This window comes from Mixophyes fleayi, chromosome 5 (genome assembly GCF_038048845.1).
Source record: "Mixophyes fleayi isolate aMixFle1 chromosome 5, aMixFle1.hap1, whole genome shotgun sequence".
Classification (NCBI taxonomy): domain Eukaryota; kingdom Metazoa; phylum Chordata; class Amphibia; order Anura; family Limnodynastidae; genus Mixophyes; species Mixophyes fleayi.
In genome coordinates this window covers 99,588,994-99,661,082 of record NC_134406.1, presented here as the reverse complement: position 1 = coordinate 99,661,082, position 72,089 = coordinate 99,588,994, and the positions used below count along the sequence as shown (strand labels likewise).

At 41.4% G+C, this 72,089-nt stretch overlaps 2 protein-coding genes across 2 annotated transcripts; both read right to left on the bottom strand.

Annotated features, from left to right (window-relative positions):
* Positions 1 to 2,107: 2,107 nt before the first annotated feature.
* Positions 2,108 to 14,010, bottom strand: LOC142158552 (histone H3-like centromeric protein A). Its single transcript, XM_075212596.1, has 6 exons — positions 13,889 to 14,010; positions 10,880 to 10,927; positions 8,856 to 8,975; positions 8,328 to 8,464; positions 8,150 to 8,227; positions 2,108 to 4,550 (listed from the first exon to the last, which is right to left on the bottom strand). Exons 3-6 carry the CDS (start codon positions 8,944 to 8,946, stop codon positions 4,416 to 4,418), a joined length of 441 nt encoding a protein of 146 aa, XP_075068697.1. The 5' UTR covers positions 8,947 to 8,975; positions 10,880 to 10,927; positions 13,889 to 14,010; the 3' UTR covers positions 2,108 to 4,415.
* Positions 14,011 to 36,630: 22,620 nt separating this feature from the next.
* LOC142159461 (uncharacterized) lies at positions 36,631 to 63,979 on the bottom strand. Its single transcript, XM_075214362.1, has 6 exons — positions 63,842 to 63,979; positions 63,468 to 63,710; positions 61,126 to 61,261; positions 37,463 to 37,850; positions 37,256 to 37,373; positions 36,631 to 37,045 (listed from the first exon to the last, which is right to left on the bottom strand). The coding sequence occupies exons 1-6, from the start codon at positions 63,977 to 63,979 to the stop codon at positions 36,797 to 36,799; spliced, it is 1,272 nt and encodes a 423-aa protein (XP_075070463.1). The 3' UTR covers positions 36,631 to 36,796.
* Between the last annotated feature and the right edge of the window lie 8,110 nt (positions 63,980 to 72,089).

The following is a 72,089-nucleotide window of genomic DNA, read 5'->3' as shown; positions in this document are numbered from 1 at the left end:
TTATTGAGATTAGGAACATATATCTTAGGTGCAACAAAATGCCAAATTGCGCTACTTTCGAAAAAAAAACATAACCACCAACTCTCCTTTTACTAATAAGATATATATTAAATACGTAAACTTGCTATATCTAGAGATATTCATGAAACTCCAAATTAGTTCTTGGGATGCGTAGACCACATGGAGCCTCTGCCCCATGATAGGATTAAATTGATCTCTAATACCATACATATATCTCTTATTGGGCGACTCCTTTTCTTTCCTCTCCCTCCCCCGTCCTCTTTTTACCGTTATTAATTGACAGTAGCTGTGATAAGAGAATACAGTGTAAATCAAACAATATTGCCAACGGAGATTCCACCATCTTTCTGGGAACAGAATTATCTTAAAGGGATTGTCCAGCTATGTCCCATCCAGACAGTATCAGACAGCCGTGATCATGTGTAGTATAGGGGGGTAAACCGCAATCCAGACCGCAATCATTATATATACATACGGACAGGGAGTTTAAATCTCCGGACAGTTTCCACTGCCAGTGACCTTTTCTCTTGGCTTCCAGTCCTAGCAAAGCACAGCTGCAATTAAGTAATGGTGAACCCCCCCCACCTCCCCAAAAACAAAGAGGTACATCGGGGAGGTGGTTGATAACATGTAGTGTAGTCTTGATAAATATAAGAGCAACAACATGGCTTGCAGGAAAACTTTTGGCCACCTCCTTTTTAATCCACACCCTCACCCGCACCATCCCAAAAAAGTCAAATGAATAAATGTTTAAAAAACAAAACAAACAAAATACAAATGTGAAAAGAATGTAATACAAGCAATAATATATTTAAAGCTCTGTTGATTTATGTTGTGCCAAACACATACTCAGCCATGTGTAACTTATTATTACTCAGAGAGGTGCAAAAAGACTTCTGGTAACCAACACACACGGCATTTTCCAGCCAGTTAAACGCAGCGTTCAGAAGTTCATGTCCTGTATAGAATATTCGATGGAGAATGCTGCACAGCTGACACAGAACGCATACGCTGTAGAAAGGCTGACTGCAGTAACAGCACAAGTAATCAGCGTTTCCCATTGCGTATAATTTGCAGAACACAGGCTTCTGAACGGCTGGAGAAAGCTGTGCAACAATTGTATATATCTATATAATAGGAGAACACATTATGGAGATGGGAGTCTTGAGCTCAGGGTAGATAGTATTGAAGTCATCTTACCTTGCTATTGTAAAGAAGCAAAGTCTGGGTTTACTTTCTTTAAATGCTGTATTTGCTATTTGGTATATTTACTAAACTGCGGGTTTGAAAAAGTGGAGATGTTGTCTATAGCAACCATATTCTAGCTGTCATTTTGTTGCTATAGGCAACATCTCCACTTTACAAACCTATAGATTCACCAGTTTCTCTTGTTTATTTAAAGACCATGGGATAGATTTACTAAGCTTGTAAAGAAGGACAAGTGGAGGTGTTGCCCATAGCAACCAAGATTCTAGCTATCATTTTCTACAATCTACTAGATAAAGGATAACTAGAATCTGATTGGTTGCTATGGCAACACTTCCACTCTGTTTTAAGAAACTTTAGCAAATCTACCCCTATATGTGTGTTGTCTACTGTAGTTTAGGGAAGTGCCTAATATGTGTGCTTTTAATTTTTTTTTTTTTTTAATTAGTGCGCACTAAACTGGTCAGACTAATAATGGAATTATATGTTGTTTTACAGGCAATGCTTGTTTGTTGGAGCTGGAGCTGAAGCTGAAGAAGTGAAATAACCTAACACTTCCACTTGTGAGCGCTTGCAGTGGCATACTTTATATTCTTTGGGGTAAAAGTAGAGGTGTTGCCCATAGCAACCAGATACTAGGGAGAATCCTATAGAATCTCAGTGATTCATACACTGCGTTTCATATCTGCTTTATTCCTCATTCTATTTTATTTCCTGCAGCCAGAGGTTATATGGCCTATAATATAACAAGGGGAGAGACCTCCACTGCACCTTCATCAAACATCCAGTCAGAGACACCCAATCAATTTACACAGGAACGAGGGAGCAATGTGGAGAGCTTTCTTTTCCCTCATAAATAAAAACCCCAAAGTAAACAAAGAAATGCAAAACATAGTTTAATAACAGTAATTTAAACATATAAAACAAGTTTTTATTCCTTTGGCAACTGGTAAATTTGTATCTCAATGCCCTAAGAAACATTACAAGTCACCTCAGTGCAAGGTGATGATAAAAGTCCAATATCCTTATATTTTGCCCTGCTGTGCAAGGGTACATTAAAAGGAGGAGACTTTCCAAAACTGTACACAAATACGCAATAAAATCATAGCAAGCCAATCAGCTGTTAGCTTCTATCTGGCTAGTAGAGGTTAGACAATGGTAACAAGCAACTGATTGGTTGCTATAGTTAGTAAACTTCTAAAGGAGTAAAACAAATACACTTATAGTTAAGCCCCATTTGCGAGAACCCCTTCTGACCCCATAACAACTTCAACAGACTTTAACATGGAAGTAGAGTTGGCTTAACATTACTTTCATCAGTGTTTATCCAAGTTATGTAGAAGCGCTACAAAGCCGACTCGCACGCGGTAGAATTAAATGCGGTATATTTACTAAACTGCGGGTTAGAAAAAGTAGAGTTGTTTCTTAGTGCAACCAATCAGATTCTAGCGGTCATTTATTTAGTACACTCTACGAAATGACAGCTAGAATCTGATTGGTTGCTATAGGCAACATCTCCACTTTTTCAAACCCGCAGTTTAGTAAATATACTCCAGTGTCTATATGTAGCTCTGTTCATCTATGTGTAACGGGGTTACTATGAGAAATGAGGAACCTCCTGCCCCAATGTAAAATACGGGTATTAGAAGTCACCAAGGAGCTCCCAAACCTGTATAAAAGCCACTCAGAGACGGAGGCCTTCCCACCAACTTCTAATATCCTTATATTATACTGTAGGGGATAAAGTGTGTAGAGTTATCTGGAGTATGAAACAGGGGAACTTTCAGCGATCAAATCATGGACTGAGATTGCATGCATACAAATAAATATATATATATATATATATACACACACACACGGAATGAGAGGTTTAAGTTAAATCAAGGCGTGCAACATGAAATGATTAGCTTAGTAATTGACATTTGTTGCGATTGCTCTTTGACTGTATATAGTTGTGTACTCCTAAATCAGGGAGATGTGTATGGACAGACCAGCAGAAAATCGAGATACTGAAGTACTCAGGCGAAATTAGTAAGATCGTGAGCTTATGTATTTACATTTAGATTTGATTGGAGCCTTGTATTGTTGTAATCCTTCTAGTCGATCTGTGACTGCCCAGATTATATGTGTCGTGCTGCCTGTTCAGATTTCACAGCAGAAGTGCCCCTCCAAATTGTACGGATAAGTGTGGTTGTGGGTTAATAAAAGGAGACAGATGGGCACATAGTGAAGTACTGTTTAAGATTTAAATATTGGAGGGAAAAAATTGTGCTACATAGGTTCATTGTAGTTTGATCTGTGGCAAGTACCGTATTGCTGTAGACTTTGCAGTTCAACAGTCAGTAGGTATCCTGCTAGACTGGACTATGTCTCTGATGCTAATTATTAGACATCACGTGTAAACTAGTACTCAACGCGTTTCACCTAAATAACCACATGTATAGGCATTACTCTGATCCTTGGAACACCAGCAACACACGTGTATGACAATTAGCACTTAATTAGGAGGAAATTAAACCATTAAGGATGAGAGCTACTATAAAAGAATGCCATGATTCAGTACACAATACTTCCTACGAGAAAGTCAGCACTAGGGACAAAACGCGTTGGGTCAAATTTGTTTATACGTTATACCCGATAACTAGCATCGGAGACATATTGAATACATTACTCAAATACTCAATTTAACTTAATTTGTTACAATTCATCTTGCTATCATTTTTCCTTTTTGGTAATATTGTTTACTTAATGTATCAGCATTGAGAGTATAATTTATTTAGCTTAAGAAAATTTGCTATTCAACATCTCAATTTTCTACTTGTTCTACATATCTCCCTGATTTAGGATTGCACCATTTGGCAGTACACAAGTATATACAACAAATGCGAATGACTAAGCTACTCCTCTCACGTTGCACACCTTGATTTAACTATAAACCTCTCATTCTGTATATACACAACACCAGTCCGTGCCTTGATAGCTGAATGTTCCTCTATAATTACCGCAAGCCTGTGATTCAGTTAGTCAGCGTAACACATCACTGGGAAATTTACTGAATAAGCCTGCAGCAACCTCTCTTATTTCAAGTGAGACATTCTCTTGGCAAATTCAGTTTTGGCAGACTAGTGCTTTCCTTCAAAGCAATAAACACGCAAAATGTCAAGGGCATCGAGTTTATAGGCGGAGTTCTATCCCAGTCCATGCTGCATACCCCGAATTCGCCGTGCCAGTTGGATATCCTTATCCTTGACAGTCACCCTCTTGGCGTGGAGGCTGCACAGGCAAGAGTCTTCAAAGAGCAAGACAAGGAAGGCCTCAGCTGCCTGTGGAGGACACACACACAAGACAGTTCAAGCCCTGGAAAAGGTCATGAAAGCATTATACTAATACATGACAAATACACACAATAAAAGGTTCTGTGTGCCTGGCAACGAAGCCTGGACAAAAAAAACGCCTCTAAACCTGCCTTGCTTACAGCCTTCTCTTAAACCTGGATCTCGAGAGCCTCCTTCCTTGAAAGAGAAGACCTCACTCTAAAGCGAGAGATCATTAGGCCAATCAATCCAATAAGAACTAGACACCAAAGAGACACCTAGGGCCTGATTCATTAAGGAAAGGAAAGCAAAAAAAATGAGTAACTTTTCACCTTGGCAAAACCATGTTGCGTTGCATGGGGGAGGTAAATTTAAAACGTGATGGCAGATTTATAGTTGAGGTAGGGCATGTCCTAGATCAACTTCAAATTTCAGTGTACAAATAAAGCTATCAAGTATTTGTGTCCTACATGAAAAAACAGGCAGTATTTATCTTATGTGCAAAATAATAAACTAATTTACAACCCCTTTGTAGAGGAGTAAACTTACTCATTTTTTAGTCTTACTTTCCTTAATGAATCAGGAACACTGTGTATATTGTATGTCACCTCTCTTTTCCAGATTATCTCTCATGAAAATTGGTTCAGCCAACAAAATGCTGCTTTCACTGTGTGTAGGCGATCGGTACACTTTATAAACAACAATACCAGCCTCAACCTTATCCTCTTGATAGTCCTATTACTTATTTTTAGACATAACTCTAACACTGATGTTAGCCAAAGCCCAAAATATAACCCAAGTTCTTTATCCCTACCCCTGGATGCTAGGCCATACAGCTCAAATCCAAGATCAAAGTCAATATCGTAGACTGTGCTGTGAATCTATCCTCAGCCTTGAAAGAGTCGACCTTGCCCCTTCTGAATTCTGAAAATGCATAAATCATCACACCCATAAAAATGATTGTACTACTGTAAACAAAACAAAAATCCAAAAACTCAAATACATTTGGTTGTTCTACTACAATACTGATGCCTTGATATCACTAACATGTCCTATAGCGCTGTGTAGTAAATCTAAGGGTAATTATATATTTACTAAACTGCGGGTTTGAAAAAGTGGAGATGTTGCCTATAGCAACCAATCAGATTCTAGCTGTAATTTTGTAGACTGTACTAAACAAGTGATAGCTAGAATCTGATTGGTTGCTATAGGCAAAATATCCACTTTTTCAAACCCACAGTTTAGTAAATATAACCCTAAGTGTACTGCATCCACTCCACTATATAAGATCTAGTTTGCAATCTAAAAAAAAAAAAAAGATAAATTAGCCCTATAACAATAACATCCTTTAATATCTTTGATAACTCAAACACAAGCCCAGTTCGAACCTACCAGATGTCCATTCTGATAAATGACCTCCTAAGTCAAATAAATAATGATGCGAAAATAAATGATTTGCACAAATAATGACGTTAACCGCCACTCTGTCCCCACAGCTAGAATTTAAAGAGACTCAAGAGTAAATAATGATCTCTTGCTATTAAACATAACTCCTATGTCCACCCCACTCTTCTCTAGACACAACCCCCCCCCAACTGAGACAATGAGTCTCCTCTTTTTATCTCTCCTCTCCCCATTCCCTCATCTTTTCCCCCTGCAAACACATTTCCTTTACTGTTCTTGTAGAGCATTTGGAGTTTGCTGATAGTATATGTGGTACATGACTTCTAAAGAAATATAAAATGAGTAACATATAGCGCTTTGTTGTGACATTCTTGTTAAGAGAACCGCACTAGTTACAGGTATCAGCGTTTAGCAATTATAGCAGTTCGATTTTACAGTTTTTCAGCAACTTTTTAAATGTCCTTTTCGATATTAATTCAATGGGAACTTTCATATTAAATGGTTCACTACCGCTAATATTGGTATTGGACATTAATTTACACGTTTAGTACTTTTCCTTATGGATTGAGAAGCTTTGTTGTGTTTATTTACTGGATGATTTCGATTAACACGAATAATAAATTATGGTGCATTGTGCAATACATTCATTCTGTAATCGCCATCAATACTCATTAGCAACGGCTGGGCACAAACTAATTATGTTTGGGTTAGGAGTAATAACTCATATCTACGCCCAACAAACTTCTGATACAAGAATTATTTTTCAAAATGAAATTCATATTTGTGAAACATTTAATTTTAGCATGAACATCTATGAGAAATTCTCGTGGACCACATCACTTTTCCTGTCTGAGTAAGTAACTACATCAACCTGGTTGCAACACAACCCCCTCATCTCTGTCTTGAACAGCATATAATGAGTTAAAGGGGTAGATTAATGAAAAATTCTACAAAGAAGAAGTGGAGGTGTTGCCTATAGCAACCAACCAGATTCCATCTATCATGTATCAAGTACATTCTATAAAACAATCCCTAGAATCTGATTGGTTGCTATGGACAACACCCCAGTGTCTTTTTTTGGGGCATTTGTGCTTTTGTTAGAAGTTTCTAAAGATAAACAGTTAAATACAAGGTCCGCAACAAAGCTTTGTACAAACATCTAGAATCTAGGGCGAAACAATTTTAAAGTGCACCCAACCAGACAATGTTGGGATGAACCAATTTTAATGAGAATCATTACAGGCCCATTGTGACTAAGGTGAAAATGCTGCGATGAAACGTTGTGATAAATAGTACAGCATGGAGATAACGCACACTCTGATATTCTGGTGACTGTATTTGTTGAGCTTTGTGTGACCACTACAAATCTTAGAATACAAGCCATATTTCAAAAATAAGAACAATGACGGAAAACACTCTTTTCTGACCCAACACGCAACCAAAACTCTTATCCATGCTCTCTTCATCTCCCGTCTTGACTACTGCAACCTTCTGCTATCTGGCATTCCTGACACCTATGTAACCACACTTCCATCCATCATAAATGCTGCTGCAAGACTAATCTTCCTCTCTCACCGCTTCAAATCTGCTGCACCACTCTGCAAATCCCTACACTGGCTCCCTGTGTCCTCCAGAATCCAATTCAAATTACTCACCCTTACCTACAAAGTCCTCAACACCACACCTTCAAACATCTCATTTTAAAATATTCTTCCTCCCTCTTATATCTAACCCTGACCTGCGCCTTGTCTTGTCTCTGGTACGGACCCCTCACTCCCTCCTACAACACTTCTCTTGTGCTGCTCCCCTCCCCACTTATGGGATTCTCTATCATGCCCTCCCACAGCCTTCAAATCTTTAGACGCACTCTGAAACACATCTTTTTTTTTTTAGAGTTTACCTTATCCCTGATACTATTCACACTAATGCACCCTCACAACTATCCCAAACTCTACTCTGAGCCACACTCCCTCCTCTTGTCTCAGCTGTGCCCTCTTCCACTTAGAATGTAAGCTGTCTAACGAGCAGGGTCCTCCATACCCTTTGTTTTCATATCTGTGTTTATTTTGTCTACCTTGTATGTCCTAGTTTTACGTATGTTCTGTTTTCCCTACTGTACGACGCTGTGGAACCTTACAAATCTATAATAATCACTGTTCACAATGGATTGATGCCAGTATTGTTCTCTCAATAAAGATCCTGACCTCCTGTAACGCCAGGATCGCTTTGCTTTGCCACGAGTACGGCACACCACGGGAATACTGCATGCAGATTTCTCTCACCTGAACCAAAAGAAGAAACCAGAAATTATACAGAAAATCTGAATAAAAGAAATGAAACTCAAGAGTGAGAGAACTGGATGCAGAGAAGATGAGCTCTCACCAGCCTGGCGAATGGGGCCTTTTTGATGAGCAGGTCAGTCGACTTTTGGTACTTTCTTATTTCCATCAGTGCCCGAGTTCCCGGACGGTAACGCCTTTTACGGCTCGAACTCGCTCTCTGGCTGGCATCTGAATTCCCTAGGTGTTAAAGAAAGCTTATCATCCACTTCTTTTTGGTTTCTGTAGCCCATTATGCCAATAATATTAAATACAATTCTATCGTGTAAGGCAATAAGCTCATCTTCCAGCTGACGTCTTGCGGCAGAACAGGTCCCACCGACACAATCTTCAAGTTTTGTTTTTGCTTCACCATTCTACACTGTTTGTGTCAATTCTCATCTCTAAGAATAGAGATGGGACAATGACCATTCACCTCTGTGCAGTGGGGTCGGGGCAGGACCAGAAACGTCAAAGTCCTCGGGCAAACCCTGCTCCGTGGAATGTTTTTTAAATTTTGCTTTAGAGTCTCCCTCTTTTATAATGAAAGCTCGATCCCACATTTTTTAAACAAAAAACAATTGATTCTTACTTTCAGGGGATGTGTTTGAGGCCGCGGGGGGTACCTTCCGCGGACGAGTTGACTTCCTGCGGGATTTGATTGCTCCAGGGGGTTGAGTCATAATTTTAAGATATAAATAAAAGCAAAAACCTGCAGAAACAAATCCTTGTTTGACAGAACATACAATATAAAGCAGTTTCCAAAGTGTTCTAATTTGGCAGACACTTCAATTAAACACCTATAACGCCACTTAAAATTCTTCCAACCACATACAACTAAGGTAGATGGTTATCTAAATGATTATTTTCTTCAAGAACATGCTGTGTGACAAATTAATTTTTACCCACAGACTTTCAACCCTCCCCAAAACAGAATTGCAAGGGCCTATACCAGCCCCCCTCACAGTAGGAAATCTCAGACCCCTCTCTTCACAATCTGAAAAACCATTCCGCTGTGTGTTGAGGAGCCCACTGGACACAAGCAACGGGCTATCAGCCCCCATTAGAAACTGACATAGTACTAATTGCCCCCCCTCTGCCTCGTGGTTGATGTTTGGAGACAATCTGGTGCAGTTCCAGTGAGCCGGGAGGGGGAAGTACTATAGACCAATGGGGTCTCTGGCAAGATGGTTGGGGTGGAGGGGGGGGGGTGGTGACTGGTGAGCAACTATTTATGTGTGACTGCAAATATCCTTCTTTTAGCAAGGCTGAGATCAAGAAAATATTCTTCAATTAGGTAGTATGAGCACTGCCCCATTGCAGTCAATGAGGACTGCTCAAAAGGTGCACAACAACCAATCAGCAATGAGATTTTATCCACGTAGAAGTTAGACAATAAATCTGATTGGCTGTTACAGATTTAGTGCAGATTTGTACCTTTGGGCAATGTTAATAAGAAAGGAGGTTTGTTCGTGCAGTGAGGCCCATATATTTTACTGAAAGCTTATAGTAAATTAAGTAGGGTTTTTTGTTTTGTTTTTCCATCGGGAAGAGACCCAAGACATTTATTTTACCATTTGGCAAGTAATGAAATAAAAAATTTTGGTCACCACCATCTTCAGGTGCACCCTAACTTCTGGCATTTACCCCTCTGTTATTAAGTATTACACCTATTCTCTTGCACAAGGGCTGTCCTTGCGCATGTGGTATGTTACAATCTGCAGTCTGGTGCTGCAGACAGTGCTCACAGAAGCCAATAAGTGGCCAACAAGGCATGTCATTCATAGTGAACTATAGATGCAATATGCAAGTTCTATTGTCTTGTGCCCATCGCCCCTCAGTCTCCACTGTAAATGCGTGTCAGTCCTTTTTCTATAAGGTTCAATATATATGGTATATTTACAGCGACGCTTGAGTTGCGTTCAGCAAGCGGTTCCTCATGCCTTAAATCTCTCTGAGTGCTGATTACCTCTGGCACTCCAACCGCCTTCCATGGCAGAAGAAGAAACGCGTCACAAGCAATTACCGCTGTAGCACCAAACTGTAAAATACTCAACTGTAAGACTAGAGTGGACATATGGATTTTTTTTTAAAAGGTAGAATGTATTATTTCGACATTGCAGACTAAACATGACTTCATCAGGACCCCCGGAGACAATGGGGCTGAAGCAGAGGTAACTGGACCCCTCTAAAATGAGCTGCAGAAAGTTTACATTTTTCTCTCGCTCACATCAGTATCCATGGTCTAATAGAAGATATCTATATATTGATTTGAGGGCTCTGTTAAACACAGTTTTATACGCAAGGGATAGAAAAAGAACTCCAAGTAATTATTCACAGCTAGCCTGAGCGTTTTGAAAATCTGCAAACACGCTATTAATAAATGCAACTGATGCAAAACATAAAAGATATAAACAAAATGAAAAACATCCAATAGGAAAAGGCAGACATAAATACGCCAGCTGCCGCAGATTATCAGCGTGCTGAATACATTAATAGAATAGATTGGATTTGTTGCAGCTACAATTAATCATAAATTTAATAACTTTGCGATGAGAGGGTTTCATCGTTCACTTCCAGAAATGAGCACATGACTGACAAATGTATAATCCGTACCATAAAACACGTTGCTTCCTTAGTCACAGTTCTGCTGGTTACAGCGACCTACAAAACAAACCAAAACAAGGGGCATGGGTTAGCACAGCAAGTCCAAATTTATTTGGTGGAGCCCAATAATTCATCAGACATCTTCCAAACTAACACATACAAAGCGTATTCTGTCATCATCTTGTACATGCTGAAAACCAGGGAACTTTTTCACCTTTTACCCACAAATATATTTAGATACGCCGACGTTACCCCTGTGATTTGAAAGGAAGGAAATCATATATTATTAATTATTGGAATTCAAATTCTTATTGAATCTATTCAAAATTTCTTTGAAAGTTTCAACTTCAAAACTTCAGGTTTTGGAGAAATGATGTTGCTTCATTTTTTTATATGAGAGCATCAATATTGGGGCATTTTGATGTCAGAGCAATTTGGATACAGTCTTCAGCGCCCAATCAATTTCTCTGCTTTGTTTTCAAATGCAATACGTGCTTCATTATTGCATCGAAGCTCAAAAAGTGCCTCTGCCAACCCTTGAGGCTCGTCTGGTACAACAGCAATTTCATATTTAAAGGGATCTACAATCCAACTGACAGCATGTGAATCGGCAGCATCACCCCCGGAATTTCATTTTTACCCCATTTGGGGTCATTTACCTTTGTTCCCTGACCACTGCTTTAAACACTTGCACTAGAGACACATACAGCAGGTTCAGCAATTTTGAAATTACAAAATATAAAATTTTACGTGCTCCTGCACCAGCAGCAAACAGAGTTCACAATTTATTTATTTTTAACAGATAACACCGGGTAATTGTAATTAATATACGATAGTGGCAGCAGGCAGGAGCAATAATATTGGTGGAAAGAAACAAGATCATCACTCAAACAGCTCTGCCCCTGTGGGTGGGAATGAAGATATCTAATGGTCAGCCTAGTGCTAGGCAGTCATCTGGGGGTGTCCCTATCACGCAATGGCCACGCCCCTGCCCCACAATGGCCAGCCCCTGTCCCGCTGCCTAGGACAGATATGTTGGGACGTATGTACCATTTTACAGCGTGGGGAAGCGAATGAGGGGGCACTCGCCACAGAGGATGTGAGTTTGATATTGGGACTTATGATGACAGTTTTCAGAAACACAGATTTTTTTTTTCCCTCCCAACTAATTAATGCCACTGTGGGTTATACTGTATTAATGATTCAGTTGCTGCACATTATGTCATTGTATACCATTTGTTTGTGTCACTACCCAGAGCAGTAACTAAGGCTGTGTGACAGGGGCGACCGCCCAGGGTGCAACACTGAAGAGGGGCGCAATTTAGGAATATTTTAGGTTCATTTGGGTAAAATTGAGGGCTAGGAGGGCAGCATTTGTCTTTCTCGCCCCAGGCGCTAGAATTCTAAGTTACGGCTCTGTCACTACCCCTTAATTCAATGTCCAATAATATATCAGCGCCTTTAAAATAAAAGATCATAGTAATAGGACATCAAAATGAATAGAGCTCACCGACATTTGTTTTTCCCCACATCAATGGAGATTCAATTCATTGCAAAAGCCCTAGCAGAGAATGTGCTGATCTTTCATGAAATGGAACTAAACAAACGTAACTTAAAAAATAACTTTATTCCAGACAACATAACGTACACTTCATAAATACCCGGCTATAGACATTGAAAACAATGAATCCTACCTATCTGTGTATGTTCTCCCCATGTGGCTTTAGGCAAAACTGACTTTAGTGTGTTGTAAATTCCACTGGGGCATGGAGTGATGTGAATGATTGAACATTTAATTGAAGTGCTATGTAATATGTCTATATAAATAATAGATGCATGTGATATAAAGTATAGCACTTGGCCCAATAGCTTCTGTACACAGCAAATGTCACAGTGACACCTGCAGGTCAGAAGTTGCACTGCATTCAAATTATATATATTTTATATACCGTATTTTTCGCTCCATAAGACGCACTTTTTCCCCCCAAAAAAGTGGGGGGAAAAGTGTGTGCGTCTTATGGAGCGAATACTGCTGGCAAGACGCTACCCTTGAAAAAGTCCCGAAAGGGACGAAAATCGTTGGGATACGCCCACTACACGTCATCTGTGACCCGACACGAACGCCGAGAATCCCCACTCTAACACTCAGCCTGCCGGTCAGCTGACCTGTACACGGACTGACACATGCACACCCCCGGAACTGCCGCGCGGCTGGAAGAGACTGAGAGCAAACAGCAAGTATCACTATATCCACCTCGTTCCATATCTGATAATAGCGCTGATAACAGAACTACCACCTTGATTACTTATTATCCTCTAGTGTGATCTGGATGGATTTTTTCTACAGCAACACATTATAGCGGTTGGATTATTTGGTATAACAGGACACGGGTTCTGTGTGGACCATCACTTAAATATCATTAGACCACACTGGCAACGGACATCATTCTGGTCATTTTGCATTTTCAGCATCAGTTTGTACTATGTGGCTGGAGGTCACTGACAATTAGGAGTCTTAGCTGTTTTTCCACCAGGCTTACACTGTCCCATTTAGGCTATTTAACTAAGACTTTTTGTTTATACCACGATTTAACTAGGTGCGTCTTATGGTCAGGTGCGTCTTATGGAGCGAAAAATACGGTATGTGTGAAATGCAAAATTTAATGATATTTAAACTGATAGAATATTTTAAATAAAATCACATTTGTAGATGGCCGTCAAAACAGCAGTCGGGAGCCTGTATTTACTCCTATACACTATTATTCATTACCCAGCTCCCAAACAATTAATTTATAACTGAAAAGACTTGAAACCTCATAGCTTATTGTACCTGACCCTTTTAAATTCATTACATTCACTGATCTCTTTCATTAATGATGAAATCATTACTGGAATTTGATGGTTTTATTTACAATCAAGGCAGTAGGAGAAAGGGCAGTATGGAATACCATATACCAGCCTACTTCCACCTCGGTGTATGTATGTACCATCACATGGAGCCCTCCACAACTTACTCACTTTGCACGGAGACAGGCCAGTCTACCACCCATGCATCCTGCACAGGGGGGCAGGTCAGCCTCCACCACCCATCATGCACCCTGTCCATCAGGGGCAGGTCAGCCTCCACCACCCATGCACCCTGCACATCAGGGGCAGGTCATTCTCCACCACCCATCATGCACCCTGTCCATCAGGGGCAGGCCAGCCTCCACCACCCATCATGCACCATGTCCAACAGGGGCAGGTCAGCCTCCACCATCCATGCACCCAGCACAAACCTATTTCCCTCCCTACAAACAGCCCCAGCAATAAATTAATAGTATTTACATTTCAGAAATATACTTAATCACTGACATTAAATAATTCAGTCACATTTAATAGAGTGAACTCATTCTCCCCCACATTCAGTAGCCCCCAAACCACCCCATCTTAAATAATAGTCTGCACTATAAAATTGCCCAACCATTACTCCACAAACAAACTTGCACCCATTAATTAGCCACCACCTACCTCACACTATATTTCCACAAGCCCCCTGTACCATCACACACACATTACTGTGCCCCTTCATCACCATGTTTTGTCCCCTTATTATCACACTGCGCCCTCCATGCTGCTTTTCCTTCTTCACCTGGCTCCCCATTATCACACTGTGCCTTCCTGCCCCCCTCTCCATCACTGTGCCTTCCTGCCCCCTCTCCATCACTCAGTGACTTTCTGCCCCGCCCCCTTTTTCCTCATGGTGTCTTTGCCTCTCACCCCCTTTTTCCTCATGGTGTCTGTGCCTCTCACCCCCTTTTTCCTCATGGTGTCTGTGCCTCTCACCCCCCTTTTTCCTCATGGTGTCTGTGCCTCTCACCCCCCTTTTTCCTCATGGTGTCTGTGCCTCTCTTCCCTACTTTTTCCTCATGGTGTCTGTGCCTCTCACCCCCCTTTTTCCTCATGGTGTCTGTGCCTCTTTCCCCTACTTTTTCCTCATGGTGTCTGTGCCTCTCACCCCCTTTTTCCTCATGGTGTCTGTGCCTCTCACCCCCCTTTTTCCTCATGGTGTCTGTGCCTCTCTTCCCTTCTTTTTCCTCATGGTGTCTGTGCCTCTCTTCCCTACTTTTTCCTCATGGTGTCTGTGCCTCTCTTCCCTACTTTTTCTTCATGGTGTCTGTGCCTCTCTCCCCTACTTTTTCCTCATGGTGTCTGTGCCTCTCTTCCCTACTTTTTCCTCATGGTGTCTGTGCCTCTCTTCCCTACTTTTTCCTCATGGTGTCTGTGCCTCTCTTCCCTACATTTTCCTCATGGTGTCTGTGCCTCTCTTCCCTACTTTTTCCTCATGGTGTCTGTGCCTCTCTTCCCTACATTTTCCTCATGGTGTCTGTGCCTCTCTTCCCTACTTTTTCCTCATGGTGTCTGTGCCTCTCTTCCCTACTTTTTCCTCATGGTGTCTGTGCCTCTCTTCCCTACATTTTCCTCATGGTGTCTGTGCCCCTTTCCCCTACTTTTTCCTCATGGTGTCTGTGCCTCTCTTCCCTACTTTTTCCTCATGGTGTCTGTGCCTCTCTTCCCTACTTTTTCCTCATGGTGTCTGTGCCTCTCTTCCCTACATTTTCCTCATGGTGTCTGTGCCTCTCTTCCCTACTTTTTCCTCATGGTGTCTGTGCCTCTCTTCCCTACATTTTCCTCATGGTGTCTGTGCCTCTCTTCCCTACTTTTTCCTCATGGTGTCTGTGCCTCTCTTCCCTACTTTTTCCTCATGGTGTCTGTGCCTCTCTTCCCTACATTTTCCTCATGGTGTCTGTGCCCCTTTCCCCTACTTTTTCCTCATGGTGTCTGTGCCTCTCTTCCCTACTTTTTCCTCATGGTGTCTGTGCCTCTCTTCCCTACTTTTTCCTCATGGTGTCTGTGCCTCTCTTCCCTACTTTTTCCTCATGGTGTCTGTGCCTCTCTTCCCTACTTTTTCCTAATCTTTCTAAACTTTCCTGTGACTTTCTCCTTTTATTTACTTACCTTTGTATTAGCTTTTTTCCCTCTCTTCTCTTTTCTTCTGTCTTGTTCCTCTCTGCACAGTTCCTCACTGAGTGTCAGGCGTGACTTGATGATGTCACGCCTGACACTCACTGTAAATAGTGCAGAGAGGAAGAAGGAGGGACGCCAGCGCTGCCATCACAGGTGAGTATCTCTGGTTTTTTGGGGGTTTTTTTCCACTACCCAGCTCCCCCCTGAACACCAGCACCAATGGCGCCCCCCCTCCCCCGGTGGGTGGGCGCGCGCGCGTAGAAAAAAAAAAGTTTAAAAAAAAGAAATGTGGGCAGTGAGGACCCGGGTCAGTCAGGGGCCCCTGCCGCCGGGCCCCCTGGTGAGCCCGGGCCCGGTACAGGAGTACCCCCTGTACCCCCCTGAAGTTCAGCTTATGCTAAATTAGATCAGTCTCCTAACAACTCTGCTGCCTTAGAAATATTTTTATTAGTAGTCCATAAATATATTTTCAGGATACCAAACCGACCTCCTATTGCTATTAAGTGAAATTTACAAGCTAGCAAAGAAAAAATATACCATATAAGTGGAAAATAATTCCGTAGTAAATGATGGCAATTTCTCAATTCAGCTATGTCTCCCAAATAAGTAGCTTATCTCTCAAAACTTAGACAAAGGGTTCTCATAAATCACCACTACATTTAGACTATAAACTGCAGTCCTTTCCCTTACAAGGGATGCAATGCCAAGACAGACTTAGCTAGGAATGGAACCCACTGCCGCAAAGTAATAAAGAATTCAGTGCAGAAGTTGTAACTCCCAGACACACCTCTCTGGCTGGCTCATATCCTCAAATAACCCATTGCATGATTTTAGCATGCATCAGCTGCTAATGCAATCACAGCTAATCAAACAATTTTAATCGGGAGCTCTCTAGTCATGCTCTTGGGTGTCTCATTTTCTTCCACTGTTCTTGGCTCCAGGCTGAACATTTGCAAAATATATAGATTACATTTTCCTTTGGACCTTGTCCAAACATACATTTTGTCATTGTGGATGGTTTCCTTTAGTTAAAACGGATGGGTGGTTACATTAACTACTACAGTTCTGAAGACAATTGAGTACCTTTCCTACTTTGGACAAGTTAATAAATAATGGATTGTATTAGTCACAGAAGTATATATATATGTATATATGTATACATGTCTGTGTATATATGTATATATGTGTATGTGTGTGTGTGTATATATATATATATATATATATATATATATATATATATATATATATATAGATATATAGATTTATACATATATATATATATATATATATATATATATATATATATATATATATACATATATATATATATATATAGAAAGTCAAACAAGGATACGGCGCACAATGGTGTGTTACTAGGAATTTATCCCAGGTTCAGTGGGGAAATAATAGTATAGTCAATGGATCAAAGTTCCTCGTTTGCTGGACGGTCTTATAGGACCAAGGGTATGAGTCCAGTTTGCACATATAAAAGACAGAATAATATAGGCATAGGATTAGTAGAAGCAGTGTGTTAGTGATAGCCCATCACCATAGTATTACACACCCAAAGGAAATTATATCGCTTATCTGTATGATTAATCCAAAGACTGGAACACAGCTTAACAACCACTTCACTTTCAATATTATGTGGTCAGCATACTCAGCAACTGCAAGTCTGGTCTCCAGTCAAAAACATCAGCATACTGTAAACATCATATCTCTCTTCCACTGGTGGCCATGTAGTGAGGTCATAATCTTCCTCTATATCGCGTAGAGGACTTTCTGATGGCGTATAGTCATAATTTTCCTCTACTTCTTGGGGAGGACTTTCAGATAAAACCGATGATCTGGGCATATCGATACAATGTATCCATCTGGATTTACTTGACAGTGCGTGAAGAACTTCAAAGTGAATGGCAGGCAATGACAGCAAAGTAGAGGTTCGTCAATTAACCAACGCGTTTCGACCTGCTAGAAGTCTTTATCAAGGCATCAGAAAATATGATCTAAATCTCAGCCAGGTTCTAGGATTTTCCAAAATTGTGCAGCTGTATAATGTAGTATTTAGTAGTAGTTGATAAACTACTACTCGGGGCGATCGCCCCCCCTAGCAGACACTTGCTGCCGACGGCTGCACACTATGTGCAGGTCCGTCCAGCCGTGACAGGCAGGGACAGTGTGCTGCCCGGCTGCTCTGACTGTGTTTAAAACACAATCAGAGCAACCGGGCAGCACACTGTCCCTGCCTGTCACGGCTGGACGGACCTGCACATAGTGTGCAGCCGTCAGCAGCCTAAGATGTTAGAAAGGGGCGGGGCCTAAATCCCCCCCCTATCTCGCCCCGGGTACAGCATTTTTCTAGATCCGCCCCTGCCCATTATCCATATATATATATCTGTATGTTAAGTTTGCTGTTTATTCAGATATTTCATTCTAACTGTTTTTAGCAATATAAAATAATTTATTCAATATTAAATATTATTAATTTGTTGATTCAGCGCTCTTCTATTTTTTTTTTTATTATTGGCAGATACAGATATCTGCATTTAGGGAGCTGCGGACCACTTACTATTGTGTATATGATTTTTTAGCGCCTGATTCTTTATTTGCCAATATCTGTAGATGTCTACAATTGTTAACCTACGTGTTATGCCCGAAAACAGGCTTCCTCAGGGATAGGTATAAAGTTGTATATGATTAAGGCTATCTTTAAATAAAGCACAAAAGAAAAATAAACTTTAGTCATTGGATAGAGAGGTTTCAACCAATCAGAAAGCGCCTAGATTCCATATAGTCACAGCCATTGGTTCATTTCTTAATCATGAAAGTGATGGGTGCAAGACTACTATTCTCATTCTGTTCCTAAAACAAGGGAGCCATATTGTTGAACAGTATTTCTAAATAATAAATTACACATAGATACTTAAAAAGTAGTGACTTGCATAAAACTATATTTAGCAGTACATAGTTTTTAAAGAAATGTATGAAGATCAAAATCCACATTTAAACCATCAAGTGACAGGGATTTCAGATTAAAAATCCACTTAGTTTCCTCTTGGGAAATTAACCGTAGATGATCCCCTCCCCGCCAAGGTTTGTTTAACTTTTTTATACCGATAAATTTAAGCTTGGACGGGTCATGTTCATGAAATTTAAGAAAATGTTCAGGAACACTGTGTGTTATCATTTTATTCCTTATATTTCTATGGTGTTCCTGGATCCTCGTGCTCAATTTTCTAATTGTTCTGCCAATAATACATTCCAATAAATAGATAATGCCTGTTGTGTCACAGGACAATCTCTCCTTAATAGTGTATGTTGCATTTGTGACATTGGATCTAAACATTTTTACCGGTTTGGTGTCCTTATAGCCATGTGTTTTGCATGCTTTACAGCGGTTACAGTGAAAAAGGCCAGGCGTGTTCTCACTTAGCCAGGTGTTCCTAGTATTCCCCATCTTTGGGGGTATTTGTGTTTTTAACCAGTTGGTTTCTTAAATTGTTGGTTATTTTGTAAATAAATTTTGGTTTGAGAGGGAGGATACTTCTCAACATCTCATCCCCTAAAAGGATTCCCCAATGTTTCCTAATGATTTTCTCAATTTTGTATGAATCTCCACTATGTCTAGTGATAAAGGGAATGTCAGCTCTATTTTCCCCATTCTTTTCTTTTTCTTTTATTTCTAGAAGCTTATCCCTCTCCATGTTCCTTACTGCAGTACAGGCCCTATCAACCAATTCCTTGTTATAATTCCTCTACAGGATTCTTTGTTTTAATGGTTGCCTGTTCTTCCTACTTTCCCACACTCGAGCAATTACGTCTCAGTCTGGTATATTGGCATTTAGGGATGTTCCTCAACCAGTTAGCATGATGACTGCTTGATGTGGTTATGTAGGAGCTACAATCAACGGGTTTGAAGAAGGTTTTAGTCTCCAGCCTGTTATTTTGAACATAGATCTCTAGACCTAAGAATTCAACCTTTGTGGTGCTACTATTAGAAACAAATTGAATATTCAAATTATTATTGTTGATATATTCTATGAAGGCGGTTAGTTCCGATGGTTCCCCTGTCCAAATACACAAAATGTCGTCTATGTATCGACGCCAAATGTGTATCTTATTTACAAAAGGATTCTCATTCCAGATGAATTCTTCTTCCCAGTGGACCATGAACAGGTTCACGTAACTGAGCGCCCAAAGCAGTTACGTGAACCTGTCTGTAATATGACCCACTGGGTCAATCCATAAATATAACATCAGGCTGTTTAAAGTGAGTGACATTTATACAAAACTTGCTCTAAGGTTTACCTCTATTACGTATCTTCACTAGCCTTGCTGGAGAATATAGGAATTGGAACTTTTCTTTTTCGGCTGCTTAATATTGATATATATATATATATATATATATATATATATATATATATATATATAATCCTATTTTGTTCATTAGGTTTTTCACGATGTTCTCATAGAGATGTACTTGTGAACATTACCAGGTGAATTCTACTATGTTTGAAAGTTGCATGCATCTATATACATTTGTATATCCTTGGTCCGGACCATTTATACTTGTAATCAGATTTTCTTCTCCATTGTAGAATATAAACTTACTTTTAACATTTAACTACACACTAATGCGCCAGGGAATATTATTTTTCTTTATCTTGACTCCAAAGGGGAAGGGACCGACCCCCAACCCTTACATTAATTATTCCCAAAAGAGGCACCACTGTACATGACATACTGGCAGGAAGCGCAGTTTGTCCCCAATTATTGACTTTATCATATCTTTGTAGTCTTTGCTTAGTGCACTGGGACACAGTCATGTTGAAATAGAAAAGGGCCTTCCCCAAACTGTTGCCACAAAGTTGGATGCATAGCATTGACCAAAATGACTTGGTATGCTCAAGCATTAAGATTTCCCTTTACTGGAGATAAGGGGCCTAGCCCAAACCCTGCAAAACTGCCCCATACCATTCTCCCTCCTTCACCAAACTTCACAGTTGGCATAATGCAATCAGGTAGGAAACGTCCTCCCGCCAAACTCAGACTCGCCTATCTGACTGCCAAACAGAGAAACATGATTTGTCAATCCACAGAACATATATCTAGTGCTTCACAGTTCAGTGTCTGTGTGCTTTACACTACTCCATCCGATGCTTGGAATTGGTCTTTGTGATGTGAGGCTTGCATGCAGCTGCTCGGCTATTGAAACCAGGGCCGGATTAAGACACTGTAGGCCCCTGGGCTAGGGGTACTGTGAGGCCCCCATTTGTCAAGTGACTTATGCCTAATCCGATATTATTGGGGTCTCCCCAGTAATCCATTTACACATATTAAACTATATATTTTTTTCTTTTATCTTTTAGCCTTTTTGTTATTCATGATCTACCCCACCCCAGTCATGATAAGCTCCCAACAGTTCCAGCCACGCCTACAATGATCTCCCCCAGTGCCACTGTGCCAGTCCAGCCCTCCTGCAATTATCTCCTCCAACAGTGCGCACTGTGCCAGCCAGCCCCCAACCCCCCACAAATATCTCCTACAAAAGTGCACACTGTGCCAACCAGCCCCCAACCCCCCCTGCAAATATCTCCCCCAAAAGTGCACACTGTGCCAGCCCCCAACCCCCCCTGCAAATATCTCCCCCAAAAGTGTACATTGTGCCAACCAGCCCCCAACGCCCCCTGCAAATATCTCCCCCAAAAGTGCACACTGTGCCAGCCCCCACCCCCCCAGCAAATATCTCCCCCAAAAGTGCACACTGTGCCAGCCAGCCCCCAACCCCCCTGCAAATATCTCCCCCAAAAGTGCACACTGTGCCAGCCAACCCCCAACCCCCCCCCATGCAAATATCTCCCCCAACAATGCACACTGTGCCAGCCAGCCCCCAAACAGCCCCACTGCAATTATGTCCCCCAAAAGTGCACGCTGTGCCAGCCAGCCCCTAACCCCCCCCTCTGCAAATATCTCCCCCAACAAAGCACACTGTGCCAGCCAGCCCCCAAACAGCCCCCCTGCAATTATGTCCCCCAAAAGAGCACACTGTGCCAGCCAGCCCCCAATACCCTCCCCTTGTAGTTCTCTCCCCCCAAAATAGAATGTACAGACAGCCAGACCCGAGCGCTTACCTCGGTCTTCAACGCTGTTCTCCCCAGCTCACTCCCTGCTGCCTGCCTGTAGTGTCTGTTCCGCGGTGCTCATTAATCTCCTTAGTAAGGAGATCTCGTGAGACAGTCTCACTCTCACGAGATCTCCTTACTAAGGAGATTAATGAGCACTGCGGAGGGACCATTGCCTGGCTGCAGCCTGTCATTTCAGGTGAGTGACGTCACCTGCTTCATTCAGTAGGAGTACCGCGGTCGGCGGCTTGCTACAGCTGAACATTTGAAAAAAAAAAAAATTACTTTCAAGAAAGGGCCCCACGGAGGACCGAGGCCACTGGGCTGTAGCCCAGTTAGACCTCCGATTAATCCAGCCCTGATTGAAACCCATTCCATTAAGCTCCTGCCGCACAGTTTTTGTGCTTCTATTAATGCCAGTGAAAGTTCGGAACTCTTCAGCTATGAAATCAGCAGAGTGCTGGCGACTTTTACGCACCATGCACGTTAGCAGTCGTTGACCTCTCTCTGTGATTTTACGTGGTCTTCTGCTTTGTGGCTGAGTTGCTGTTGTTCCTAAATGCTTCCACCTTCTAATAATATAATTTACAGTTGACCGTGGAATAACCAGCAGGGATGACATTTCACGAAACATCTTATTGCAAAGGTAGCATCCTATCAAAGTGCCAGTGGAGTTACTGAGCTCTTCAGAACCACCCATTTTGTATCATAAACAGTGCTCTAAGTGGTGCAGTATGTGCCAGTATGACATACCGGCACTTCACCGCCCCACTTCTTCAGCCTCTGTAAGTGGGACAGGTAAGGAGGGGGTGGGCCATGCCTTAGAGGCGCTCCGCTCCACCTGCCTTCCCCGCTTGTGCTGCATCCGGCGGCTCTTCTGGCTTCTCTCTGCTCTCAGCTCAGTTCTGACTTTTGGGATGTGATGACGTCACGCCCGACAGTCAGTGAGACGAACAGGGAGCAGAGAGGAGCCAGAAGAGCAGCCGGATGCAGCACCAAAGAAAAGAACACAGAAGGCAGAGAAGAAAAGGAAGAGAAGATGACAGAAGAAAGATGGTCTTAGAAAGGTAAGTATAGAACGGAGATGGACAGAATGATTAATGAGGGCACAGAGTGTGATATGGAGGGTTCACAGGGAGATATATGAAATGGGCACAGAGTGATCTGGAGGGGGCACAGAGAGAGATATGGAGGGGGCACAGGGAGAAACATGGAGGGGGCACAGGGAGTGACATGGAGGGGGCACATAGAGTGATGTGGAAGGGGCATAGGTGAGAGATATGGACGGGGCTCAGGGAGTGACATGGATTGGGCACAGAAAGTGACATGGATTGGTCACAGGGAAAGACATGGAGGGGGCACAGTGAGAAATATGGTGGGGGCACAGAGTGATATAGAGGGGGTACAGGGAGAGGTATGACTGGGTCACAAGGGGATATATGGAGGGGGCACAGCGAGTGATATGGAGGAGGCACACAGTGTGACATGGAGAGGGCACAGTTTGATAAATAAGGGCACAGTGCGATGAGGAGAGTGCAGTGATTTTGGAGGGGCAAAAGTGTGAATTAACTAGTAAAAGGGAATAATAGGAGCAGGAACAGGGATAGATAGACAGGGTGAAGGAGGAAGGGAGGAGCAAGACAAGCGGTGAGGCATAGGTTAGAGCATGTAGGGAGGGAGAGAGGGAGATACCTGCAATGAAGATAGGGGCACATAGGAACAGAGAAAAGAAACACCTATGGGAAAGATAAAGGGTAACATGGAAGATATAAGGGAGACATTTTGTAAAGTTGTATTATAATATTATGTAGATATGAGTGAAAATGTACACAAAGGAGACAGGAGTGAGAGGTGGAGGGACACAGAGGAAAGGTAATTGGACACAGGAGAGGTGGGGGATAGTTGGATAGCCTTACATCATTTAATATGTTTTATATAATACTATATAGTATTAAAATTAATCTAAAATTATTTTCACTCTATCAAAATCCCTAAACCTTCGGGAGGCCTAGGCTGCCCCCAGGCCTCTGGCCCCCATATGTTCATTTCAAAGTTCCATACCAGCACTTCTATATTTCCACTTTGACCACTGATCACAAATGTTTTCAAATGGAGACAGCATGGCTAGGTGCTTGATTTTATACACTTCTGGCAACAGGTCTGATTGAAACACCTCAATTCAATAATTAACAGGTGTGGCCAAATACTTTTGGCCATATAGTGTATTTTTATGAATGGAGACAACAACATTTATATCTTTAGGAATGGGGCAATAATATTTATTTTTTTAGGAAGGAGAGCAATGCTATTAATATAATTAGGATCGGGAACAATAAGATGTACGGTATACAAAATAATTAGATTCTGCACTAAGTAGAAATACCAATGTGACATAAAGTAACACAAATTATAATGCAGCAATACTGACAACTCTCAGTATAATGACATAAGTATTGTCTCTCAATACGAAATGAATATGCACATTAAGGAGCAAATTGGAAGATGGGTCCAAACAGTCAGGAATGGACTAAAAAGTCCAGACTGCTAGATGTTATTGAGAATATTGTGGACAGAAAACAGGAAGCAGAAAAGATGGATCGAATTATTTTGTATACCATATTGTTAAGGGTTGAACTACGGTTAAGATTTGCAGCAGCTGTTGATACCAAGTTCAGTTTGAGATTCCAGCAGGCTATCCATGCGCAATTTTCTGTTATTGTTTTGCAATAATATGTATGTTTCAGGATCGGGCAATATTTAGATCTTTAGAATCAAATATATTATTCTTTATTTTGGATCGGGGCAACACTCTTGTGGCAACACAAGTGCAAGATCACACTTTCTCTTATGGGCATGCTGGCACTTGTAGTTCTACAAGCACAAGCATTCAAGAGAAGTCAAGGACTGTTGTTTTTCACTTTTAGTGCCTCGAGCACAATGTTTTGTTTCTGTTTTTGTTGTTGTTTTTTTACTATTAAGCTCTGTGAGGTTTAGCAAACAACAGCTTGATACATTGACCGATTTGGATGCTTTTGTGAGATGTCAGGACCTTGAAAATAGGGGATTAGCTTGTTGGACACCCCTTTTCATCCAAACTGCGTTTAATATCGCTTGGATTGTAGTGTGTTCTTGTATATACTTAAATGTTGCCATTTGGTGTTGCACTCACTGGCACTATTGTGTAAACATGCCTTTTGTTTGTGTGCTGTAATATTCCTCCTGACTGTGGTGTCTATAAACAGGCAGCAAGCATCCAACATCATGCCTAGCAGGCACGCTGGAACCACGCATCCCAGGGTATTAGGAAGGGCAGGAGCGATGCTTAGGGCTGACCTACGGGCAGACCGGTCGGTTGGCAGGGTGAACAGGGTTAAACATCACCCTGGTAGCCTTACAGCTTTCCATGTGGAGAATCGGGACTTACGGTTTGAGATCTTGTGTTTTCCATTCACATACTTTGATGTGTGGTTTGGCATTTAGTAAATCACACGGTTTACAAACCACATATCAAAATGCATGAAAGCTGCAGTTTGCTCAAATGGTACTTTAGTGATTATCCCCTTAAATGTCTTGCCAGTCCAGCTGCCTCATTTAGAGCACTGATGGGTAAATCTGCTTACTGCCAAATTGCCACACTGAGGAAGGAGGGAGAACACACTGCACACCCAACAGCTCATGTTTTGAGGATTTCTGTCTGTGGAAACCTCTATCTAATATATAAATGTCTAGTGGCGTGTGTTAGTCTGTGTGTGTGTGTGTGTGTGTGTGTGTGCGTGTGTGTGTGTGGAAAAAATAAAACCAAGCTGCAGCGCCACCTGCTGGGCAGAGTTATACACTGACCTACTAAATTCTTAGTGTGTGTGGAAAAAAAAATTTCAGAAAGAGCTGAAATTTGGTATACTAAGATGTTTTTAATTTGTTCATTTAATTTGTTAATTGTTAAAAGTGTTTATAAAGATTTAAAATATATATATATATATTTCTTGAAGGAGAAGTGACAGTTGGGAGTGGTTGGTGGTTGCCGGGGGTGACAGTGGGGAGTGGTTGGTGGTTGCCGGGGGTGACAGAGCGAGAGGAGTGTGATACTCAGGACCGCTGAGAGAGATCCCTGTGTCTGGATAGACATCTGGATAGATGTGGCGATGAAAATGAAGGATGAGGTGATGGAGAAGAATGATGAGGTGGTGACATGTGGACAAAACCACGTTAAAAAAGGGCGCTTGCATCGGGAAGTAACGCTCTTCCCCTGAGGAGGCCTGGGCTAGGCCCAAATGCATGACAAGACCCTTTTTAACACCTTAAGTAGCTTGATTTGACTAGAATGCATGAGTATCATGCATGGGTTAACTTGTATGTATATAAAAGACTAACTCTGCTCCTCACCTTTATAAATACAGACACAAAACACGCAAACAAATTTGGTAAAATATTTACAAATGATTCTGTGGTGTACTTGACTATTCCTACTGACTTTTTTTCTTCTTTTGTTGTTTCCGTGGTGCAACCTGGGATGGGGAAAAGAAGGGGGAAAATGAGGGGGGGGGGGGGAGAGCGAGACAGTATACACAATACAGCCAAGTATTTTGTGCTGGTGTCTGCAGAATGTTTATGGCTTGATTTGCAGATTTGGTCTATAGCTCTTTTGCTGCGTTTATAGCTCTAATGCGGTGTATACTGGGGTGGTGGTGGCTCCGCTACGTGTGTATAGCTCTTATGGTGAGGGCGGGCCGGGTGGGGGGGGGGGGGGGGGGGTGTTTAAAGCTCTGTTTATAGCTCAGTGTTCAAAGGTCACCGACCGTAATGCTTATGCTCTTGGGCTTTGTAGTTTTTAACTACAAAACAGTAAGCTTTAGGCTTACAATTGAGGTTGTGTGGTGGTAAAACCGTTTATAGCTCAGAATGTTTAGCTCGTAGCTTGCAGGTGATTGTGTATAGTTGTGTGGGGTATGTATGTTTTAATGGTGTGGTGAGCAGTGTGTCTGAAGTTGATGGGCTAAATGGAATATGTGTAGGTAACAGGTATGTGAAATGTAAATGGAATATGTGCAGGTAGCAGGTATGTGGAATGTGTTGAAAGATGGGGCAATGCGAATGTTGAGGAACTATGGATCAAATATATCTGGTGGTGTGTTGTGTGAATGTATAACAAATACCGTACTGTGCTATGGGGCTATGTTTACCAAGTATATGGGGCTTTATTATATAATATTGTATGTGATGCATAAGTATTCCTACTGACTAGATTTTCCTTGTTTCTTGGGCTTATTTTGTTTGGTTTATTTAGGGGGTTTTTTTTGTGGCAGTTACCATTTATAACAACCTTGTCTGCCGTGGGAGTAACGGCACAGCAAAATGCAGCAAAAAGATGAAGGGTGGAGTGGGATAAAGCCCAACGACAAACGATGATTGATAACCTAATAGAACATAAACATGATCGTCATTTGCATGTAATTATCATCAAATTGCCCATCACAGAGAAAACAATAGAAGAGCGAACAGGACAGAGGTAATATCACGTCAACGCTTTTAAAGTCAGTGACAAGATGGCACGCCATTCTGGGTGTCGGTAACTTTGATGAAGCAAATATTAATGCTCATAACTATGGTCCCATGAACAGTATTTGTGAATTTTACCACGCTAAGCATTTTGCGGCTGAGCAGCCATCTTACAAACTATTCAATCAATGTTTCCACAAGGGTAAAGTCAATTGGGTGCAAATGGGTCCAACATGATCTTAATCTCATTTTTTTCCGTCATTTGGACAGGCTTTTAACTACTTTATGATAATTACTGACCCAGCCAAGCACACAGTCACCTTTACATGATTAAAGCATGAACTGTTGAGAGTGCGTGAGGACTGTAGTTAAGGAAACACTGGTCAATAGCTCATTCAGATTTTTAGATGATTCCATGTCTGACTTGGTAATTAATAAATACTTTGGATTGAGGAATACTATAATTTTCACAGAGATTAGAAGAAGCCCTTTATGCTTCCTCTGTCACTTATGAGTAATTTTTCATTAGCAATAGATATTGAATTGCTCCGTAAGGAGGGAATAATACACAGGAGGAATTATCAGAAGAATGTTGATTGTAATCCTAGACATTCATAGCAACCACTCTGACAAACTGATCTCCAAACATACCTTATGGAGAGTTAGGAATTATATGGTGGAATTATACATTGATCACTAGGGAATGATTTGTTGAGAAACATTATGACATAAGTTTAATATGCAATTACATGGAACATTTTAGAAATGTTAGTAGGGGGAATTATTGAGCAATAAAATGGAGGAGAAACAAAGGGCCAAAAGACTTGATACAATAACCTATGTGGCAACATTAAGAAGATTCTGAATTGGCACTGGCATACTGTGATTTTAAATTAAATTTTGCCTAGACATCCTAGCACTGACTTTAGAAAAATACAAACATCCCTCGCTGTTGAAGAGCATTGGAAAGGAGATTATTCCTCTGACACCCTCTCTCCATTTGATCACACAAATGAAGAGGAAGTTTCCACTCTCTTCTTATCCTCCTACTCTGCCTCCTGTCCTCTTGATCCCAAACCCTCACAAATTGGTAGGTTCCTGTCTCAAGTCCTCATTCCACCTCTAACTAAAATCTGTAATCTATCTCTCTCTACTGGTATCTTTCCATCACTATTCAAGCACACAGTGATTACTCCTATTAAAAAAAAGCAACTAAATTCTGAACCAAATTCTCTATCAAATTACTGCCCCATCTCTCAGCTCCCATGCCCCTCCAAACATCCTGAGCGAATTGCCTACACTCGCCTCACACGTTTCCTATCTGCAAACAACCTATTGGATCTTCTTCACAATGCTCTCAACACTCCATAGAGACTGCGCTGACCAAGGTTGTCAATGATCGGATGACAGCTAGAACTAAAGGTGATTACTCTCTTTTAATTCTCCTCTGCTGCATTGGACACTGTTAACCACTCTCTCCTCATACAGACGCTACAATCCCTAGGTCTTCAAAACACTGTCCTATCCTGGTTCTCATCCTACCTATCTAATCGCTCTTTCAGTGTTAATTTCTCTGGAACAACCTCCACTCTGCTTCCTTTATCAGTTGGAGTACCACAAGGTCAGTCCTAGGTCCTCTGCTATTGTTTATCTATACCACTTCTCTAGAAAAACTAATAAGCTCCTTTGGATTTTAGTATCATCTCTAAGCAGATGATACACAAATCTATCTATCCCCTCCTGATCTCTCACCATCTGTGTTATCTCACGTTACTGACTGTCTTTCTGCCATTTCGCCTTGGATGTCCTCTCACCAACTCAAACTCAATCTTTCAAAAACAGAATTAATAATATTCCCACCCAACAATAGAAGCTTACTGCCTGACCTCTCTATTTCTGTTGACAAAATGACCATAAATCCCACCCCGCAAATTCGCTGCCTAGGTGTAATCCTTGACTCGCAAGTATCCTTTGTTCCCCACATCAACTCTATATTTACATCATGCTGCATACATCTAAAAAACATTTCCAAAGTACTTACATATTTCACAATAGACACAAAAACTTTAATTCATGCACTCATCATCTCCCGCATCGAATATTGCAATTCGCTCCTTACTGGTCTTTCCAAGGTCAGACTTGATCCCCTATAATCTATTTTGCATGAAGCGGCTAGATTGATTTCCCTTGCAAACCATTCTGCCTCTGCTGAGCCACTGTGTCAGTCTCTATATTGGTTGCCTGTATTTCAACAAATCCAATATAAAAGTCTTCTATTAACATACAAGGCCGTCAACAAAATTGCACCAACATACATTTTCTCACTTGTCTCAAAATATCTCCCAATTTGACATCTCCTTCTGCACAAGATCTACGTCTCTCCTCCACTCTCATCACATCCTCCCATTCCCTGTTACAGGACTTTTTTTCATCCTGCACCCACTTTGTGGAATTTACTCCCTCGCACAACAAGACTTTGCTTAAGTCTTCAAACCTTCAAGCATTCTCTGAAAAACCACCCCATCAGCTTATAATATTCCTCATCCACCCTCTTAATCTCCCTAAATTACCCTATTAGCACCCTCTATACAACTAACACAAGACAATAACCCTCTGACCAACCTAGTTGTGTGACGGAGTATACAGCCCACTAAATACTTTGTAACCTTTGCTTTCTAGCTGGACAAATATTCAATATGATGTAGCACTTACCCTTGTGTATCAAACCATTGTCTTATAGATTGTAAGCTTGCGAGCAGGGCCCTCTTACCTCTCTGTATGTATTACCCAGTATTGTTTAATTACCGTTTGTTCCCAATTGTAAAGCGTTACAGAATCTGCTGACGCTATATAAATAAATGTTGATGATGATGATTATTACATCAATAATAATGATCAACTTGATTACCTAGGTAGGCAACAAATCTAATCTGTGGTAGTACCCTCATTTCTAAAATCCAACCTAACTTGTGACCATATAATGGGAGGGATACACAAAAAAAATCTCATTGTAGAGTAGCACATTCAAACAATATATTAACTGTAGAACTAGCTATGCAATTTACACTTTAAATTGTCTATGAGAAACTTTAAGCATAGCTATCATTTGGAGCGCTGGAGGAGACTCTTTAGTACTTTGGAAAGAAGTTGTTTTCCCAGAATTTGGGTAAGGATTGATATATATTTTTCTCTACTAACATGAAGGAAAAGATCTATTTGATCATAATCACCAAATCGGTAAAGAGTTTATTATTATGTACACTTCTCATATATTTGGAAAGTAAACAAGTGATTACTATATGATAACGCTTGAAAGAGACTGCATACGTTTAATTTTCTGTGGTCCTGATTAAGTTTTAGAATCATCTAGATTAATAACAACAATATAAACAATTGATACAATTAAAACCACTACAAGACTCACTGACATATGTTTGCGCATTTTCACAGAAATTATTTGTATCAGGGTTGTAGATAGAGCTCCAGAATCATGTTTTTATGATTAATGCTTATCTGTGTTCAAGTGCTATTATTGTGAATTTTTTTATATATTTATGTAACGCCCCCTAGTGGCGTTTTAGTTAAACCTTTACTTCAGTGAATACAGGAGGGGTCACCTAGAGGGTAAGCTAGAAGTTTATAAAAAGTTACATAAACTGGTTACCATGGTGATAGCCCAGCCCAGCCTGTGAGACTGAGTGAGAGGAAGGAGGGGCTGTCATTAAGGGGGGATAGGAATAGAGAGGGGGAGAGACAGAGACTGGGAGAGACAGAGGAGAGGAGAGATGTAGCTGGGGACCTGGGGTGGAAGCTCCCAGGCTCCCCCAGCATTGCCTGGCTGTCTGAGCGTGGTGACTGAGCCAGGGCAAGGAATGTGTGCCCTGGATGAAGGGGAGAACTCCATGTCACTATAGATAACCCAAGATAGAGGGGGACACTTCGCATGGAAGAGACCTTGGAGGAGGGCTGCTACAAGAGGCAAGGTAGCTGTAGTGTCAGATCCTGAGGCTGAGAGTACACAGAGTGACGTGTCAGAGCACAGGAGACATCATCCCCGCAGAGGAGGGATGAGCTGCAGTTGAGAGGTACACAGAGTGTGTCAGAGCTGCATGGAGGAGAAGCTGCCTGCCTATTAGCATCCATGTGAGTGCCCTTGCAGAGTAGGGTGATCTGCAGTGAGTATGGAGTGCAAGAGACATGTAAATTATGTTATTTAACATCTGGATAACATTAAGAACTGTGCAGGAGGAGTGATAAGATATTTGCAACCATGTTCGTATTGCTCATTAAGAACTGTGCTGGAGAGAGTAAGGAGATGTATATATTTTTCTTTATTGCTGCAACCATTATGGTTATCGTGCTGGAGGAAGAGGAGTGTAAATAAAGAGTTGAGTTTGTTATAGATATGGTCTGGCGCCCAAATTATTGTGACTTTTACACTGCATTACAAAGTGACATTACCTGTGTCCCACTAACTACATACAAACACCTGCATGTGCAGGGACCCCCTGATCATTTAAACCCATGCCCATCAGCTAGCCAGGGCTTGAGAAGGAGGTGCACTGTGTACCCTTTGCACACCACACTACACACAGTGACAGGGGGTTACATTTATATATATTTGTATGTGTTTAAATAAAATACTTATTTGACACTTATTTGCAGCTTCTGGTTCTGTCCTATGTATTGGACTAATTTTATTATTATTTTACTTTTTTATATATTATTGAGTACACACTTATATTTATAGATTTATTTAGTGTTTGATTGATTAATGGACCTTTAGAGCACTGTCTATCTATGTTTTACTTGTCAGCACAGGGCTGGGCATTTCTTTTGCGCACCCCATCTGGGCATTTCTTTTGCGGACCCAAACTCCCTAGGGAATCCAGCCCCGTGCTGACCAGCCTAGGGCTGCTTGGTATCATGGCAGGGTATCCTCTGCTGCGGGTTCCCCTGCTATAGTGCCCCCAGCCAAGGCTGGTTAATCCTAGGACTGGTCAGAGGAAAATTTGGGGGACCCCACGCTGTTTGTCCCCCAGACACTAGGCTGGCAGCACTATGGATAATTTGACTGGGGTGGGGGAGGTTACGGTTGTCAGTATTTTCTCCATGTCAGTATGTATAGTGTCGGTATTTTCTCCATGTCAGTATTTACACTGTTGAGATTTTCGTGTCAGGATTATTTCTGTCAGTTTCATTTCCGTCTGAAATATGACTACTACTGGTGTGGAATTGGATATTTCACAATGTAACCTAGCATTATCTGGCTGTCTCTATGTAAGTGTGAAAAAGAGATAACATTTTAAAAACAGCTAATGTGTCACATTTATTCCAACAGACCGCCTGACCGTCTTCCGGAGCAGGAATATATAGGAGAGGAAGTGGGGCAAGGGTGGAGCCCAGGGAGGAGGCAGTAGAGGAAAGAAATATTGAGTAGGGCCAAGGTGGAGCAGGAGACTGAGGAGGTCCTGATTTTGGAGGAGGACCATAAGGAGGAGGTTGTTGATGGCAACCAACCCCAGAGTAGTCAGCAATGGGCTTCATTCTCTAGGGAGATGTAGCCCTCCAGCCCCCCCCACCCCCACCCTGCCTCCCTAGAAGTACCCACCCCTGCACTTAAAGCAATATGTCTCTTCCCACAACCCTGAGCGGTGTATGAGGCGTAATAATAATAATAGTATAATGCATGAAAGTTTTTTGTCTTCAGCGCACTACAGGTCCCAGGATTGCCAGGCTGCCATTAAATAGCACTAGTACTACAAGCACAAGCATACTCTATGGTTGCAAGCTCATGCTGGGACCTGTAGTGTCCCAAAGAAACATGTAAATACACCACAAGTGTAAACATAATTTTTAATGCCATAAATTGAACACACACACATTGACCATGTCTATTGGTCACCTACATGAAGGGTCTGTTTTCTGTAAAAGATTGTGAGATTCAAATAAAACCAAAACCCTGGTAGATGATGCAAAATTAGCTCCTAAGAACTCCCCTACAAAGTAACCTCAAGCATTACTATTTATAACAATCAAATGCTTAGCGTACTCTAACGTACGCGTGCCATATAGTCAGAAGAGGCACTGTTAAGTAGTTGGATGCAGTGATACACAACTCCAATTTTACGTGATGTAAATGGCTTACAAATTATTTGCTACAGTTCCCTGTAAGGGAACAGGTAGGAACACAGTTAGTCTGCAACAGCAGGCTGCAGACAGGGTTAAGTTTTCCCTAAGTTCCTCTCTTAGCGCGCGCACACACACACACACACACACGTTCCACATGGGTGTGATTGGTTTACTGTGATTTGTTGTAGTGCTTGGGGTGGAGGATAAAGACACTGTCTGTATGTGTGGGTGGCACCACCGATGCCAGTAAGTGCCCGTCGAGCAGACAGGGAAGTAATGTCTAGCCAGATGTAGGTGGTGGAGATTTTCGTGCACTGTTACTGGATATGATTGCTGTACCAGCATTGGAGCTGTTTTACCATCCTGACAACTGCTAATAAACAGCTACATGGTTCAGCATACCTGTGTCCGATTCCTGTGACTGGTGTACTTTCTCACACTACGTATCTTAAGATCTGTCCCTTGATGGATTCGGGAGTGTGCAAACCTAAATATGTGTGTAGAATACTGCGCATGAGTTGCTCTCAGAATGCGTACCTTGATGAATCAGGCCCCTAGTGTCAGAGCTATTTATATTCATTTTACAAATATTAAAAAACATAAAAAACATTCAAAGCCAGTGTGGATGAACACTTATTCTGCCAGTAATGCAATGAACAGCAATTATGTAAAAGTCATACCAGGACAGTATGATACAGAGACACACAATAGAGAAATATTTCCTTTAATCATGACACAATCACACCTAACATCCTCCTGCATTTTTTTCATACATAGACCCTGGCACAGACCACTGTAATGAACTTTCCCTCCCCCACAGGGGTACCTGACACAGATATAAGTATCATATCTGATGACAACATAATGATAAGAGGGTAATTGTGCAGAAACACGAAAGATCATCCAATCTGCAAATGCCACCCTCTCTGGAAGTGTGTAGGAATTAGTACCACAAGAAGAGAGGCACAAGCTATCTCCCCTCTAATCCTTTATTATGCTATTAGGACCATGAGAATAAACATCTCCTCCATTCTTATAAGGAATTCCCACTTGTGAAAATAATAGAGTAGCAAGTAAATAGAAATTGTAATATATTTTATTTTGTTTTCTTTACCTTGGACTGTAAAAGTGCCTTGAAAGGTACACTGTTACAGTAAGTATTACTTCCCTATAGACTGCTAGCAAAACACTTTAAACAAAAATAAATACATTTCCTAGAAATAAATGCTAGAAAAGTTTTTCAAAATAAATGTTTCGGTAAATAATTCCTTATAGGAATTTTTACAAATGAACCATAAGGGTAAACAGTGTTTCCCTAACATTCCACTACAGCTCACTATACAGTAGGAGGGTGCAATAAAGAAGCATGGTGTGGCCAGAAGAGATGGGAAATAGGATGAAACTGATAAAAGTAAGTCAGTGAAGATAAGTAGTAATAGGTGGGAATAAATATGAAAAAAAAATTAAAGATAAAAGATTATCATTGGCCACCAATAATTATTTTTAAGCTACAAGTCTATCTTATTTGTATTGTTATTTAACATTACATCTGTTACAGAACCAAATTATCATTTACTATAAAGTCCACACTATTCCATCCTTCTCTTATACCCCATTCATACTGCACCAAAATTCCGGGTTTTTCCCGGGGCGAGCTCAAACGACCCGGGTCTTGGTGCAGTATGAATTGTACAAGTCCAAAATCCCGGGCTTAAAAACCCGGGTCTTCAACCCGGGATTTATCGAGGGGTAATTCCCGGGTCGGACCCGGGTCGCCTGCACTATGAATGGTGCAACCCGGGTTTTTCAACCCGGGTTGCACAGAAAACATGCTGATTGGCTGTCTGCCTGTCTCTGGAGGATGATGTCATCGTTGGAAGCCCGTGGAAGATTGTAGAAGCTTTTAGGAGAGATGGTGGATGGTGTACTCAACATCAAGTTGAAGCAGAAACTTTTTATTCAGGGAGAAAATTGCTTTTATTAGTTCACAAAAACTGTTTATTTACAGCAATAATGACACACTGGATGGAGGAAGAGGTGCGTGAGCTGCTGAATGTCAGAGGGGAGGAAGAAATTAGAAGGGAAGTGACTGGGACTGTGAAGGATGCCACAGTGTACTACAACATCGCCAAAATACTCACACAACGTGGCATAAAGAGGACACAGCAACAAGTCCTGAACAAATTGAAGTCCCTGAAGAAGCAGTACACTAAAGTCCATGACCACAACAGGCGCAAAAGTGGCGCTGAAAGAATGGATTGGCCCTTTTATGACCAGTGCAATATGGTCTTTGGACATTCTCTTCTGACAAATCCAATTGCACTGTCATCTTCTAGCATTGTGGATGCGGCTATACCAACACCACCAGAGAGCACACAGACAAGCGAGACCGCAACGATAATAATAGAAGATTCTATTGAAGACACTCCATAACTGGAGTGCTCTGCACAACAGATGACACCAACATTTCTTGGGAGGAATTGAACGATTCACAGCCATTCCCGGCTGCGCAAGTCGTTACAGATACTTCGCAAGAAACGCAGCCAGAACCAGTGCCGGTGTCAAAGTCTACGCCAAGTCCCAGTTTACGCTCCAACAGTAAGTATCTTTAATAATCTCACATAATAACCAACTATATATACATACATATATATCTACATAATTGAAAAAAAAAATGAACTGTATAAACAAAAGTCCCAAAAACAGAGAACCATATCAACCGAAATGCAAGCCAAATACCAATAAATATATCTACATAACTTTACACACCGTTAGCTTCACATATAACGTGAAAAGCAAATTTGCACTTACTGTTTGGGCACATTTGTGTCTTCTGTTTACTACTTATGTATATATTTTATTTTTTTCTACATGCAAGTAAGCACTTTTATATTGTGTCATTTCATATTTTTTTGTGAAGAGACATATGAGGAAATATGTACAAAACAAAATACAATATGTGAAATAAACATTTTTTTTTATTTTTACATTTGTGTGGTACATTCAAACAAGTGAGGTCAAATTGGCAGTAAGGGTGGTCCTAATAAGTTCAGCAGAGGTATTGGTGCGCTCTCCTTCAAAAGTATTGGAGTCCACTGACAGCACTGGCATTTCAGATTCCTGCACATTCCACTCAGGTAGAAATTGCTCTTTTTGAATTTCACAAATGTTATGTAAAATACACAAGCTTGGTGTCAATGTCAATGCGCTTCAATAGACAGCGCCAACGTCCTTTCAAGCACCCGAAAGCATTTTCCACCACCATCCGAGCCGAGCTGAGGGTATGTGTAAACCGGATCTGTTCCTGAGACAGGTGATGTTGCTGAGTGAACCCCTTCATCAGCCAGCGCCTCAAAGGGTAAGCAGCATCCCCAATGATGTGTACCGGTATCTCCACACCATCAACAAACGTAGATTTCTATAAATAAAAACATGCAGTTTCACGTCACCATGTTAAAAATATTGGTCACATAACGCAGTACACTTGGTACTATATGGTGAAAATGCATTTTGCAAGTGTAACATCCATATATAAAAAGGGGCAGTAAATACATACAATATTGATAGCAAACAATAGTATATAAGCTTCAATTACTAAAACATCATACAACATTACACCTATATTTACCTCTCTAGGGAACAGCCAGCTATCTTGTCTTTCCTCAGCAATTTGGTAAAGGTCTGAATTTTCTAGTACTCTGGCGTCGTGGGAACGTCCAGGCCACCCGATGAAAACATCTGTGAAACTGACATAAAAAAAATACATATAGCAATGTTTTACAATACGCATTACACATGGCACAGTCACATAAAAAAAAACATAAAAAATGCTTACCAATAGTTGTGGTCAACCACAGCCTGCAGAATGATGGAATGCCAGCCTTTGCGGTTGTAGTAATCCGCATGGTTGTCTGTGGGGGCAATGATGGGGATGTGTGTCCCGTCTATGGGTCCAGCACACTGTGGAAACCCACGCTTCAGGAATCCTGCAATTGTATCATCCAGGCGCTGACCTTGCGGTAAGGAGATGAAGCGATGATACAGGGCTTCCAGCAATGCCGTGGTGACTTCATGCACTAGAGTGCACACCGTGGATATCCCCACTCCAAACAAGCAGGAGATTGTCCGATATTCTCCAGGGGTAGCATACCACCACAACACAATAGAAAGGCGCCTACATGGTGGAATAGGTTTCCCAACGTTAGTGGCCTTCCTGGAAAGTGCTGGGGTAATAAGGTCCAGCACATAGTTAAATGTCCCACGTGACATTCTGAAGTGTTGCATCCACTGCTGTTCCTCAAACGCTTCCACAGTAGACCAGAAAGCTTCTCTGGGGCTACACTCTCTGGCACGCATGGTTCGGTTACTGGCAGCACTGAATCTCAAAATTGAGGCAATGCTGGCCCTGAGAAACGCTCTCCTCCTGCGCATATACAGACACCGAGTTTTCTTCTGTTGTGCCATAAACTTCACCTTCCTCCTCCTGAACTGGGACTGTGCAAGAGTGCACAGTGTCAGCAGCTGCAGCAAACTCTCATTTGCTGCATAAAACAGAAAAAACACACTAGTAAACATGAACTCTGGGCTACACAAAAGTGAGTCGTCGGCCTTGATGAAAAGTAATGTGGTAAACAATCACCACCCACTTTTGCATCATCTTTATGCGTCAACAAACCAGTCACCTTTCAATGACATTACCTTTTTTCAGCCAATGAAAAATGCTCTGGTGATGACTCCCACAAATTGCCAGGGCACAGACTTGTGCAGTATGAATGGTGTTTCTGAGCTGGGACGCTCCGAGACCCTGCAAAAACCCGGCTTCAAAAACCCGGGATAGGCAGTATGAAAGTGGTATAACTCAACACCTGTATTTACACACCACACCTATGTTCTATGTTATTAGTTCATTGTTACTGGTGGCATTCGGGTGACAGTTGGAGATGGCTGAACATTAACTCAGCTCTGTGCCCTACATCCCACATAATCATCTTCCCACAAAGTAAAGGCAGTGGCAAACGGTGGCTATTACACCAAGGACAGTGTTGTTTATAAGATCTTCTGAATACCATCTCAGTTCAACTGATGGAACTAGTGAGATTGACTGTCATTGGTGTTGCCATCTCTTTTCTTCCTTTGCTGATCTCAGCTGTCTCCTTGGTAACAGCAGCGGGCATTGAACATGGGGAACAACTGCCCTGGCTCTTTTTCCAGTGGCAATATCAGCACTACAGAAGAGCACCGGGCTGCATACAATTATTCTAAATGGACAGATAACCACAAAAGAAAAGGCCTCCTCTAGAACCAGCAGATGAAGGACGCTCAGTTATGATAAATGGTGAAGGTCAGTTATGGTTGCCAGCAGGTGACTGTGTTAAGGTTTTTACAGTGACTGGTTTGTGTTTTGTGTCTCTGCCTTCTGCTGTCTCTGGTCATTCCAACCATAATACACCACTGGTGGCTGCACAGAGATGCCAGATGCCAATGGCTGCTTTATTATTTATTATTGGAGGCTGCTGCCTAATAATAGCCACCCGCACTTTCCCCACCCATTGTTATTCTGCTACCTTCTGTATTGTCCCGCCCCCCCCCCCCCCCATAGATTGTAAGCTCATTAGGGCACGGCCATCTTCAGCTTTTGTTTCATGTCATTCTTTTTAATTTGTGTATATAAATAAAAATACTAGCTATCTATCAGCTATCTATCCAGTATAAATTTTGTGTGTGTGTGTGTGTGTGTGTGTATATATGTATATATGTTATATGAAAATTAACAGCTTTCACTAGGCTGATCATGTGACTGGTCTACATCATAAATAGCTATTATGATGTCACTCATCCTGGGTATAACAGTTAGTGCTTAGCACAGATAAGTCAGTTATCAGCTGCCTGTGAGTAAGAGTGCACTGTGTATTTTCACTATTTATTGCAGTGGCTGTTTCTGCTAGATTTCATATTGTATAGTCTAAGGTAAACTTATTTTATAACTGTAAAAAATGTTAAGTTTATTGGATAAGTTTTAGGTGTGGGCTAATGTTAGGGAGATGAAAGGCTAGAGTTAAACCTTTTACATTTATTAAAATGTTTGGCTACTTTCTTTTTATATATTTTTATTATAATTACTTTAGACAGAAGATCCTGGAATCATCTATGTTGAGGTGGCCATACATACTGCAAATTCGCCATCCAATTAAGGCATTTTAGGTATGATTAGGCACAAATAGCAAAACTCATGGGAATGTGTTTTTAGATGTATTGAAGCTCTGTGAATGTATTTCAGTTGCCAACTAGCCAACAATAGTGAAACTCTGGGCTATATTTATTAAAGGGTGTTTTTTAGCGAGGTTATAAAAAGCCGCACGTCGCCAGTGGTTAAGTGCTCCATATCGCTCATTTACTATAAGGCTCTTTAAAGTATGTTAAACATCTAGCCATGTGCCGCTGTTGCAAAACCACTAGAAAAAGCGCCAGAAAAAAAGGCAGGTTATTTTTATACCTGCTTCTGTAAGACTAGGTAGCTCAAACAGAGGAGGTATCACTGCCTTATGGCTTGGGTGCAATCATTGATTATTAAGGAGGCAAAATATTTTCTATATTATTAGTTTATTGTTATTGGTGGATCAGCTCTGTGACCTACATCCCCACATAATCATCTTCCCACAAAGTAAAGGCAGTGGCAAACAGTGGTTATTACACCAAGGACAGTGTTGTTTAGAAGATCTTCTGAATACCATCTCAGGTGACAGCAATGGCAGTTACTCTCACTAGCTCCAGCAGTAGAACTGTCATTGGTGTTGCCATCTCTTTTCCTCGTTTGCTGATCTCAGCTGTCTCCTTGGTAACAGCAGCGGGCATTGAACATGGGGAACAACTGCCCTGGCTCTTTTTCCAGTGGCAATATCAGCACTACAGAAGAGCACCGGGCTGCATACAATTATTCTAAATGGACAGATAACCACAAAAGAAAAGGCCTCCTCTAGAACCAGCAGATGAAGGACGCTCAGTTATGATAAATGGTGAAGGTCAGTTATGGTTGCCAGCAGGTGACTGTGTTAAGGTTTTTACAGTGACTGGTTTGTGTTTTGTGTCTCTGCCTTCTGCTGTCTCTGGTCATTCCAACCATAATACACCACTGGTGGCTGCACAGAGATGCCAGATGCCAATGGCTGCTTTATTATTTATTATTGGAGGCTGCTGCCTAATAATAGCCACCCGCACTTTCCCCACCCATTGTTATTCTGCTACCTTCTGTATTGTCCCGCCCCCCCCCCATAGATTGTAAGCTCATTAGGGCACGGCCATCTTCAGCTTTTGTTTCATGTCATTCTTTTTAATTTGTGTATATAAATAAAAATACTAGCTATCTATCAGCTATCTATCCAGTATAAATTTTGTGTGTGTGTGTGTGTGTGTGTGTATATATGTATATATGTTATATGAAAATTAACAGCTTTCACTAGGCTGATCATGTGACTGGTCTACATCATAAATAGCTATTATGATGTCACTCATCCTGGGTATAACAGTTAGTGCTTAGCACAGATAAGTCAGTTATCAGCTGCCTGTGAGTAAGAGTGCACTGTGTATTTTCACTATTTATTGCAGTGGCTGTTTCTGCTAGATTTCATATTGTATAGTCTAAGGTAAACTTATTTTATAACTGTAAAAAATGTTAAGTTTATTGGATAAGTTTTAGGTGTGGGCTAATGTTAGGGAGATGAAAGGCTAGAGTTAAACCTTTTACATTTATTAAAATGTTTGGCTACTTTCTTTTTATATATTTTTATTATAATTACTTTAGACAGAAGATCCTGGAATCATCTATGTTGAGGTGGCCATACATACTGCAAATTCGCCATCCAATTAAGGCATTTTAGGTATGATTAGGCACAAATAGCAAAACTCATGGGAATGTGTTTTTAGATGTATTGAAGCTCTGTGAATGTATTTCAGTTGCCAACTAGCCAACAATAGTGAAACTCTGGGCTATATTTATTAAAGGGTGTTTTTTAGCGAGGTTATAAAAAGCCGCACGTCGCCAGTGGTTAAGTGCTCCATATCGCTCATTTACTATAAGGCTCTTTAAAGTATGTTAAACATCTAGCCATGTGCCGCTGTTGCAAAACCACTAGAAAAAGCGCCAGAAAAAAAGGCAGGTTATTTTTATACCTGCTTCTGTAAGACTAGGTAGCTCAAACAGAGGAGGTATCACTGCCTTATGGCTTGGGTGCAATCATTGATTATTAAGGAGGCAAAATATTTTCTATATTATTAGTTTATTGTTATTGGTGGATCAGCTCTGTGACCTACATCCCACATAATCATCTTCCCACAAAGTAAAGGCAGTGGCAAACAGTGGTTATTACACCAAGGACAGTGTTGTTTAGAAGATCTTCTGAATACCATCTCAGGTGACAGCAATGGCAGTTACTCTCACTAGCTCCAGCAGTAGAACTGTCATTGGTGTTGCCATCTCTTTTCCTCGTTTGCTGATCTCAGCTGTCTCCTTGGTGACTGCAGCTGGTATCAAACATGGGGAACAACTGCCCTGGCTCTTTTTCCAGTGGCAATCTCGGCACTACAGAAGAGCACCGGGCTGCATACAATTATTCTAAATGGACAGATAACCACAAAAGAAAAGGCCTCCTCTAGAACCAGCAGATGAAGGACACTCAGTTATGATGAATGGTGAAGGTCAGTTATGGTTGCCAGCAGGTGACTGTTATAAGGTTTCTACAGTGACTGGTTCATGTTTTGTGTCTCTGCCTTTTGCTGTCTCTGGTCATTCCAACCATAATACAGCACTGGTGGCTGCACAGAGATGCCAGATGCCAATGGCTGCTTTATTATTTATTATTGGAGGCTGCTAATGCTGCTGCCTAATAATAGCCACCCGCACTTTCCCCACCAATTGTTATTCTGCTACCTTCTCTATGGTGCGTCCCCCTTAGATTGTAAGCTCCTTAGGGCACGGCCATCTTCATCTTTTGTTTCATATCATTGTTTTTAATTTGTGTGTGTGTCATGTCATAATCCCCTTAATGTACAGCGCTGCATTATATGTCAACGTATATCCTTCTCACTCTACCTCCCTTACTTCCATTCCTCTGACACCCTGCTCTTATCACCAGGTCAGGTGAGCCGTCCTGCTGATATTTCCTTGATAAATTGTAGCAATAAGTGATTATTTTTATCGCTGCATTTTGATAAATAGATGCCTGTGTCTTAGATTCTCGACTGGTGCCCTGCCCTGTCTGTTAGGAATCTTCTGGCTGTCATTGTTCTTGTGCCCTTGTTCTTTCTTTTGACATTTGTAAGAATAATATTGTATTTACCTCTGCAAGTTAAGCCACTGTACGCTGAGTGGACGGAGCTAATAAGACAAAGTTAATTTTCTCTTTCTCATGTACTGTGTTGTGCTATAAGGTTCAGTTACAATTTCTCCATATGCATTGTGTAAATATCTATTAGTTTACCTTGCTGGGAAAGTTATTATAAAACCTGTATTTATTAGTATGTATTTTGTTCCATTTCCATTAAACACCTAACTATTTATACATGGTGTTTATAGCTATGTTAAATGGAAATTTACAGATTTGATTAGGCTGTACATGTCACTGGCTTACATCATAAATAGCTATTGTGATGTCACTCATCCTGGGTCTAAAAGTTTGTGCTTGGCAGAGAATAGTCGGTAATCAGCTGCCTGTGAGTAACTGTACACTGTATATATATTCACTATTTGTTTCAGTGGCCGCCTTTTGACTGGCTGCCTCTGAAGGTCCCCAAGAAGAGGGACAGAGGGATTTGGGAGGGTGGATCTTCATCTTGGGGACTAGGGCATGTCCTCCAATATAGCTGGAACATCCTACACTTTTGGGTATAGTTAGCCAGATGCAACCTAAATTATTTCTTCTGTTACACTGCTAGGGAGAAATTAAAATCTGTGGGAGGTTGGAAGTTGGTGGTGTTAGAGTTTCCAAGTCAGGGGCAAACGCAGGATTTGTAGAGGGGGGTTTCCATACCATGCCAGCAGTGGGCATGACCAGCATGCATGTGGGCATGGCTATAATTTTAGACAGTGCTTGGCTGCTCTCCAACTCTTCCTATCCCCATAATATACATGGGCAATGCTGCGTGCACTACTGTTAGGTGCAGGCAGTTCTCCCTTTTCAAGCAGAGCTGTGTAAAGTGGGCGCAGGGTCCACCCACCTCAATTATACAGTGCTCCAGGCTTGGAGGTGGGGGAAGGGTGTTTCCGGGCGCTAGAAAAAACCCTTGCCTATGCAAGTAGTCACAGTTATCTTTAAAGTATGTATTATTTTATGTTTGACAGGCAACTTCTTCTTGTGCAGGGCATACCCCATTCTTTACTCCGCACTGAGGTTGCACGCCACCTCCAGTGTGTTCTGAGGTTACAGTCACCACCTCTTATCCCTGCAGAGGAATCGTTCTCTACCTCTTATTCATGCAGAAGTTCCAGGCACCGCCTGCTGCATATGTGGTTTTTTTTCATCTTTTTAAGCCACTGTGGCTGGATCATTTATTGCAATAATATATTTAAATTATTAACACAGTGTGCTAATATTGTTGCAAATGTACTGATTCTTGATACCGTATATACAAAATGTACTTATTTTATTATATTGTGTTATATTTCTGTATAGGAAATGCATTAATTTCTGAAGTATTGATTTGCAACTTCTGAAACAGGATGTCATGATTGGATTTGTACAATTTTTCTAAAGAATGTCCCTCATGTTAATTAGATCTTTTCAGCTCAGTGGCCAACACGTGTTTAGCCTGTATACACAGCAGGGGACTGCTGCCCGTGTGGCTTTTCATTGTGCATCTCAGATCCTGTCCGAATAATGCAACCAACCAAGTTTTTGGCTATAACAGATTAGTGTAAATTTTTATAACTTTGCATTTCATTTAAATCAATGTTTTGGGAAGCATATTGCATCCTGATACTAAAAATATCTCGGATGTGGCAGAGCCATCCCAGGTCAGGGGGCTGGCTTACCCCCTGCTGCTATGTGTGTCAGAATGTGTACAAAAAGAGCACTGGTTTGTACTGAAAAGTATAATTTCATCAGTACCTTTCTGGATGTCGCTAGTGCCTTCACCTAGTGGCTGTAAGTGTCTTTTTTAGGACTTCCCGAGCTAAAAAAAAAATTACTGCCTAAGGAACGTCCTTTGATGCTTAATTGCTGTGACCTACAGATTAGACCCAAATTGAATCTGTTGCCGGCTATTCTGAGGTTTGGCCTTAGCTTTCCAGTACCACCGCTCTGCCCGCTACCTGCAGCTCTGAAGACAAGTGGTCAGGGGTACCAGCAAAGGGGTACATCAGCATCAACAGTACCCAGAAAGACGCAGTTTTGGATGCCGCTAAGGAGTGCAGTGGTGGCAGCAGCCTAAGCCGCTTTGAGTATGAATTATGAGTATATTGTATGTATTGAATTTTGATGTATATAGAAATTCTCTCTGCATTGTATATCTATGACTAGCGTAGTTCAAATTATTTTGCAAATAGTATAATACCTGCTTTAATTTACTTGCAATACATTTTGCATTGTGCATTTTTGTTTATGTCAAATGAATTGTTTACATCAACAATGTAACAGCATCTGTTAAATTGTTGATGTTAGTGTTTTAGTTATATAAAAGTATGTATTGTTTAACATTTGATTGCCTCTCCTATCCCCAAGAAGAGGTACAGAGGGCATTGGAAGGGTGGAACCTTTTCATGGGGTAGGGTCTTCCTATAGATTTCACCATGGATGGGACACCCAAAAACCATTGGGTACAGGAAGCAGGCAATTTTTACAGCTTGGGAGAATTTGTATCCCAGTAAGAGGGCTCCTCTGTTTGTCCATGTAGCAGGACTTCACACATCATCAAAGAAATCCTAGTCAGGGTAGACTCATGTGGAGACCACTTAGACAGCTGCAAGTATGAAGATGGCAGCCAATGGAGGAAACTAACTCTTCCACATTAGTGTAGTTTCTATTCCCTAAAGTTGACATGCTTTTACTTTACATTGCTGTGTGTTAACCTTTGTTGATGCTAATGTTTACTTATAGTTAGTAGTAAATATCTGTTATTTTTAAAAATATATATTTTTTTTTATGTTTGTAAGCCACCTCTGCCCCCAAGAAGAGGTACAGAGGGATTTTGGCGGGTGGAATCTCTTTTTGGGGCTAGGGCGTGTCCACCAATATAGGTGGGACATCCTACACTTTGGTTATAGTTAGGCAATTGATTTTATTTCTTCATTTACAATGCTAGGGAGAATTTAAAACAAGTGCGAGATTGGCAGTTGTTCAAGTTCGTGTTTCCAAGTAGTCACAGTTTAAAGTATGGGTTATTTTATATTTGACAATCAACCTCTTGGGTCAGGGTATACCCACTCCCATGTTGCAGAGATTTAGGTCGATACTTCCTGTTTGCACTAAGGTTCCACTCACCACCTCCCTTCCGCTCTGAGGATTCAGTCTCCATCTCATAGCCGTGCTGAGGATACGGTCCGTACTGAGGTTGCGGTCACCACATCCAGTGTGTTCTGAGGTTACAGTCGCCACCTCCTATCCTTGCTGAGGGAACTGTTAGCCACCTCTTGGTCATGCTGAAGTTCCTGTATATGTTTATTTTATCTTTGTAAGCCACCTCTTCATCCAAGACGATGTACAAAGGGCATTCGGAGAGTGGGCCCTTTCCTTGTGGCAGGACATACCAACCACCTTGCAGATCGCAACCATCTGACCGCCCTAAGGTTCAACTAGCCAACTCCCTTCTATGCTGCGATTCCATTCCCCCACTTCTGTTTATATCGAGGTGCTACCTGAAGGCTCCTGACTGCACAGAAGTTACTGTCACTGTCGTCTGTCCATACTGAGGCTATATTCGCGACCTCCTATCTGTGCTGATTTTCCAGTCAATAACTTGTATCTGTGCTGAGGTTCCACTTGCCACCTTCTTCTCATAAAGAAGTTCATGTCGCCTCATACTGCCTTTGCTGCGGTTCTGCTTGCCTCCCCTTTCTGCGACCATTTGCATACAATATGTTGCACTCTGATTCTGGAAGAACAAGAAGGAAAGAGGAGAGAAGAAAGGAGGATATTGAAGAATGAGGCCTCTTGTCCATTTTGAGGTTCCAGTCTCCATCTCTACTCCATGCTGAAAATGCAATTTCCACCTTCTATCCCTACTGAGGGTTCAGTTCCCACCACCTGTGTGTTCTGCGGTTTCTGTTGCCACCTAATGTCATTGCGGAGGATGCAGTTTCCACATTTGCTCTTTGCTGAGGTTCCAGCTGCCACCTCCAGTGTGCTCTGTGGATTCAGTCGTCGCCTCATGGGTTTGGGTACGATTGCAGATGGAAATAACAGTAATAGTGTAAACACTGACAAGGAGAAAATACCTACAGTGCAAATACTGACATGGACTCCAAAAACATAATGGTAAGCTAATTGGCTGCTAACAAATTGACCCTAGTCTGTGTGTCTCTGTGTATTAGGGAATTTAGACTGTAAGCCCCAATGGGGGAAAGGACTGATGTGAGTGATGTAAGTGATTTCTATGTACAGCGCTGCGGAATTAGTGGCGTTATATATATATATATATATATATAAATAAATAAATAAATGATGATATTGGATAACAACTACATTGAAGAATGGACTAGTTCACTCATGTAAAATACTGTTTAATTAATTAATTTATTTTTACACATTACCCCACACCCACTGCCCAGTGGTGTGGGAAGAGCCCTAGTGTTGTCAGCAGTGGCTGGGAACTCCAGCTCCATAGGGAATCCAGCCCCATGCTGACCTGCCTGGGGCTGGTTGGTATCATGGCAGGGCAGGGCAACACCGTGCCATGGGTTCCCCTGCTATAATGCCACTAGTCTAGGGCCTGTTGGAGGAAAATAGGGGGACCCCATGCTGTTTGTCCCCCTGATTAACTTCCGACCAGCCCTAGAGTTAATAGGACTGGAGACAGGAGTGTTACATTTTTATTTTATTATTTAACATTTTTTAATTTTATTTTTAGTTTACTGCCATGAAATAAAAAAAATCAATGCTAAATAATAAAATGAAAATGTAACACTCCTGTCACCAGTCCTATTAACTCTAGTGCTGGTTCGGCTTCTGTATAGCCACTGGACCCACTTGCATTGCCATTTTTTTTCAATAATGATTTTATTAAAGTTTTTCCTTTTGGTTACATGGTACAAAAAACCCCAGAAAAACATACATTGTAAAATACAAGGGAAAAAGAAGGGGGGAGGGAATCAGGGGAGGGAGGGGGGGGGGGGGGAATACACATCAATATTGCATTGCCATTTTAATACAGGCAATGTGACTGTCTCTGTTTTATCTATGTAAGTATTTTACCCTTGTCAGTATTTATATTGTAGGTATTTTTTCCTTGTCAGTATTTAGACTCTGTATTTACTCCTTGTTACTATTTATAGTGTTGGTATTTTCTTCATGTCAGTATTTACACTGTCTGGATTTGTGTGTCAGTATTACTTCCATCTGAAATATGGAGTACCACCCCACACATCAGCATCAAGACACATGCACGTGCCTGGATTTCCTATAATGTTTAAATGTAAGGCCACACCTGGCTCAGATGAGTAGCAATATAATAAAGGCAAACATCTAGAAAGCCCCTACCTTCAGTAAATGTGGCTCTGCACAAAGTGGTAAAACTGGTTTGTGGAAACTACATTCTCAGCAAAGACATGAGGCTGCGACTGAAACATCAGAACACACTGGTGGTGCTGCCACACAAAATGGGAAAACCAGCGGTGTAACAGAGTTAGGGTAGGCCTGGGTACCTTCAGGTGGAGGGTCTGAAAAGATAGAGTAGGCGAGGCAGGACATTCATCTTGAGGGTGAATATTTGCCCAGTCAGGAGAGAATTCGTTTTTGCCATCTGAGCAGATTCAACTTCATTAGTTGTATGGTACAAGGAAAATTTTCCACATATAGAGAGTTATATCGGTTAGTAATATAGACCCCCAAATATTTTATTTTAGACTGTCACCAGAAAAAGTTGCTTTTGAGGAGTTCCAGGGTGGTGGGTGACAGATGGAGCACAAAAGATTCTGTTTAAGAAAGATTTTATATCCTGATAGGGTTCCATAAGTAGCGAGAGTTTAAACAGGTTCGGGAGAGAAGTGTGAGAGGAAGTCAATGTGAGGAGAATATCATCCGCAAATAAGTTAATCTTATATTCCCCAGATTCAACCTCAACACCTTTGATGTCAGAGGAGAGGCAGATTCTTGCCACCAGAGGTTCAATCACAAGAGCAAAATTCAGGGATGAGACAGGGAACTCCTGACGAGTGTTGTTGGTGATCACGATTGGGAACAGGCGTATTCCGTTTACAGAGACCCTTGTCATCAAAGCCAAATATCCTAAGGGTTGCCAACATAAACTGCCAGCTAATGTGGTCCAAAGCCTTCTCTGCATCCAGATAAAGCACTAGTGCCGTAGTATTAGTAGAGTTGATACAATATATGAGGGTAGTGACTCGTCTAGTATTATCGTGCCCGATATAAAGTCTACTTGGTCTTTGTGACCAGGTTGTGTAGTACTGTATTTAGGTGATTTGCAAATTCCTTCACGTAGATCTTGATGTCCATGTTCAAGAGTGAGATAGGGCTATAGTGGGCACAATCCAAAGAATCTTTTGGAATAACAATGATCTAGGGCTTCTTTTGAGAAGGATCTGCCCTTTAATACACTGTTGAACAGGTCATCAAGATAAGGCAAGAGCAACTAATAATAAGTCTTATTATACATGACAGTAAATACATCGGGACCTGGTGCTTTGTTTGCCTTAAGATTTAAGAAATTTCTTGTGCCTCAAGGGCAGTAGGGAGAAGCGTGGGCAGATGACATTGAGAGAGAAAGGTCTGTGTGGACTCCACAGGAGCAGAGTGGGGGTGGGGGTACATCTTTTGTGAGATGTTATAACGTTTTCTGCAACATTGTCGGAACTCTTCTGCAGCCCAAATGTGACTTAATCCAGAGTATATTACTCTGGGCATGTTTTGATCATAGTCTGAATGCCAGCTACCTGTCTGCTTTGTCACCTTTATCATATAAGGTTTGGTTTAGACCAGGGGTCCTCAAACTGCGGCCCGCTGAGGACATTTATGCGGCCTGCCGGGCATAGCCGGATTAAGGGGCTTTTTTTTTTTTTTTCTTTTAATGGCGGTGGTGGCGGTGGGGGGTTTCGGGGCTCCCTTCGTTGGTGTGGGGAGCCGGGTAGTAAAAAGAAAAAAAAAAAAAAAAGATACACTACTCACCTCACCGCGGCGCTGGCGTCCCTCCTTCTCCTTCCTCTCTGCACTGTTGATACTGAATGACAGGCGTGACTTCATCAAGTCACGCCTGTCATTCAGTGAAGCGCAGCACGGAGAGGAAGCAAGAAGAGAGAAGACAGAAGAAAGGAATAACGCAAAAAGGCACAGTATGGAGGAAAAAGGGGTAAAAGAAAGGCACAGTATGGAGGAAAAAGGGGTAAAAGAAAGGCACAGTATGGAGGAAAAAGGGGTAAAAGAAAGGCACAGTATGGAGGAAAAAGGGGTAAAAGAAAGGCACAGTATGGAGGAAAAAGGGGTAAAAGAAAGGCACAGTATGGAGGAAAAAGGGGTAAAAGAAAGGCACAGTATGGAGGAAAAAGGGGTAAAAGAAAGGCACAGTATGGAGGAAAAAGGGGTAAAAGAAAGGCACAGTATGGAGGAAAAAGGGGTAAAAGAAAGGCACAGTATGGAGGAAAAAGGGGTAAAAGAAAGGCACAGTATGGAGGAAAAAGGGGTAAAAGAAAGGCACAGTATGGAGGAAAAAGGGGTAAAAGAAAGGCACAGTATGGAGGAAAAAGGGGTAAAAGAAAGGCACAGTATGGAGGAAAAAGGGGTAAAAGAAAGGCACAGTATGGAGGAAAAAGGGGTAAAAGAAAGGCACAGTATGGAGGAAAAAGGGGTAAAAGAAAGGCACAGTATGGAGGAAAAAGGGGTAAAAGAAAGGCACAGTATGGAGGAAAAAGGGGTAAAAGAAAGGCACAGTATGGAGGAAAAAGGGGTAAAAGAAAGGCACAGTATGGAGGAAAAAGGGGTAAAAGAAAGGCACAGTATGGAGGAAAAAGGGGTAAAAGAAAGGCACAGTATGGAGGAAAAAGGGGTAAAAGAAAGGCACAGTATGGAGGAAAAAGGGGTAAAAGAAAGGCACAGTATGGAGGAAAAAGGGGTAAAAGAAAGGCACAGTATGGAGGAAAAAGGGGTAAAAGAAAGGCACAGTATGGAGGAAAAAGGGGTAAAAGAAAGGCACAGTATGGAGGAAAAAGGGGTAAAAGAAAGGCACAGTATGGAGGAAAAAGGGGTAAAAGAAAGGCACAGTATGGAGGAAAAAGGGGTAAAAGAAAGGCACAGTATGGAGGAAAAAGGGGTAAAAGAAAGGCACAGTATGGAGGAAAAAGGGGTAAAAGAAAGGCACAGTATGGAGGAAAAAGGGGTAAAAGAAAGGCACAGTATGGAGGAAAAAGGGGTAAAAGAAAGGCACAGTATGGAGGAAAAAGGGGTAAAAGAAAGGCACAGTATGGAGGAAAAAGGGGTAAAAGAAAGGCACAGTATGGAGGAAAAAGGGGTAAAAGAAAGGCACAGTATGGAGGAAAAAGGGGTAAAAGAAAGGCACAGTATGGAGGAAAAAGGGGTAAAAGAAAGGCACAGTATGGAGGAAAAAGGGGTAAAAGAAAGGCACAGTATGGAGGAAAAAGGGGTAAAAGAAAGGCACAGTATGGAGGAAAAAGGGGTAAAAGAAAGGCACAGTATGGAGGAAAAAGGGGTAAAAGAAAGGCACAGTATGGAGGAAAAAGGGGTAAAAGAAAGGCACAGTATGGAGGAAAAAGGGGTAAAAGAAAGGCACAGTATGGAGGAAAAAGGGGTAAAAGAAAGGCACAGTATGGAGGAAAAAGGGGTAAAAGAAAGGCACAGTATGGAGGAAAAAGGGGTAAAAGAAAGGCACAGTATGGAGGAAAAAGGGGTAAAAGAAAGGCACAGTATGGAGGAAAAAGGGGTAAAAGAAAGGCACAGTATGGAGGAAAAAGGGGTAAAAGAAAGGCACAGTATGGAGGAAAAAGGGGTAAAAGAAAGGCACAGTATGGAGGAAAAAGGGGTAAAAGAAAGGCACAGTATGGAGGAAAAAGGGGTAAAAGAAAGGCACAGTATGGAGGAAAAAGGGGTAAAAGAAAGGCACAGTATGGAGGAAAAAGGGGTAAAAGAAAGGCACAGTATGGAGGAAAAAGGGGTAAAAGAAAGGCACAGTATGGAGGAAAAAGGGGTAAAAGAAAGGCACAGTATGGAGGAAAAAGGGGTAAAAGAAAGGCACAGTATGGAGGAAAAAGGGGTAAAAGAAAGGCACAGTATGGAGGAAAAAGGGGTAAAAGAAAGGCACAGTATGGAGGAAAAAGGGGTAAAAGAAAGGCACAGTATGGAGGAAAAAGGGGTAAAAGAAAGGCACAGTATGGAGGAAAAAGGGGTAAAAGAAAGGCACAGTATGGAGGAAAAAGGGGTAAAAGAAAGGCACAGTATGGAGGAAAAAGGGGTAAAAGAAAGGCACAGTATGGAGGAAAAAGGGGTAAAAGAAAGGCACAGTATGGAGGAAAAAGGGGTAAAAGAAAGGCACAGTATGGAGGAAAAAGGGGTAAAAGAAAGGCACAGTATGGAGGAAAAAGGGGTAAAAGAAAGGCACAGTATGGAGGAAAAAGGGGTAAAAGAAAGGCACAGTATGGAGGAAAAAGGGGTAAAAGAAAGGCACAGTATGGAGGAAAAAGGGGTAAAAGAAAGGCACAGTATGGAGGAAAAAGGGGTAAAAGAAAGGCACAGTATGGAGGAAAAAGGGGTAAAAGAAAGGCACAGTATGGAGGAAAAAGGGGTAAAAGAAAGGCACAGTATGGAGGAAAAAGGGGTAAAAGAAAGGCACAGTATGGAGGAAAAAGGGGTAAAAGAAAGGCACAGTATGGAGGAAAAAGGGGTAAAAGAAAGGCACAGTATGGAGGAAAAAGGGGTAAAAGAAAGGCACAGTATGGAGGAAAAAGGGGTAAAAGAAAGGCACAGTATGGAGGAAAAAGGGGTAAAAGAAAGGCACAGTATGGAGGAAAAAGGGGTAAAAGAAAGGCACAGTATGGAGGAAAAAGGGGTAAAAGAAAGGCACAGTATGGAGGAAAAAGGGGTAAAAGAAAGGCACAGTATGGAGGAAAAAGGGGTAAAAGAAAGGCACAGTATGGAGGAAAAAGGGGTAAAAGAAAGGCACAGTATGGAGGAAAAAGGGGTAAAAGAAAGGCACAGTATGGAGGAAAAAGGGGTAAAAGAAAGGCACAGTATGGAGGAAAAAGGGGTAAAAGAAAGGCACAGTATGGAGGAAAAAGGGGTAAAAGAAAGGCACAGTATGGAGGAAAAAGGGGTAAAAGAAAGGCACAGTATGGAGGAAAAAGGGGTAAAAGAAAGGCACAGTATGGAGGAAAAAGGGGTAAAAGAAAGGCACAGTATGGAGGAAAAAGGGGTAAAAGAAAGGCACAGTATGGAGGAAAAAGGGGTAAAAGAAAGGCACAGTATGGAGGAAAAAGGGGTAAAAGAAAGGCACAGTATGGAGGAAAAAGGGGTAAAAGAAAGGCACAGTATGGAGGAAAAAGGGGTAAAAGAAAGGCACAGTATGGAGGAAAAAGGGGTAGAAGAAAGGCACAGTATGGAGGAAAAAGGGGTAGAAGAAAGGCACAGTATGGAGGAAAAAGGGGTAGAAGAAAGGCACAGTATGGAGGAAAAAGGGGGAGAAGAGAGGCACACTGTGGAGGGAAAAGGGGGAGAAGAGAGGCACACTGTGGAGGAAAAAGGTACAGTAAGGAAAAGGGGGAGAGGCACAGTATGGGGAAAAAAGGGGGGAGAGAGACACAATAGTGGGGACAATTAATTAATTTAAGATGGGGTGGTTTGGGGAGAATGAGGTCCCTTTTATTAAATGTGCCTATGAATTATTTAATGGCAGTGACGGTTGCGGGAAATAGGTATATTTCTGAAATGTAAATACTATTAATTTATTGCTGGGGCTGTTTGTAGGGAGGGAAATAGGTTTATTTATTAAATGTGAATACTATTATTTTAATGTTGGGGCTGGAGGAAGGCCTAATTATTAATCATGGGTGATACGGATTTAACGCCGGGGGTGGCTGTAATTTTCTAAATGTACCCATTTTTTTTCCAAATAGGGCCCCTAACATTCCAGGATCCAGACAAGCCGCGACTAAAGAAACTTGCAGCACAGGTGGTGAAAGTGAGAAGAACAGGTAGGAGAGAGCAGCAAAGTCTGTGAAATGTTGTGATTCTAGTGGGATAATCCCAATTTTTGGTGACCGTTCAATTGTGTACACAACAATGCAGTTTTTTTTGTCTGTAGGAGGGTGGCCTGGCCATGCCCAATGATGCATTATCAATGGTATTTTAATTTGCGGTATCATTGCTAGTTTTAATGTGCATTATAAATTTAATTTTTAAAGTGCAGTATCATTGCTAGTTTTAGCGTGCGGTATCATTGTTAGTTTTAGTGCACGTTATCAATGGCATTTTTAATGTGTGATATCATTGCTAGTTTTAATGTGTGGTGTCAATACCCATTTTAATGTGGTGTTTTGATGATTGTTTTAATGTACAGTATTTTAGTTTGTGGAAACAATGATTTTTCTTATGCAGACAACCTAAGCGAGCCCTCTGGGAGAGCTGTGTCATACTGTGGGCTGTAGGTGATGTAATGCAGGATGTGTCACTATGCCCTTAATTTTAGATCTTAGGGGCCCCCGTCTTAAGTGCCCTGGGCCCCCCAAAGCCTTAATCCAGCTCTGCTGCCGGGTGTTTATGCCGCCGCTGCCTGTCTGTCATTTTTTTACATGAGAAGGACGGTCATTGGTGGAAGAGGGGGAGGGGGTGGCGGCCGCCGCCGACTGGCTGGCCGGCTAAAGCGCTGGATCATAGTTTTTGTTTTTACTATAGTCCGGCCCTCCAACGGTCTGAGGGACAGTGAACTGGCCCCCTGTTTAAAAAGTTTGAGGACCCCTGGTTTAGACCCTTAAGGGAGTTTTTTGCTTTAGTAGAGAGCAGGAGATTTAGCTTTTCCTTTGTTACCATGAGTTTAGTATAGTCCTCTCATAAACCTGAAGATTTGTGGAGCCTGTCCAAGCTGCCATCGCATTTGTAGGCCTCAAGCACTTTATGGGTCCTTCTTTCACAGCTCAAACTTGCAAGAAACCTCCATCATGCTTCACTGTTGCCTGCAGATACTCATTATTGTACCACTTTTCAGCCCCACAACAGTCATATTAACCCTAATACTAGTCAGAGGAAAATCAGGGGGACAAACAGTGGGGTACCCCCGATTTTCCTAAATCGGGGGGACCTAGGCTTAGCCAGGGGGGACCTAGGCTTAGCCAGACGGGGCTGGTGACACTATAGCAGGGGAAAAAAAAAAAATATTACGTCTGCCAGCTTGACCCCAAAATAATCCAGCTGCAATATGCTTGACAAAAAAAAAAAAAAAATAAGGTTCCCAAGACACACAACAGCTTCTGAATACAGACGCCACCGGCCGCAGAATGAAATTCTTAGACGCTGTATAGGCGCTGGACCCTCTCTCATTGCCATTTTAATACCGGCAGTGTGACTTTCACTATCAATCACACTGTCAGTATTTTATCTATGTCAGTATTTACACTGTACAGATTTTCTCCTTGCCAGTATTTACTCTGTAGGTATTTTCGTGACCGTATTATTTCTGTCTGGAACTCGTACCCAACCCAATGTATATGGGAATACATTAGGCATATTTATTTTATATTTTTAACTGTGGAGACTGTTTTCTGCAGCAGGGAGGGAAATGGGGTCCCAAGTCCACAACTCAGGATAAGCCCCACAGAGGTTCCTTTACTTTTACATAGGGTCTTAAACATTCTATCTTTCTCTGTCTATGCAGAACCCCTCCTATTGCAGAGGCTCCCATGGACAAGGTAACGTCTGAGCACACAGAAAGCCTGCTAAGAGACAAAGGGTCCTTGTTTGTGACACCTGTCACAAACACCTTTCAGATGGATATTCTGGGAATGTATGTACAAATTAAAGATGGTAGTTTGGAAGATAACAAGATACAGCAATATACGTCCGACATATCCGATAGCACAGCAGCTGAGTCAGGGGAATTTCCAGAAGGATACCTGGTAGATGACCTCATAAATTCCTTCCATAAGACAATGGAAATGAAGGCAGTATCTGAAATGCAGATAGGTTTGTTGGGGGCCAAGAAGAGTAATATAACCTCCAATTTCCACAAGGTGGTTAATGACATTATTATTGATGAATGGAGGCACACAGACGGGTGACAATCAAATGCAACCAGGCTAAGTTCTTAGAAACCTTTCCCTTCTGATCTCATCTGGTTCTTGGATATTACTCCTTAGGTTGATGAATCTGTTAGACTTTCCAAGAATACTACAATGACCCTGGAAGATATAACTTTTTGAGAGACTGCCTGGACAGGAAAATTGAAAGTTTCTCAAAGAAGCTTCAGAACAACTCTGGTGCAGCATTAAAACTGACAGTGGCATTATTGACAAGGACTCTGAGTGGGGCAAAGATCTTGAAAGAAACATTCAGGACGGTGTTAAAAGAAGTGACCTCTTGAAGACAGTTCAGGAAGTGCAGAGGGCAATTGAGGTAGTTTGCGAAGCATCAATGGACTATATTAAATTATCCACAAAAGCCATGGCATTTTGTAGTAACCTGAAGACCTTTGTGACTGTGTTCATGGATGGCAGAAACTCACTCCAAAAATAGACAAATATACCTTTAAATGGTAGTGACACCAATTTTGGGAAAGGCTAGACTCACATTTCAAAATGATCTAGAGGAATGTTGTCACAATGGTCTTCAGGTTACTACAAAATGCCATGGCTCTGATGGACAGTTTAATATAAGCCACAGCAGAGACAGTTTCACCCAGGGACCCAAGGCAGGGATTTTGACTGTAGAGAAGCAAGGGATCCTGGGGTTGTACCAGATTTTATTCGCAATGATTGTGGAGACAGTGGTAGAAGGGAGAATCAGCAGGTTTTTGCAGGCATGGATTTTAATGATGACAGACTTATCTGTCTTGAACAACAGTTGAGGGAATGTTTTGGAACTTGTAAGACATCAAACAAACAAGATTCAAAGATCCCGGCCATACAAAAAAAGAGTTGCCATGTAGGACAGTCTGTCAGAATTTCTATTCAAAGGAAAACAGGTTGCTATTCCATAATTTCCATTATAGAAAAACACAAAGGGGGATATTGCACAAGAAGCAGGAAATTCAAGATAGGATCCATATGGTCCAATCAAAATGAAGTGGAGGTGGGGGATTTTCTCACAGCAGTCTTCTTCAAATAAGCATTTATGTACCTTTAGACCACCACAACAAAAAGGTCAGGTTCAAACAGCACCAAGGACATTCTACCATGACCTTACCACTACAATATTTTGATAATAAGCTAGCAAAGCAGCATTACAAGCTCAGCACAGGTCATAAAAGCTCTGTAACAGTAGGATGAAGCTTCAACAAGAAAAAATGTAATTTACAGCCATCCCAGAGACAGAAATATCTAGGGGCTTGGCTAGACACACTTCAAGAATTCTAAGACTGTGAATAAGTCTCTGGCCACAGTGGAGTTGAACCTAACAGTACTATGACCGAAGGCTATAGAAAAATTTCCCTGGGCAAGATTTTATAGGAGGCACCTGCAGGACTTTCTCACACCTTGGAACAGAGATGTTGAAGAATGCATCAGTTGTTCTGTTATTAAAAGAAGCAAGACAAGATTTGCAATGGCGGTCGAAGGAGGATACACTAAGGGGTATATTTACTAAGCTGCGGGTTTGAAAAATTGAAGATGTTGCCTATAGCAACCAGATTCTAGCTATCACTTTGTAGAATGTACTAAATAAACTAGAATCTGATTGGAGCTGCTGTCTATAGAAATCACTTTTTCAAACCTGCAGATCAGTAAATATAACCAGTAATGTAAGAAAAAAATTTACGAATCATGAACACAATCATTATGACATATATATACCAGCAAAACTGGATGGAGCGCACTCTGACCATCTGACAGGCCAAAGGATGTCGAAAGAACATGTAGGGGGGAATTCAGTTGGCCGCGTTACTGTAAAAAGCAACGCGGCCTGCGTACTATTACATTTATTACGGTAATGGTGCGCCTAAATATCGTTATTACGGTAATTTCAACGCCGGCTTTTTGCTTGCAGCGGAGCTGCGAGCAGGAGAGCAAGGTTAAATTTACCGTAATAACGGTAATAGGTGTAGCACAGCGATACTCTGGGGGGAATTCAATTACCCCCATAGACAGACTACCATCAAATGTTCAGGAAACAATAGCAGTGTTCAAGGCGTGTCTTCAGGAAATTAATGCATGATGGGATGTCAGAATTAATTTAGTCAATTGTGCAGTAGTGGCATACATCAACCATCAAAAATACTAGAAGTCCAGGAATGACAAGAGCAGTCAGTACATTGTTACAATGGGTAGGACACCAGGAAAATCTACCAGCAGTCCACATAACCGTAATAGACAATACTAGAGCAGATTTGTCAGCCGTCATATGCTGCACCTGGGATAATGTGCTTTGGACAAAATTACTTTTGAGAAGATTATGAACAAGTGGGGGTTTATCCACAAATAGAAATTATGGCAATAGCATAGAACTCCAAAGTAGGACACTTTTACTCATGGTATGTGGAAAATAGGGCAGAAGCAGTAGATAACGTGAGAGTGAATGTAATTGTGATTCTATATTTTTGGGCATGGAGACCATGGTTTGCAGAAGTGATGCAGTTGGCAGTATACATCAGGTACTAGTAGTCATGTGCAGAATTCTTGAAACCGATGGCATGGCGCCTGAATGGAGACTGTTGAGACAACAAGGTCTTTTTACATCAACTTGATTATAACCCAAGTAAACAGTCTAAGGTGTACCATACAATTTAGAAAATTTTCAACAAGTGCTCTAGTTTTAGGACAATAGTAGTGTTTCTGCAAGATGGATTAGATAATGACCTGGCAGCAAACATACTAAAAGTATAAACTTCTGGTTTAATGACTTTACTATACAATAAATAGCCACAAAATGAATTTGCCATAAGATTCAAGCAGGTGCAAAAAGAGTAAAGTATTATGTCATCTTCTGGCACCATGGGTTTTCAACTTTGTATTCAATATGCCCTTGCAGAAGCTTTGTTTGCACTTTTGGAAGAAGTTCCTTACCTTGAAGATGGCTTTTGTAGCTGCGATTTCATCTCCAGCTAGAGTATCAGAGCTACAAATGCTCTGGGCTACTTTCAAAATATATTTAAGGTAAGGTGGTTCTCAGGACAAATCCAAAATTTTTGGTTCAAGTTGGTATCAGATTTTTATATGAATCAGAAAACTATTTTCCCCTCCCTATGCTCAAAGCCCAAGTGTCCGAAGGGATTTTTTTTTTTTTTTTTTTACACAGACTGGACTTTGTTAGGTGAATATGCATTTACCAATGTATTACTGAACAGTATATGAAGACAAAACAACTGGGGTTTTTTTTTAACCTTCAAAAATTTTAATTAGATTTTAAAGAATTTTTTAAGGGGTACAGAAAAAAGGAAGGGTAAGGACAATAAAAACAAATTAGGGAGGGGGGTACATAGTGGGTAAGGAACACAACAACATGTGATAAAATGCATACTTTTGACATAAGGAAGCACTTCAAAACTAGTTCAGTATAATCAGGGCCGGATTAACCATAGGGCTAACTGGACTACAGCCCAGGGGCCTATGGCATCCAGGGGGCCCTTGAAAGTGCTCAGCAGCAGTATTGATCGGTCGGGGGCGGGGGCGCCCCCGGCGCGATCAGTGCTGCTGAGCACTTTCACTGCAGTCCTTCTCCGGCGCGCTGTAGTCTCCTTACTGAGGAGATCTCGTGAGTCTCACTCTCACGAGATCTCAGTAAAGAGCGTACAGCGCGCCAGAGAAGGAGGTAAGTGCCGGGGGGGGGGGCACAGTGCTGGCAGCTTGGATAACTGGGGGGTTGGGGGCGCGAACTGCTTGGATCACGGAGAGGGGGGGGCCCTGACGGGGTAATGGAGGCCCCCTTAGCCCAGGGGCCTCCATTCCCTTAATCCGGCCCTGAGTATAATATAACAGGCAGAGGAGTGTACTAAGAGGCCTGGCAAGTCTCCACCCACATAATCCAAAGTTTTACTCCAACATCAACCATGGCTATAGAAGTCAATGAATTAACCAAAAGCTATATATTTGGAGACATACTCCCATTAGTCTATTGCGAGCCTCTTGATGGTGCCCTCTCTCCCTCGGTCACATAGTCATGCCAAGCATACCACTTCACCAATGGAGTATGGCATGCCAAGTGTTTCCATTTCGAAACTAAAATTTAATTTAGAGATAATCTTTGCCAACGGAGATGGGAGAGGCTGTTTCCACGCCTGGGCAATAGCCGCTCTAGTAGCTATAAAGACCTGCCCCATCACATATTTATCCCATTTCGGAGATGAAGCTGTGTAATGATGTAGAAGGGCCAGTTCAAGGTACGGCTGGACTGGGTGGCCTAGAAGCTTACTTAATAACATGAACACCTCGGTCCACAGTTGTGAAAGGCACACAACTTTTCTGGGGTGGCATATAATCTATTTATGAGTTTTACCAACATTTCTGTGTGATTAAGACATTTTGACATTTTAAAGGAATTTAAAAGGATACGCTCCCAGTCTTTCCCTGTAGGCTCCACTTGGAGATCCGCATCCCATTGGAGTTGCATTTTAGACTTTGTTGAGTCAATTTGCATTTGTAAGATATTATACCAAGTAGCTATGCTAGCTCTTTTGCTCCCCTTCATCAGTTTAGAATAGTACAATACAGGGGGAGGGCCGATTGGTAGATTCCCTAAGTGGCGGAGTTGCTAGCCAATGTCTAATTTGTAGATATTTATAGAAGTCTCTTCTAGGTAGTTGATATAAGTCACAAAGGTGAGTAAAAGAGGAGAGATTGCCCGCTTCAAATAAGTGACCCAGTGTCTGGATTCCTTTAGCTGCCCAACTCGACAAGTTCAAGTCTACAGTCTGTTTAGCTACCGCCTGTATGGATACATTTGATGTGGGGCGGACTAGTACCTCAGTATCCCCACACAGTCTGTCCCATATTAGGGCATCTCTAGTGAGAACAGGCAAGCTGTTGGCAGAGGGTGTCCATTCCCTGGGCACCCACAGGAGATCAACCAGGGGGATCTCAAAGATGTCTGCTATACCCTTCAGGTTGGAGCATTTTGCAACCCTTAGGGTCAATAATTGATTTAATGTGGTTGCAAGCCTGCATTCCCCTTAACTTCCTTGCCAACAGCTCACCTGCTCTGTTTCCCACCACATAGAACTTTTGGTGCAGTTTCGATGGAACAAGTGTACGAGCCATAAGCAATTTTTGCAGTTCTGCGTTAACTAAGGAGATCTCAGTGCTCATGGTCTTAGAAGGGTCCTTTTTGTTCTGCATTTCCAAAAGTTTAAGTTTAGATTCTAATTCTGATTGCTGATGTAGGTTTGCTCTGCACAATCTAGAGGCCAACTGGATTATTGTCCCCCTAACTACTGCTTTGAGGGCGCACCAATATGTGAAGATAGAGGTATCTTTAGGCTCATTAGTTTGTACATGTGAGCGAAGAGACTAATTTCCAACCAAGTTTCTAAAGACAGCAGATGGTCAGGCCAACGCCATGGTCTTAACGGGGGAGGCGGGCCAGTGGGCCTCCATGTCCAAACCACTGGTGGATGATCCAACCACGTCATGGGAAGGATTTTAACTCTGCGTGTTCTGTAATACCCACTTATCTGCCAGAATAAGGTCAATTCGGAAATATGTATTGTGTACTGATGAGAAGTATGTATAATCTTTTTCGTTAGCAACTCTCCATACATCATGTAACCCATGTTCTGCCAAGAGCCTTCCAAAGATCAATGAGGAATGGGCAGGAGTTGAATAAGGCAGTGTACTGGACATAGCTGATCTATCACTAGGTTAAAATCTCCCAATATGATTACGTTACCTCTTTTGACTTTATCGATTATGGCCAGTGTGGATTTCAGGAACGCTATCTGTCTAGAGTTAGGGGCATATAATGACACCACTGTTACCCACTTCCCTTCCAATTGGCCAATAACAATCAGGAATCTACCATTCTTGTCTTCAACCTTCGTAGAGAATTCGAAGGGGCATCTAGAGCTAAGCAATATTACTATCCCACATTATTTTTTTTTAAGAGAGCCATTAGCCATGTAACAGATAGGATATTAGTAATTTCTAAAAACTAGGGGGCTTTAGCAGCAAAATGGGTGTCTTGGGTCACAATGTACGCCTTGGCCTTATGAAAGGAGATTAATGCCAGTCTCCGCTTGTTGGGGGAACTTAGGGCTCTAGCTTTTAGGAACTTAACCATCTTTACAGAATGAGGGCCAGATATGACTCAAGAGTATTACAGGTTTAATGTCTGCAAGAGAGAAAAGGTTTGTGTAATGAAAATATTGTATAGAGCCAGAGAAGCTGTGTTCCAGGGAAATGGGGGGGGGGGGGAGAGGAAAAAAGGGAGTAGAGGAGGAGGGTCTGTGCCTCTCCTCCAGGGGTGGGGAAACAAAAATAACCCGATATATAGGGTTAAAGCTTTTGCCAGAGAGGACAAGAGCCGGCAAAATACTTAAAGCGGGGTGCATGGCCAGGGCCACTCCACACCACCACTCGCATGCAAATTCTCAAAAACCAAAACGAAGATAAACATGAGTACATAACTTGAATGAATACTTGTAAAGGCAAATCTTTTTCCACCCATATCAATAACAGAAAAATTGGCCAATACGAGAAAATCTCCATAGTGGTCAATTAACAGAACCACAGGATGTGACCTGAATAACCTAATGAACCCTATTCAGCTTAACTTAACCATCAGCCTAGTAACCATACCCAGACTGAACCACCTCCCCATGAATACCCCTGTCCGGTGCCTCAATATTTATAATTATATAACAGATACATACATCCTCCAGATTATGACGATGTAACCTTTCAACATGACACAAGAAATAACTAAATAATTGTCGACATTCTTTTCCCCTGGGATCAGCTTATACGGTGTGGAGCACTAAAGAGGAGCAGGGGGAGGAAGAGAAACAGGGAAAAAAGGAACAGCAGTGCACAAGACTACTCAGGAACCAAATAATACGAACTGTATAACTACACATAACACAAGTTCCGCAAGTATTAAATGAGACAGCAAATCATATCCCAACTGAGTATGTGGTAGTTCATACTTGCAACTTTCCATAGCAGCACCCCAGAGGAATATGGAAGAGTGACAGTAGAAACTTTGAGAGTTATGTGTAAGTAGTCTTGCAATTTGACAAACTCTGTTTCCCGGATGAAGAGACAGTCAGGGCCAAAGACAGCCATAACTTGCAAATCCAAGCCTCTCGTACTAAAATGTCACCTCTCGGAATTCAGAACTTCACTGTGTAGACCAATCCTTGTTGATATGAGCTCTAGATTTGGGGTCAGGTTGAGGGGTCTGGAGACTCCAGGACGAGAGAAGCTTAGTGCCGTCTTTCACGGAAGAAATGACATGTAAAACACTGTTCCTGTGAACAAGAAGTTTTACTGGTAATTCCCATCTATACGGAATAGTGATATCTCTCAAAAGCTTTGTTACCGGATGAAATGAGTGGCGTTTTGTGACTGTAGCTTGAGAAAGATCTGGGAACAGTTGAAGACCCTGTAGAGGGCCTGAGTCGTCCACCTCTCTAGTTGCCCGCAGAATGCGTTCTTTTATGTGGCAGATATGGACACGTAACAAAGTATCTCTAGGTAGGGTATCAGACGTATTCCTTCCCCTGGGCAATCGATGAATACGATCAATAAGAAGCTTCTGCGTAGATGCTGCTGGTAGAAGCTTCTGGAAAAGATTGGTAGAAAAAAAGAGTAAAGTTCTGCTTTTGAAAATTGTTCAGAGATTCCCCGAATTTTTATATTGTTTCAGCGAGATCTATCTTCTAAATCTGCCATTTTAACTCTTATGGAGCTCACTTCAGCCTCCAATTGCTCGTGAGATGTTATCAGCTCATTATGCGATGCCACTATCTCTTCAGTCTTATTTTCCAGATGGTCAGTCCTGGTCCCCAGTTCCACCACCTCAGATTGAAGGGCTTTAATGGAGGAAAGCATTTCTGCTAACAAATCAGCTTTTAGGAAGGCCAGCAGATGCTGCATTGATTTAAACTAGATCGGAGCACCGGGGGTCTATCTGTGGAGCGTCCCCACAACTGTTTTTTTTTTTTTTTTTTTTTTAAACTTATGGCAACAAGAAAGGGCAGGCTGACCGTAAAGCTACCATTTGTCAGATGGGTTAAATCTTTATCCAAGAGGCCTACAGGATCAGAAAGAAAGAAATTCCAGATAATATCAAAGACCATGCAGCTGGAAAATTGTGCAAAACAGCAGAATAGTCATTTGTAAATACTTTTTCTAAACACTAGCTTATTTGATGTTCAAACCTCAGCAGTGTACAACCTAGTATTGTAGTGTAAAAATATAAATTTATATTTATATTAATAGCCAATTTCACTCATGAAGAAACCAAATTATAGCAATTGTATTTAGTAAATATAGTTATTTGTATTTGCATTTTTTTAATATGAAATCCATATTGAAAATGGATTTATATACACATTGTTTCTTCATTTTTTGCATTATTGTTTTTCTTTACATTTTGCCACTGAAATCCTTTCAGATTCTTCCCCTGAATTATCTTGTATTTTTTTTCCAATTATAGGAGTTAATGTTAACTGATATCACAGAAAATTGATCCTGAGTAAAGTACTTTTATATAGAGAATATGGTCTAAGTCCTAGGATTTAAATATGTAGTGTTCAAGTGAATTATTGCAGCTCTTTGTATTTTTAGGATGACAATAATTAGGATTTACTCATTTGCATCCTTGTGTTCACAATGAAAATTCCAACAGGTTTAACGCATAAACGGTCACTGAAATTGATAGCAAACATAATTATGCCATAAGCTTATCTATAACTTAGAATGTATCCCTAAGAAATATGATAACTTGTTGCAGATATAGGGGTAGATATATCAAACCTTCTAAAAAGAAAAATTGGAGGTGTTGCCTTAAGCAACCGACCAGATTCTAGCCATAATTTTCTAGAATGTACAAGATAAATTTTTAGCTAGAATCTGATTGGTTGTTAGGAGCAGTACCTCCACTTAGGCTGTGTACACACTATACAAAACTTCTCCTGATGCGATGTCCTTAATAATTTAAGATAAAAGTCCTGATCAGCATGCCGATTCATGTGTACACACTAAACACATTTTACACAATTTACCTTCAGATCTGACATAACCATCAGCTGAAAAGATTGTGACTATGTACACTCCATAGAGATCTATGGACACTGTTGGTCATGAGTGCATACACACTGCAGAACTGGGAATGACATTGTTCCACCGTTAAACAACATTTTTAGTCTAGTTTAAAAAATCAAATTAAATGATACAATGCGCTTTGGAACAATAATTGTTCATCGTTGCAGCATACACACTAATGTGATATCGGGCTGAACAATCGTTTATCACGTGACCCAATAATTGGCTCAGTGAATAGGGAGCAGTTACTAGCTGAGCAGCCCAAACTTACCATGTTTTGATTGGTTAAGACCAGTCTGATGTGATTGGTTTGAGAAACTAATCACATCAGAAAACGCCCCTTTCATATTGTAACTACTGCTTGGTGCCAGGCTACCCTCTAAGTACAATGTGACAAAACATGTTGGCACATAGCCTGCCACTATTCATTCTCTGACTGGCAAAAAGGAGAAACTCATGGAAACTGTATCTATATCCAGAGAAGCTGTAAGAGGGACAGGACTATTACAGTGTTGTACTCAATTTATTTTAATATGGTACACACATTTTGTGTTCTTGGCTTTTTAAATAAAAAGTATTGCACTATAGAACATGAGAAATTCCTATACCCTTTATTTTATTATTACTTGTATATTTGTGTTGTTCTGAGAGATTGTGGCAGCTTGGCTAAAACAGGGGGAATGGGGAGTGACTTTATATACATTCTGGAGGGATTTTTGGTACTGACTCAATTGGAAAGGAGGATTGATCCCTTAGTATTTGCTGCCATGGAGGAGATAAAGGAAACAATTAACTGTAACAATTTGTTGACCCCCCCCCCCCCCCCTTAAAATTCATCATAATCATTGTTTTCCAATAATGCTTGAAGAGCTTTTTGAGAGAGATCATCAAGTGTTTTTGGGAGGGCCCTGTGAGACCTTCTTACTTTACCTTTTCATCTAGTAGAAGCCATACTTCTGACAGAGATGTTGCTACTTAATAGACTGGTCCATAACAACAGCCATAAAGCAATGTTTTGCAGTCACAGTACAAAAAAAAAAAAAAAAAAACCACACCAAAAAAACAAACAAACATATTCTCTTGTTTTAGTTGCCACACTGGAAATTCATTCTCTCTCAAGAAAGTATTACCAATTTGAATTACCCTGCACATCAGCCACTGTCACATGATACGGTTTAATAGTTTTTTTTCCCTATGATTACTTTTCTCAGAGTATCATACATTTATTTCAGACAGTGCTTTGCGGAATGAAGGCTGTTACATGAATTATGCTTTAGATGTAAAATATAATTATTAATGTTAAACATTACAGGCTTTAAAAGAAAAAAAACCCTAAAGATTATCAGACACCAAAGAAACTATAAGTCGCCATGGTCTGGAAGTATCATCATAATCATCAACATTTATTTATATAGCACCAGCAAATTCCGTAGCGCTTTACAATTGGGAATACAAATTAATAAGAGAATACTGTGTAATACACACAGACAGAGAGGTAAGAGATCCCTGCTCGCAAGCTTACAATCTATGGGACAATGGGAGTTTGAAACACAAGGGCATGTGCTACATCATACTGCACAATGGACCAGCTACAATGCAAAGGTAAAAGTATTGAGTGGGCTGTGTGTGGGGCAATGTTGGTCAGAGGGTTGTTGTCATGTGTTAGATGTGTAGAGGGTGGTAATAGGGTAATCTAGGGAGAAGAAGATGGTGGTTGAGGAATATCATAAGGTTGTCTGAAGAGTTGGGTTTTCAGAGAATGCTTGAAGGTTTGAAGACTAGAGGAAAGTCTTACTGTGTGAGAGGGGGAATTCCACAAAGTGGGTGCAGCCCGAAAAAAGTCCTGTAACCGAGAATGGAAAAATGTGATGAGAGTGGAAGAGACACGCAGATCTTGTGCAGAACGGAGGTGTCAAGTTGGGAGATATTTAGAGATGAGTAAATGTATGTCGGTGCAATTTTGTTGACGCCTTGCATGTTAGTAGAAAAATTTTATATTGGATTTGTTGAAATACAGGCAACCAATGTAAAGACTGACATAGTGGCTCAGCAGAGAAAACGGTTTGTAAGGAAAAATCAATCTAGCCGCTGCGTGCAAAATAGATTGTAGGGGTTCAAGTCTGACTTTTGGAAGACCAGTAAGGAGGGAATTGCAATAGTCAGTGCAGGAGATAAGTGCATGAATTAAGGTTTTTGCTGTGTTTTGTGCGAGATATGTGCGTATTCTGGAAATGTTCTTTAGGTGTATGTAATATAATTTAGATATAGAGTTGATGTGGGGAATAAATAATAGTGGTGAGTCAAGGATTACACCTAGGCAACGAGCTTGCAGGGTGGTATTTATGGTCACGTTATCATCAGGCAGGAAGCTTCTGTTTTTGGGAGGGAATTTTATTCAGTTTTTGAAAGATTGAGTTTGAGCTGGCGAGAAGACATCCAAGATGAAATGGCAGAAAGACAGTCAGTAATGCGGGACAACACAGATGGTGAAAGATCAGGAGAGGATGGATAGATTTGCGTATCATCCGCATAGAGAAGATACTGAAATCCAAAAGGAGCTTATTAGTTTTCCAAGAGAGGTGGTGTAGATAGAGAATAGCAGAGGACCTAGGACTGAGCCTTGTGGAACTCCAACTGATAAAGAAAGCGGAGCAGAGGTGGATCCAGAGAAATTAACACTGAAAGAGCGATTAGATAGGTAGGATGAGAACCAGAATAGGACAGTGCCTTCAAGACCTAGGGATTGTAGTGTTTGTATGAGGAGAGAGTGGTCAACAGTGTCAAATGCAGCCGATAGATCCAGGAGAATTAGAAGAGAGTAATGGTTTTTACTTTTTGCTGTGATCAAATCATTGACAACCTTGGTCAGCACAGTCTCTGGAGTATTGAGAGCGAAAGCCTGACTGAAAAGGTTCAAATAGGTTGTTTTCTGTAAGAAAGTGTGTGAAGCGAGTGTAGGCAATTCTCTCGAGAAGCTTGGAGGGGCATGGGAACTTAGAGATGGGGCGGTAATTTGCGAGAGTTAGGGTCAGAATTTTTTTTTTTTTTTTAAAAATGGGAGTAATCACTGCAGTTGTGAGGCTTGGAAGAGTTTGACACTAGGGAGGGTAAAGAACTGGGGGTGAGCGAGTAACTAATAAGGTGATGATCCGAGAGTGGGAAAGGAGTGTTAAGGAAATCAGAAACTGAGCATAGTCTAGAGAAAACAAGATCAAGACAGTGGCCATCCTGATGAGTAGCGGATTCAATCCACTGGGAGAGGTCAAGTGTGCAGGTTAGAGAGAGTAGTTTGGAAGCAGCATTGGAATGTGGATTAGCAATAGGGATGTTGAAATCACTCATGATGATGGTGGGGATGTCAGAGGATAAGAAGTGAGGGAGCCATGCAGAGAAGTGTTCAAGAAATTGTTGGTGTGGAACAGGGGGGTGATAGATGACAGCAACATGCATAGAGAATGGGTTAAAAATCCTAACAGCATGTACTTCAAAAGATGTGAACATGAGTGATGGGACATTTGGCAGAACTGTGAACGTGCACTGCGGGGAGAGAAGTAGTCCAATCCCCCCTCCTTGTCTGCCTCCAGGTCTGGGGGTGTGGGTGAAATGAAGACCACCATGTGAAAGGGCTGCAGGTGAGGCAGTGTCTGAATGCGTGAGCCATGTTTCTGTTATTGCTATAAGATTGTACAAGATCTCTTCATCTCAAACAACCTCAGAGGTAAGTTTGTTAAAACAGAGCGTGCATTCCAAAGGGCACATTTAAAGGACTTTGGAAGAGAGGGGAGATAGATGATGCATTTGAGGTTTGCTGGATTTCTGTAGTGTTCAAATATATGCGTGTGGGAGAATTGAGAGGGACCTGGATTAGTTGATATATCACCAGCTAATAGAGGCAGGGAAGAAAGGTAGGAAAGATGATTGTAAGATGTGTCTTTAGTTTCTGGAGACAGGCTGAGGCTGTTAAAGCTATTAAATTTAAATAGGAAAAGAGTTCATGAGTGTTCACTAGAGGTGAGTAAAGTAATGAAGGGGCAATGTGGAGAGAGGTGTGTGTTGCAGGATGGGTGAGTGATGATATAGTCCTAAAGATAATGCTATGAAAAGAGAGAAAGAAAAGTATTTTGGCAAGCATTGGGATTTATGAGTAAAATAACAAGTATAATTATTTCTACTGATACCCAATGGTACCTTTCCTTGTACATTCATCTTCTGTACCCGGCCTTAACAGAAAGAGGGACAGGTCTCATCTACTTTTATATATATATATATATATATATAGACACACGATTCTATACTCCTAGTCACTTCAGTCATAGGGTATTACTCACTGGATAGTCCGATCTGGTCATAATCCATTTTTTTCCCACATACATACTATTTGTATGTATATTTAGCAGTATGCAATTTCTAAAATTATAAATTTTGAGCCTTAACAATATAGATTGTTTAGTAAAACAAAATTTAACAGATGCATTTAAAGTAAAAATGTTTAACAAACACCTGGTGGATGGATTTGGTGGATTCTCTGGCCTGAAGATAAACTGGTCCAAATCTAGCATTTTCCCCATTGGTGACGGGGTCCCCCATGTTGCAGTGGATGTTAAAATTTAAATATCTGGGAATATGGATCACAAATTTGCCTATGGACGATACACCGCTAAACGTTGAACCAGTGATCACTTATCTTAGGGCCAAGATCTCTACCTGGACAACCTCTCTCGGAATACCGCTTCGCCACGCCCTGATGGCACAATTGAGAAGCACTCACGTCACCTTTAGTCCAGACCCGCTTGGAGTGCTCCTTAGACAGGTGGGTTCCACTAAAACAATCTCAATATTATACGCCAATATATTCTCCCTACTTACTCCTGACGATTTGGGTTGACTGCAACAGGATTGAGCACTAGACTTGGGAGGCCTTGACTGACGAGGACTGGAACTATGCGCTCAACAGTGCCCGTAAGGCCGCCCCTCCTGTACCAGGTATAGGCAAGTCCAGTTGTATATTTTGCACAGGCTGCTCCCGATGGGTGCCCGGTCCAACTCCAACTGTCCAAAATGCAGTGGTATTTCCGTCACTCTCTGGCATATGTGCTGGGGCTGCCCTGTTTAGAGACTTTGGGCGCAGGTGGTGGTGTGTATACAAGACACGGGAATAGATATTCCACTGCTGTACCCCACGACTTGTGTATTTGGTTTGGGAGTTGATTTGCTATTAGGGAGGAGTGCAACCAGATCCGTCCTTAATCTTTTTGCTTTAACCAAGGTCGCAATTGCTAGAGTGTGGATGGCATAGGATGGGCCTGACATTGGTGTCTGGGTAGCCCTAGTTATTGTAGCTGTGGGGCATGAGCACATTACTCACCAGTCCCGAAACACCATGGCAAAATACTTTAAGGTATGGTTGAGATAGGCAAAGTCAAGGCATGCAGTGCGGTCTCTGGCTGTGGACTTTGCCCATATTTGATGTCTTTCAGTCTCTTGCTAGATCTCGAGACTGATTTTCCTTCCCCCCTATACACATTTTCAACAGCAGTGGCTGACCACAAGTACTCAGCTATCTTATTGCCTTCACCTAGTCGTACTATTGCCCCTACATTAAAGAAGTTAAAAGAGCTGGACACAATATAATACTTGTTATTTCATATTGTCATTCAGGTGCCATGTTTGTATGATTATGTACAATATGATATCTGGATTGTTATTATGTTTATTCTATTATTGTGGAATGCAGCATGTCGGAACTATGTCATACTTTCTTTTTTTGTACGGTTATTTAAAAAATTTCAATAAAAACATTTGATGTAAAAAAAAAAATTAAATTTAACGTTCGACTATAAATGAACACTATTGTTAGGTTTGTAAGTGATCTCTACTTTCCCTGTGTACAGCTGGGTACACACTACAGAAAATTACTGCAGATGCGATTTCTGTAACGATTTTACCAACGACTGAAAGTCCTGATAAACTTGTAGTTGTGTGTGTACACACCTACACGATTTACCTTCAGATCTATGCTGCTCATCTCTCATATCAAGCTGCTGAAAAGATTGTGAAAAGATCTGCTCAATCTTTAGAGATCTGCCTTCACTGCTGGTCGTAAGTGCATACACACTTCCACATTTACCCAACACCATTCCATCGTTGATAGAGATTTTTAGTCCATTTATAAAAGCAGCCTTTACAATGTGCTTTGGTACAATAAAACATGATTGTGGGAGTGTAGACACCAATGAGATATCGAACATAACAGACGTTTATCATGTGATTGGCACGTTACTTGGTCAAAAAACCTGTAGTGTGTATCCCGCTAAGAAGGCTGTATAGAGAAACAGGAGATTAGTTAGCTGCTGCTGGACTGATTTACTTGGACATATTTAAATCCTAATCCACTTCAGGTATAACTGCAAGAAGGTCATTCAAATAATACCCAGTTGTCCAAACTCGCACCTGAGCCTATTTCCTATGTTGTCTAACAGGTATGTGATGTAATCTATATTTATACAAAACATGTTCAGAGGTTGATCTCCCGAACCATGGTACTTAACAGGATATATGCTACAATTAAATTCACATTGGATTATAACTCTGGGGAAAAAGAATCCAATTTTATAATACATAAAAATGGTCTAATCCAGTCGTCCTGAAGGAAAATTTTCATTTTGCCACCAATATTCCCACAGCGAAGGTCCGGTGCTCACACAACATTTAAAGAAATCGTTATGATATACCCCACTTTTACCATACTACATTATATTACACCAGTATGTAATAAATCACCCATATGACCAGTAAGTAATATTCATTTTACCAACAGCAATTAGAATCCTTTGATCAGCCCCAGCTGGCCAGCAGCACTGCATGATCAGTAAACTTCTCTCGTTTTCTACTGCTT

What these genes read in the sequence shown, in the direction of transcription:
- LOC142158552 (XM_075212596.1), bottom strand. Translation starts at nt 8,946, where the DNA reads ATGACTCAACCCCCTGGAGCAATCAAATCCCGCAGGAAGTCAACTCGT. An exon ending in CTCAAACACATCCCCTGAAA is followed by an intron (nt 8,465 to 8,855) that starts GTAAGAATCAAT and finishes TTTAACACCTAG; the next exon opens with GGAATTCAGATGCCAGCCAG. An exon ending in CGATCCTGGCGTTACAGGAG is followed by an intron (nt 4,551 to 8,149) that starts GTCAGGATCTTT and finishes TGTCCTCCACAG; the next exon opens with GCAGCTGAGGCCTTCCTTGT.
- LOC142159461 (XM_075214362.1), bottom strand. Translation starts at nt 63,979, where the DNA reads ATGCTTTCCTCCATTAAAGCCCTTCAATCTGAGGTGGTGGAACTGGGG. An exon ending in AACGCCACTCATTTCATCCG is followed by an intron (nt 61,262 to 63,467) that starts GTAACAAAGCTT and finishes TTGGAAATGCAG; the next exon opens with AACAAAAAGGACCCTTCTAA. An exon ending in GCTGGCTGTTCCCTAGAGAG is followed by an intron (nt 37,046 to 37,255) that starts GTAAATATAGGT and finishes TTTTATTTATAG; the next exon opens with AAATCTACGTTTGTTGATGG.